Source organism: Rana temporaria, chromosome 2 (assembly GCF_905171775.1).
Source record: "Rana temporaria chromosome 2, aRanTem1.1, whole genome shotgun sequence".
NCBI classification, from domain to species: domain Eukaryota; kingdom Metazoa; phylum Chordata; class Amphibia; order Anura; family Ranidae; genus Rana; species Rana temporaria.
The window spans coordinates 427,376,833-427,448,921 of record NC_053490.1 but is presented as its reverse complement, the minus strand read 5'-3'; the positions used below and the strand labels follow the sequence as shown (position 1 = coordinate 427,448,921).

The window sequence follows — 72,089 nt, the reverse complement described above, 5'->3', positions numbered from 1 at the left end:
CGTGCCTGCTGATTCCTGCCCCCATGCAGCTGCACAGACATGCAAATTAGGATGTCTTGGAGTCACCATGAGTTAAACAGCCTCTGTGTTTTGCTGGGTTAAGGCCGGGCTTCCTTTAATATGATGAAAAATAGCTTTGATTCGGAAAGACACACAGACGGCGTTAATGTTGTTGTTGTTGGTGGTCAACACAGCCTGCTGATTCCCACCCCCATGCAGCTGCACAGACATGCAAATTCGGGTGTCTTGGAGTCACCATGAGATGAACAACTTCTGTGTTCTGCCGGGCCACACATCTGATTTTATTCTGATGAAGCCGATTGTTACGCGTGCCTGCTGATTCCTGCCCCCATGCAGCTGCATAGACATGCAAATTAGGATGTCTTGGAGTCACCATGAGTTGAAGAGCATCTGTGTTCTGCCGGGCCGTGCTTCTGATATTGTTCTGATGAAGTCGATTGATACGCGTGCATGCTGATTCATGCCCTCATGCAGCTGCACAGACATGCAAATTAGGATGTCTTGGAGTCACCATGAGTTGAACAGCCTCTGTGTTTTGCTGGGTTAAGGCCGGGCTTCCTTTAATATGATGAAAAATAGCTTTGATTCGGAAAGACACACAGATGGCGTTAATGTTGTTGTTGGTGTTGGTGGTGGTCAACACAGCCTGCTGATTCCCACCCCCATGCAGCTGCACAGACATGCAAATGAGGGCGTCTTAGACTCACCATGAGTTGAAGAGCATCTGTGTTCTGCCGGGCCGTGCTTCTGATATTGTTCTGATGAAGTCGATTGATACGCGTGCATGCTGATTCATGCCCTCATGCAGCTGCACAGACATGCATATTAGGGTGTCTTGGAGTCACCATGAGTTGAACAACTTCTGTGTTCTGCCGGCCCGTGCATCTGATTTTATTCTGATGAAGTCGATTGTTACGCGTGCCTGCTGATTCCTGCCCCCATGCAGCTGCACAGACATGCAAATTAGGATGTCTTGGAGTCACCATGAGTTGAACAGCCTCTGTGTTTTGCTGGGTTAAGGCCGGGCTTCCTTTAATATGGTGAAAAATAACTTTGATTCGGAAAGACACACAGACGGCGTTAATGTTGTTGTTGTTGTTGGTGGTCAACACAGCCTGCTGATTCCCACCCCCATGCAGCTGCACAGACATGCAAATTAGGGTGTCTTGGCGTCACCATGAGTTGAACAACTTCTGTGTTCTGCCGGGCCGTGCATCTGATTTTATTCTGATGAAGCCGATTGTTACGCGTGCCTGCTGATTCCTGCCCCCATGCAGCTGCATAGACATGCAAATTAGGATGTCTTGGAGTCACCATGAGTTGAACAGCCTCTGTGTTTTGCTGGGTTAAGGCCGGGCTTCCTTTAATATGATGAAAAATAGCTTTGATTCGGAAAGGCACACAGATGGCGTTAATGTTGTTGTTGGTGTTGGTGGTGGTCAACACAGCCTGCTGATTCCCACCCCCATGCAGCTGCACAGACATGCAAATGAGGGCGTCTTAGACTCACCATGAGTTGAAGAGCATCTGTGTTCTGCCGGGCCGTGCTTCTGATATTGTTCTGATGAAGTCGATTGATACGCGTGCATGCTGATTCATGCCCTCATGCAGCTGCACAGACATGCATATTAGGGTGTCTTGGAGTCACCATGAGTTGAACAACTTCTGTGTTCTGCCGGCCCGTGCATCTGATTTTATTCTGATGAAGCCGATTGTTACGCGTGCCTGCTGATTCCTGCCCCCATGCAGCTGCACAGACATGCAAATTAGGATGTCTTGGAGTCACCATGAGTTGAACAGCCTCTGTGTTTTGCTGGGTTAAGGCCGGGCTTCCTTTAATATGGTGAAAAATAACTTTGATTCGGAAAGACACACAGACGGCGTTAATGTTGTTGTTGTTGTTGGTGGTCAACACAGCCTGCTGATTCCCACCCCCATGCAGCTGCACAGACATGCAAATTAGGGTGTCTTGGCGTCACCATGAGTTGAACAACTTCTGTGTTCTGCCGGGCCGTGCATCTGATTTTATTCTGATGAAGCCGATTGTTACGCGTGCCTGCTGATTCCTGCCCCCATGCAGCTGCATAGACATGCAAATTAGGATGTCTTGGAGTCACCATGAGTTGAACAGCCTCTGTGTTTTGCTGGGTTAAGGCCGGGCTTCCTTTAATATGGTGAAAAATAACTTTGATTCGGAAAGACACACAGACGGCGTTAATGTTGTTGTTGTTGTTGGTGGTCAACACAGCCTGCTGATTCCCACCCCCATGCAGCTGCACAGACATGCAAATTAGGGTGTCTTGGCGTCACCATGAGTTGAACAACTTCTGTGTTCTGCCGGGCCGTGCATCTGATTTTATTCTGATGAAGCCGATTGTTACGCGTGCCTGCTGATTCCTGCCCCCATGCAGCTGCATAGACATGCAAATTAGGATGTCTTGGAGTCACCATGAGTTAAAGAGCATCTATGTTCTGCCGGGCCGTGCTTCTGATATTGTTCTGATGAAGTCGATTGATACGCGTGCATGCTGATTCATGCCCTCATGCAGCTGCACAGACATGCAAATTAGGATGTCTTGGAGTCACCATGAGTTGAACAGCCTCTGTGTTTTGCTGGGTTAAGGCCGGGCTTCCTTTAATATGATGAAAAATAGCTTTGATTCGGAAAGGCACACAGATGGCGTTAATGTTGTTGTTGGTGTTGGTGGTGGTCAACACAGCCTGCTGATTCCCACCCCCATGCAGCTGCACAGACATGCAAATGAGGGCGTCTTAGACTCACCATGAGTTGAAGAGCATCTGTGTTCTGCCGGGCCGTGCTTCTGATATTGTTCTGATGAAGTCGATTGATACGCGTGCATGCTGATTCATGCCCTCATGCAGCTGCACAGACATGCAAATTAGAATGTCTTGGAGTCACCATGAGTTGAACAGCCTGTGGTGGAAATTTGAAGATGTATTTAGCCTATTTTGCCACCACAAGCCTCTGTGTTTTGCTGGGTTAATGCCGGGCTTCCTTTAATATGGATGTCTTGGAGTCACCATGAGTTGAACAGCCTCTGTGTTTTGCTGGGTTAAGGCCGGGCTTCCTTTAATATGGTGAAAAATAACTTTGATTCGGAAAGACACACAGACGGCGTTAATGTTGTTGTTGTTGTTGGTGGTCAACACAGCCTGCTGATTCCCACCCCCATGCAGCTGCACAGACATGCAAATTAGGGTGTCTTGGCGTCACCATGAGTTGAACAACTTCTGTGTTCTGCCGGGCCGTGCATCTGATTTTATTCTGATGAAGCCGATTGTTACGCGTGCCTGCTGATTCCTGCCCCCATGCAGCTGCATAGACATGCAAATTAGGATGTCTTGGAGTCACCATGAGTTGAACAGCCTCTGTGTTTTGCTGGGTTAAGGCCGGGCTTCCTTTAATATGATGAAAAATAGCTTTGATTCGGAAAGGCACACAGATGGCGTTAATGTTGTTGTTGGTGTTGGTGGTGGTCAACACAGCCTGCTGATTCCCACCCCCATGCAGCTGCACAGACATGCAAATGAGGGCGTCTTAGACTCACCATGAGTTGAAGAGCATCTGTGTTCTGCCGGGCCGTGCTTCTGATATTGTTCTGATGAAGTCGATTGATACGCGTGCATGCTGATTCATGCCCTCATGCAGCTGCACAGACATGCATATTAGGGTGTCTTGGAGTCACCATGAGTTGAACAACTTCTGTGTTCTGCCGGCCCGTGCATCTGATTTTATTCTGATGAAGCCGGTTGTTACGCGTGCCTGCTGATTCCTGCCCCCATGCAGCTGCACAGACATGCAAATTAGGATGTCTTGGAGTCACCATGAGTTGAACAGCCTCTGTGTTTTGCTGGGTTAAGGCCGGGCTTCCTTTAATATGGTGAAAAATAACTTTGATTCGGAAAGACACACAGACGGCGTTAATGTTGTTGTTGTTGTTGGTGGTCAACACAGCCTGCTGATTCCCACCCCCATGCAGCTGCACAGACATGCAAATTAGGGTGTCTTGGCGTCACCATGAGTTGAACAACTTCTGTGTTCTGCCGGCCCGTGCATCTGATTTTATTCTGATGAAGCCGATTGTTACGCGTGCCTGCTGATTCCTGCCCCCATGCAGCTGCATAGACATGCAAATTAGGATGTCTTGGAGTCACCATGAGTTGAACAGCCTCTGTGTTTTGCTGGGTTAAGGCCGGGCTTCCTTTAATATGGTGAAAAATAACTTTGATTCGGAAAGACACACAGACGGCGTTAATGTTGTTGTTGTTGTTGGTGGTCAACACAGCCTGCTGATTCCCACCCCCATGCAGCTGCACAGACATGCAAATTAGGGTGTCTTGGCGTCACCATGAGTTGAACAACTTCTGTGTTCTGCCGGGCCGTGCATCTGATTTTATTCTGATGAAGCCGATTGTTACGCGTGCCTGCTGATTCCTGCCCCCATGCAGCTGCATAGACATGCAAATTAGGATGTCTTGGAGTCACCATGAGTTAAAGAGCATCTATGTTCTGCCGGGCCGTGCTTCTGATATTGTTCTGATGAAGTCGATTGATACGCGTGCATGCTGATTCATGCCCTCATGCAGCTGCACAGACATGCAAATTAGGATGTCTTGGAGTCACCATGAGTTGAACAGCCTCTGTGTTTTGCTGGGTTAAGGCCGGGCTTCCTTTAATATGATGAAAAATAGCTTTGATTCGGAAAGGCACACAGATGGCGTTAATGTTGTTGTTGGTGTTGGTGGTGGTCAACACAGCCTGCTGATTCCCACCCCCATGCAGCTGCACAGACATGCAAATGAGGGCGTCTTAGACTCACCATGAGTTGAAGAGCATCTGTGTTCTGCCGGGCCGTGCTTCTGATATTGTTCTGATGAAGTCGATTGATACGCGTGCATGCTGATTCATGCCCTCATGCAGCTGCACAGACATGCAAATTAGAATGTCTTGGAGTCACCATGAGTTGAACAGCCTGTGGTGGAAATTTGAAGATGTATTTAGCCTATTTTGCCACCACAAGCCTCTGTGTTTTGCTGGGTTAATGCCGGGCTTCCTTTAATATGATGAAAAATAGCTTTGATTCGGAAAGACACACAGACGGCGTTAATGTTGTTGTTGGTGGTGGTCAACACAGCCTGCTGATTCCCACCCTCCATGCAGCTGCACAGACATGCAAATGAGGGCGTCTTAGACTCACCATGAGTTGAAGAGCATCTGTGTTCTGCCGGGCCGTGCTTCTGATATTGTTCTGATGAAGTCGATTGATACGCGTGCATGCTGATTCATGCCCTCATGCAGCTGCACAGACATGCATATTAGGGTGTCTTGGAGTCACCATGAGTTGAACAACTTCTGTGTTCTGCCGGCCCGTGCATCTGATTTTATTCTGATGAAGCCGATTGTTACGCGTGCCTGCTGATTCCTGCCCCCATGCAGCTGCACAGACATGCAAATTAGGATGTCTTGGAGTCACCATGAGTTGAACAGCCTCTGTGTTTTGCTGGGTTAAGGCCGGGCTTCCTTTAATATGGTGAAAAATAACTTTGATTCGGAAAGACACACAGACGGCGTTAATGTTGTTGTTGTTGTTGGTGGTCAACACAGCCTGCTGATTCCCACCCCCATGCAGCTGCACAGACATGCAAATTAGGGTGTCTTGGCGTCACCATGAGTTGAACAACTTCTGTGTTCTGCCGGGCCGTGCATCTGATTTTATTCTGATGAAGCCGATTGTTACGCGTGCCTGCTGATTCCTGCCCCCATGCAGCTGCATAGACATGCAAATTAGGATGTCTTGGAGTCACCATGAGTTGAACAGCCTCTGTGTTTTGCTGGGTTAAGGCCGGGCTTCCTTTAATATGATGAAAAATAGCTTTGATTCGGAAAGACACACAGACGGCGTTAATGTTGTTGTTGTTGGTGGTCAACACAGCCTGCTGATTCCCACCCCCATGCAGCTGCACAGACATGCAAATTAGGGTGTCTTGGAGTCACCATGAGATGAACAACTTCTGTGTTTTGCCGGGCCACACATCTGATTTTATTCTGATGAAGCAGATTGTTACGCGTGCCTGCTGATTCCTGCCCCCATGCAGCTGCATAGACATGCAAATTAGGATGTCTTGGAGTCACCATGAGTTGAAGAGCATCTGTGTTCTGCCGGGCCGTGCTTCTGATATTGTTCTGATGAAGTCGATTGATACGCGTGCATGCTGATTCATGCCCTCATGCAGCTGCACAGACATGCAAATTAGGATGTCTTGGAGTCACCATGAGTTGAACAGCCTCTGTGTTTTGCTGGGTTAAGGCCGGGCTTCCTTTAATATGATGAAAAATAGCTTTGATTCGGAAAGGCACACAGATGGCGTTAATGTTGTTGTTGGTGTTGGTGGTGGTCAACACAGCCTGCTGATTCCCACCCCCATGCAGCTGCACAGACATGCAAATGAGGGCGTCTTAGACTCACCATGAGTTGAAGAGCATCTGTGTTCTGCCGGGCCGTGCTTCTGATATTGTTCTGATGAAGTCGATTGATACGCGTGCATGCTGATTCATGCCCTCATGCAGCTGCACAGACATGCATATTAGGGTGTCTTGGAGTCACCATGAGTTGAACAACTTCTGTGTTCTGCCGGCCCGTGCATCTGATTTTATTCTGATGAAGCCGATTGTTACGCGTGCCTGCTGATTCCTGCCCCCATGCAGCTGCACAGACATGCAAATTAGGATGTCTTGGAGTCACCATGAGTTGAACAGCCTCTGTGTTTTGCTGGGTTAAGGCCGGGCTTCCTTTAATATGGTGAAAAATAACTTTGATTCGGAAAGACACACAGACGGCGTTAATGTTGTTGTTGTTGTTGGTGGTCAACACAGCCTGCTGATTCCCACCCCCATGCAGCTGCACAGACATGCAAATTAGGGTGTCTTGGCGTCACCATGAGTTGAACAACTTCTGTGTTCTGCCGGGCCGTGCATCTGATTTTATTCTGATGAAGCCGATTGTTACGCGTGCCTGCTGATTCCTGACCCCATGCAGCTGCATAGACATGCAAATTAGGATGTCTTGGAGTCACCATGAGTTGAACAGCCTCTGTGTTTGGCTGGGTTAAGGCCGGGCTTCCTTTAATATGGTGAAAAATAACTTTGATTCGGAAAGACACACAGACGGCGTTAATGTTGTTGTTGTTGTTGGTGGTCAACACAGCCTGCTGATTCCCACCCCCATGCAGCTGCACAGACATGCAAATTAGGGTGTCTTGGCGTCACCATGAGTTGAACAACTTCTGTGTTCTGCCGGGCCGTGCATCTGATTTTATTCTGATGAAGCCGATTGTTACGCGTGCCTGCTGATTCCTGCCCCCATGCAGCTGCATAGACATGCAAATTAGGATGTCTTGGAGTCACCATGAGTTAAAGAGCATCTATGTTCTGCCGGGCCGTGCTTCTGATATTGTTCTGATGAAGTCGATTGATACGCGTGCATGCTGATTCATGCCCTCATGCAGCTGCACAGACATGCAAATTAGGATGTCTTGGAGTCACCATGAGTTGAACAGCCTCTGTGTTTTGCTGGGTTAAGGCCGGGCTTCCTTTAATATGATGAAAAATAGCTTTGATTCGGAAAGGCACACAGATGGCGTTAATGTTGTTGTTGGTGTTGGTGGTGGTCAACACAGCCTGCTGATTCCCACCCCCATGCAGCTGCACAGACATGCAAATGAGGGCGTCTTAGACTCACCATGAGTTGAAGAGCATCTGTGTTCTGCCGGGCCGTGCTTCTGATATTGTTCTGATGAAGTCGATTGATACGCGTGCATGCTGATTCATGCCCTCATGCAGCTGCACAGACATGCAAATTAGAATGTCTTGGAGTCACCATGAGTTGAACAGCCTGTGGTGGAAATTTGAAGATGTATTTAGCCTATTTTGCCACCACAAGCCTCTGTGTTTTGCTGGGTTAATGCCGGGCTTCCTTTAATATGATGAAAAATAGCTTTGATTCGGAAAGACACACAGACGGCGTTAATGTTGTTGTTGGTGGTGGTCAACACAGCCTGCTGATTCCCACCCTCCATGCAGCTGCACAGACATGCAAATGAGGGCGTCTTAGACTCACCATGAGTTGAAGAGCATCTGTGTTCTGCCGGGCCGTGCTTCTGATATTGTTCTGATGAAGTCGATTGATACGCGTGCATGCTGATTCATGCCCTCATGCAGCTGCACAGACATGCATATTAGGGTGTCTTGGAGTCACCATGAGTTGAACAACTTCTGTGTTCTGCCGGCCCGTGCATCTGATTTTATTCTGATGAAGCCGATTGTTACGCGTGCCTGCTGATTCCTGCCCCCATGCAGCTGCACAGACATGCAAATTAGGATGTCTTGGAGTCACCATGAGTTGAACAGCCTCTGTGTTTTGCTGGGTTAAGGCCGGGCTTCCTTTAATATGGTGAAAAATAACTTTGATTCGGAAAGACACACAGACGGCGTTAATGTTGTTGTTGTTGTTGGTGGTCAACACAGCCTGCTGATTCCCACCCCCATGCAGCTGCACAGACATGCAAATTAGGGTGTCTTGGCGTCACCATGAGTTGAACAACTTCTGTGTTCTGCCGGGCCGTGCATCTGATTTTATTCTGATGAAGCCGATTGTTACGCGTGCCTGCTGATTCCTGACCCCATGCAGCTGCATAGACATGCAAATTAGGATGTCTTGGAGTCACCATGAGTTGAACAGCCTCTGTGTTTGGCTGGGTTAAGGCCGGGCTTCCTTTAATATGGTGAAAAATAACTTTGATTCGGAAAGACACACAGACGGCGTTAATGTTGTTGTTGTTGTTGGTGGTCAACACAGCCTGCTGATTCCCACCCCCATGCAGCTGCACAGACATGCAAATTAGGGTGTCTTGGCGTCACCATGAGTTGAACAACTTCTGTGTTCTGCCGGGCCGTGCATCTGATTTTATTCTGATGAAGCCGATTGTTACGCGTGCCTGCTGATTCCTGCCCCCATGCAGCTGCATAGACATGCAAATTAGGATGTCTTGGAGTCACCATGAGTTGAACAGCCTCTGTGTTTTGCTGGGTTAAGGCCGGGCTTCCTTTAATATGATGAAAAATAGCTTTGATTCGGAAAGGCACACAGATGGCGTTAATGTTGTTGTTGGTGTTGGTGGTGGTCAACACAGCCTGCTGATTCCCACCCCCATGCAGCTGCACAGACATGCAAATGAGGGCGTCTTAGACTCACCATGAGTTGAAGAGCATCTGTGTTCTGCCGGGCCGTGCTTCTGATATTGTTCTGATGAAGTCGATTGATACGCGTGCATGCTGATTCATGCCCTCATGCAGCTGCACAGACATGCATATTAGGGTGTCTTGGAGTCACCATGAGTTGAACAACTTCTGTGTTCTGCCGGCCCGTGCATCTGATTTTATTCTGATGAAGCCGATTGTTACGCGTGCCTGCTGATTCCTGCCCCCATGCAGCTGCACAGACATGCAAATTAGGATGTCTTGGAGTCACCATGAGTTGAACAGCCTCTGTGTTTTGCTGGGTTAAGGCCGGGCTTCCTTTAATATGGTGAAAAATAACTTTGATTCGGAAAGACACACAGACGGCGTTAATGTTGTTGTTGTTGTTGGTGGTCAACACAGCCTGCTGATTCCCACCCCCATGCAGCTGCACAGACATGCAAATTAGGGTGTCTTGGCGTCACCATGAGTTGAACAACTTCTGTGTTCTGCCGGGCCGTGCATCTGATTTTATTCTGATGAAGCCGATTGTTACGCGTGCCTGCTGATTCCTGCCCCCATGCAGCTGCATAGACATGCAAATTAGGATGTCTTGGAGTCACCATGAGTTGAACAGCCTCTGTGTTTTGCTGGGTTAAGGCCGGGCTTCCTTTAATATGGTGAAAAATAACTTTGATTCGGAAAGACACACAGACGGCGTTAATGTTGTTGTTGTTGTTGGTGGTCAACACAGCCTGCTGATTCCCACCCCCATGCAGCTGCACAGACATGCAAATTAGGGTGTCTTGGCGTCACCATGAGTTGAACAACTTCTGTGTTCTGCCGGGCCGTGCATCTGATTTTATTCTGATGAAGCCGATTGTTACGCGTGCCTGCTGATTCCTGCCCCCATGCAGCTGCATAGACATGCAAATTAGGATGTCTTGGAGTCACCATGAGTTAAAGAGCATCTATGTTCTGCCGGGCCGTGCTTCTGATATTGTTCTGATGAAGTCGATTGATACGCGTGCATGCTGATTCATGCCCTCATGCAGCTGCACAGACATGCAAATTAGGATGTCTTGGAGTCACCATGAGTTGAACAGCCTCTGTGTTTTGCTGGGTTAAGGCCGGGCTTCCTTTAATATGATGAAAAATAGCTTTGATTCGGAAAGGCACACAGATGGCGTTAATGTTGTTGTTGGTGTTGGTGGTGGTCAACACAGCCTGCTGATTCCCACCCCCATGCAGCTGCACAGACATGCAAATGAGGGCGTCTTAGACTCACCATGAGTTGAAGAGCATCTGTGTTCTGCCGGGCCGTGCTTCTGATATTGTTCTGATGAAGTCGATTGATACGCGTGCATGCTGATTCATGCCCTCATGCAGCTGCACAGACATGCAAATTAGAATGTCTTGGAGTCACCATGAGTTGAACAGCCTGTGGTGGAAATTTGAAGATGTATTTAGCCTATTTTGCCACCACAAGCCTCTGTGTTTTGCTGGGTTAATGCCGGGCTTCCTTTAATATGATGAAAAATAGCTTTGATTCGGAAAGACACACAGACGGCGTTAATGTTGTTGTTGGTGGTGGTCAACACAGCCTGCTGATTCCCACCCTCCATGCAGCTGCACAGACATGCAAATGAGGGCGTCTTAGACTCACCATGAGTTGAAGAGCATCTGTGTTCTGCCGGGCCGTGCTTCTGATATTGTTCTGATGAAGTCGATTGATACGCGTGCATGCTGATTCATGCCCTCATGCAGCTGCACAGACATGCATATTAGGGTGTCTTGGAGTCACCATGAGTTGAACAACTTCTGTGTTCTGCCGGCCCGTGCATCTGATTTTATTCTGATGAAGCCGATTGTTACGCGTGCCTGCTGATTCCTGCCCCCATGCAGCTGCACAGACATGCAAATTAGGATGTCTTGGAGTCACCATGAGTTGAACAGCCTCTGTGTTTTGCTGGGTTAAGGCCGGGCTTCCTTTAATATGGTGAAAAATAACTTTGATTCGGAAAGACACACAGACGGCGTTAATGTTGTTGTTGTTGTTGGTGGTCAACACAGCCTGCTGATTCCCACCCCCATGCAGCTGCACAGACATGCAAATTAGGGTGTCTTGGCGTCACCATGAGTTGAACAACTTCTGTGTTCTGCCGGGCCGTGCATCTGATTTTATTCTGATGAAGCCGATTGTTACGCGTGCCTGCTGATTCCTGCCCCCATGCAGCTGCATAGACATGCAAATTAGGATGTCTTGGAGTCACCATGAGTTGAACAGCCTCTGTGTTTTGCTGGGTTAAGGCCGGGCTTCCTTTAATATGATGAAAAATAGCTTTGATTCGGAAAGACACACAGACGGCGTTAATGTTGTTGTTGTTGGTGGTCAACACAGCCTGCTGATTCCCACCCCCATGCAGCTGCACAGACATGCAAATTAGGGTGTCTTGGAGTCACCATGAGATGAACAACTTCTGTGTTTTGCCGGGCCACACATCTGATTTTATTCTGATGAAGCAGATTGTTACGCGTGCCTGCTGATTCCTGCCCCCATGCAGCTGCATAGACATGCAAATTAGGATGTCTTGGAGTCACCATGAGTTGAAGAGCATCTGTGTTCTGCCGGGCCGTGCTTCTGATATTGTTCTGATGAAGTCGATTGATACGCGTGCATGCTGATTCATGCCCTCATGCAGCTGCACAGACATGCAAATTAGGATGTCTTGGAGTCACCATGAGTTGAACAGCCTCTGTGTTTTGCTGGGTTAAGGCCGGGCTTCCTTTAATATGATGAAAAATAGCTTTGATTCGGAAAGGCACACAGATGGCGTTAATGTTGTTGTTGGTGTTGGTGGTGGTCAACACAGCCTGCTGATTCCCACCCCCATGCAGCTGCACAGACATGCAAATGAGGGCGTCTTAGACTCACCATGAGTTGAAGAGCATCTGTGTTCTGCCGGGCCGTGCTTCTGATATTGTTCTGATGAAGTCGATTGATACGCGTGCATGCTGATTCATGCCCTCATGCAGCTGCACAGACATGCATATTAGGGTGTCTTGGAGTCACCATGAGTTGAACAACTTCTGTGTTCTGCCGGCCCGTGCATCTGATTTTATTCTGATGAAGCCGATTGTTACGCGTGCCTGCTGATTCCTGCCCCCATGCAGCTGCATAGACATGCAAATTAGGATGTCTTGGAGTCACCATGAGTTGAACAGCCTCTGTGTTTTGCTGGGTTAAGGCCGGGCTTCCTTTAATATGGTGAAAAATAACTTTGATTCGGAAAGACACACAGACGGCGTTAATGTTGTTGTTGTTGTTGGTGGTCAACACAGCCTGCTGATTCCCACCCCCATGCAGCTGCACAGACATGCAAATTAGGGTGTCTTGGCGTCACCATGAGTTGAACAACTTCTGTGTTCTGCCGGGCCGTGCATCTGATTTTATTCTGATGAAGCCGATTGTTACGCGTGCCTGCTGATTCCTGACCCCATGCAGCTGCATAGACATGCAAATTAGGATGTCTTGGAGTCACCATGAGTTGAACAGCCTCTGTGTTTGGCTGGGTTAAGGCCGGGCTTCCTTTAATATGGTGAAAAATAACTTTGATTCGGAAAGACACACAGACGGCGTTAATGTTGTTGTTGTTGTTGGTGGTCAACACAGCCTGCTGATTCCCACCCCCATGCAGCTGCACAGACATGCAAATTAGGGTGTCTTGGCGTCACCATGAGTTGAACAACTTCTGTGTTCTGCCGGGCCGTGCATCTGATTTTATTCTGATGAAGCCGATTGTTACGCGTGCCTGCTGATTCCTGCCCCCATGCAGCTGCATAGACATGCAAATTAGGATGTCTTGGAGTCACCATGAGTTAAAGAGCATCTATGTTCTGCCGGGCCGTGCTTCTGATATTGTTCTGATGAAGTCGATTGATACGCGTGCATGCTGATTCATGCCCTCATGCAGCTGCACAGACATGCAAATTAGGATGTCTTGGAGTCACCATGAGTTGAACAGCCTCTGTGTTTTGCTGGGTTAAGGCCGGGCTTCCTTTAATATGATGAAAAATAGCTTTGATTCGGAAAGGCACACAGATGGCGTTAATGTTGTTGTTGGTGTTGGTGGTGGTCAACACAGCCTGCTGATTCCCACCCCCATGCAGCTGCACAGACATGCAAATGAGGGCGTCTTAGACTCACCATGAGTTGAAGAGCATCTGTGTTCTGCCGGGCCGTGCTTCTGATATTGTTCTGATGAAGTCGATTGATACGCGTGCATGCTGATTCATGCCCTCATGCAGCTGCACAGACATGCAAATTAGAATGTCTTGGAGTCACCATGAGTTGAACAGCCTGTGGTGGAAATTTGAAGATGTATTTAGCCTATTTTGCCACCACAAGCCTCTGTGTTTTGCTGGGTTAATGCCGGGCTTCCTTTAATATGATGAAAAATAGCTTTGATTCGGAAAGACACACAGACGGCGTTAATGTTGTTGTTGGTGGTGGTCAACACAGCCTGCTGATTCCCACCCTCCATGCAGCTGCACAGACATGCAAATGAGGGCGTCTTAGACTCACCATGAGTTGAAGAGCATCTGTGTTCTGCCGGGCCGTGCTTCTGATATTGTTCTGATGAAGTCGATTGATACGCGTGCATGCTGATTCATGCCCTCATGCAGCTGCACAGACATGCATATTAGGGTGTCTTGGAGTCACCATGAGTTGAACAACTTCTGTGTTCTGCCGGCCCGTGCATCTGATTTTATTCTGATGAAGCCGATTGTTACGCGTGCCTGCTGATTCCTGCCCCCATGCAGCTGCACAGACATGCAAATTAGGATGTCTTGGAGTCACCATGAGTTGAACAGCCTCTGTGTTTTGCTGGGTTAAGGCCGGGCTTCCTTTAATATGGTGAAAAATAACTTTGATTCGGAAAGACACACAGACGGCGTTAATGTTGTTGTTGTTGTTGGTGGTCAACACAGCCTGCTGATTCCCACCCCCATGCAGCTGCACAGACATGCAAATTAGGGTGTCTTGGCGTCACCATGAGTTGAACAACTTCTGTGTTCTGCCGGGCCGTGCATCTGATTTTATTCTGATGAAGCCGATTGTTACGCGTGCCTGCTGATTCCTGCCCCCATGCAGCTGCATAGACATGCAAATTAGGATGTCTTGGAGTCACCATGAGTTGAACAGCCTCTGTGTTTTGCTGGGTTAAGCCCGGGCTTCCTTTAATATGATGAAAAATAGCTTTGATTCGGAAAGACACACAGACGGCGTTAATGTTGTTGTTGTTGGTGGTCAACACAGCCTGCTGATTCCCACCCCCATGCAGCTGCACAGACATGCAAATTAGGGTGTCTTGGAGTCACCATGAGATGAACAACTTCTGTGTTTTGCCGGGCCACACATCTGATTTTATTCTGATGAAGCAGATTGTTACGCGTGCCTGCTGATTCCTGCCCCCATGCAGCTGCATAGACATGCAAATTAGGATGTCTTGGAGTCACCATGAGTTGAAGAGCATCTGTGTTCTGCCGGGCCGTGCTTCTGATATTGTTCTGATGAAGTCGATTGATACGCGTGCATGCTGATTCATGCCCTCATGCAGCTGCACAGACATGCAAATTAGGATGTCTTGGAGTCACCATGAGTTGAACAGCCTCTGTGTTTTGCTGGGTTAAGGCCGGGCTTCCTTTAATATGATGAAAAATAGCTTTGATTCGGAAAGGCACACAGATGGCGTTAATGTTGTTGTTGGTGTTGGTGGTGGTCAACACAGCCTGCTGATTCCCACCCCCATGCAGCTGCACAGACATGCAAATGAGGGCGTCTTGGACTCACCATGAGTTGAAGAGCATCTGTGTTCTGCCGGGCCGTGCTTCTGATATTGTTCTGATGAAGTCGATTGATACGCGTGCATGCTGATTCATGCCCTCATGCAGCTGCACAGACATGCATATTAGGGTGTCTTGGAGTCACCATGAGTTGAACAACTTCTGTGTTCTGCCGGCCCGTGCATCTGATTTTATTCTGATGAAGCCGATTGTTACGCGTGCCTGCTGATTCCTGCCCCCATGCAGCTGCACAGACATGCAAATTAGGATGTCTTGGAGTCACCATGAGTTGAACAGCCTCTGTGTTTTGCTGGGTTAAGGCCGGGCTTCCTTTAATATGGTGAAAAATAACTTTGATTCGGAAAGACACACAGACGGCGTTAATGTTGTTGTTGTTGTTGGTGGTCAACACAGCCTGCTGATTCCCACCCCCATGCAGCTGCACAGACATGCAAATTAGGGTGTCTTGGCGTCACCATGAGTTGAACAACTTCTGTGTTCTGCCGGGCCGTGCATCTGATTTTATTCTGATGAAGCCGATTGTTACGCGTGCCTGCTGATTCCTGCCCCCATGCAGCTGCATAGACATGCAAATTAGGATGTCTTGGAGTCACCATGAGTTGAACAGCCTCTGTGTTTTGCTGGGTTAAGGCCGGGCTCCTTTAATATGATGAAAAATAGCTTTGATTCGGAAAGGCACACAGATGGCGTTAATGTTGTTGTTGGTGTTGGTGGTGGTCAACACAGCCTGCTGATTCCCACCCCCATGCAGCTGCACAGACATGCAAATGAGGGCGTCTTAGACTCACCATGAGTTGAAGAGCATCTGTGTTCTGCCGGGCCGTGCTTCTGATATTGTTCTGATGAAGTCGATTGATACGCGTGCATGCTGATTCATGCCCTCATGCAGCTGCACAGACATGCATATTAGGGTGTCTTGGAGTCACCATGAGTTGAACAACTTCTGTGTTCTGCCGGCCCGTGCATCTGATTTTATTCTGATGAAGCCGATTGTTACGCGTGCCTGCTGATTCCTGCCCCCATGCAGCTGCACAGACATGCCAATTAGGATGTCTTGGAGTCACCATGAGTTGAACAGCCTCTGTGTTTTGCTGGGTTAAGGCCGGGCTTCCTTTAATATGGTGAAAAATAACTTTGATTCGGAAAGACACACAGACGGCGTTAATGTTGTTGTTGTTGTTGGTGGTCAACACAGCCTGCTGATTCCCACCCCCATGCAGCTGCACAGACATGCAAATTAGGGTGTCTTGGAGTCACCATGAGTTGAACAACTTCTGTGTTCTGCCGGGCCGTGCATCTGATTTTATTCTGATGAAGCCGATTGTTACGCGTGCCTGCTGATTCCTGCCCCCATGCAGCTGCATAGACATGCAAATTAGGATGTCTTGGAGTCACCATGAGTTGAACAGCCTCTGTGTTTGGCTGGGTTAAGGCCGGGCTTCCTTTAATATGGTGAAAAATAACTTTGATTCGGAAAGACACACAGACGGCGTTAATGTTGTTGTTGTTGTTGGTGGTCAACACAGCCTGCTGATTCCCACCCCCATGCAGCTGCACAGACATGCAAATTAGGGTGTCTTGGCGTCACCATGAGTTGAACAACTTCTGTGTTCTGCCGGGCCGTGCATCTGATTTTATTCTGATGAAGCCGATTGTTACGCGTGCCTGCTGATTCCTGCCCCCATGCAGCTGCATAGACATGCAAATTAGGATGTCTTGGAGTCACCATGAGTTAAAGAGCATCTATGTTCTGCCGGGCCGTGCTTCTGATATTGTTCTGATGAAGTCGATTGATACGCGTGCATGCTGATTCATGCCCTCATGCAGCTGCACAGACATGCAAATTAGGATGTCTTGGAGTCACCATGAGTTGAACAGCCTCTGTGTTTTGCTGGGTTAAGGCCGGGCTTCCTTTAATATGATGAAAAATAGCTTTGATTCGGAAAGGCACACAGATGGCGTTAATGTTGTTGTTGGTGTTGGTGGTGGTCAACACAGCCTGCTGATTCCCACCCCCATGCAGCTGCACAGACATGCAAATGAGGGCGTCTTAGACTCACCATGAGTTGAAGAGCATCTGTGTTCTGCCGGGCCGTGCTTCTGATATTGTTCTGATGAAGTCGATTGATACGCGTGCATGCTGATTCATGCCCTCATGCAGCTGCACAGACATGCAAATTAGAATGTCTTGGAGTCACCATGAGTTGAACAGCCTGTGGTGGAAATTTGAAGATGTATTTAGCCTATTTTGCCACCACAAGCCTCTGTGTTTTGCTGGGTTAATGCCGGGCTTCCTTTAATATGATGAAAAATAGCTTTGATTCGGAAAGACACACAGACGGCGTTAATGTTGTTGTTGGTGGTGGTCAACACAGCCTGCTGATTCCCACCCTCCATGCAGCTGCACAGACATGCAAATGAGGGCGTCTTAGACTCACCATGAGTTGAAGAGCATCTGTGTTCTGCCGGGCCGTGCTTCTGATATTGTTCTGATGAAGTCGATTGATACGCGTGCATGCTGATTCATGCCCTCATGCAGCTGCACAGACATGCATATTAGGGTGTCTTGGAGTCACCATGAGTTGAACAACTTCTGTGTTCTGCCGGCCCGTGCATCTCATTTTATTCTGATGAAGCCGATTGTTAGGCGTGCCTGCTGATTCCTGCCCCCATGCAGCTGCACAGACATGCAAATTAGGATGTCTTGGAGTCACCATGAGTTGAACAGCCTCTGTGTTTTGCTGGGTTAAGGCCGGGCTTCCTTTAATATGGTGAAAAATAACTTTGATTCGGAAAGACACACAGACGGCGTTAATGTTGTTGTTGTTGTTGGTGGTCAACACAGCCTGCTGATTCCCACCCCCATGCAGCTGCACAGACATGCAAATTAGGGTGTCTTGGCGTCACCATGAGTTGAACAACTTCTGTGTTCTGCCGGGCCGTGCTTCTGATTTTATTCTGATGAAGCCGATTGTTACGCGTGCCTGCTGATTCCTGCCCCCATGCAGCTGCATAGACATGCAAATTAGGATGTCTTGGAGTCACCATGAGTTAAAGAGCATCTATGTTCTGCCGGGCCGTGCTTCTGATATTGTTCTGATGAAGTCGATTGATACGCGTGCATGCTGATTCATGCCCTCATGCAGCTGCACAGACATGCAAATTAGGATGTCTTGGAGTCACCATGAGTTGAACAGCCTCTGTGTTTTGCTGGGTTAAGGCCGGGCTTCCTTTAATATGATGAAAAATAGCTTTGATTCGGAAAGGCACACAGATGGCGTTAATGTTGTTGTTGGTGTTGGTGGTGGTCAACACAGCCTGCTGATTCCCACCCACATGCAGCTGCACAGACATGCAAATGAGGGCGTCTTAGACTCACCATGAGTTGAAGAGCATCTGTGTTCTGCCGGGCCGTGCTTCTGATATTGTTCTGATGAAGTCGATTGATACGCGTGCATGCTGATTCATGCCCTCATGCAGCTGCACAGACATGCAAATTAGAATGTCTTGGAGTCACCATGAGTTGAACAGCCTGTGGTGGAAATTTGAAGATGTATTTAGCCTATTTTGCCACCACAAGCCTCTGTGTTTTGCTGGGTTAATGCCGGGCTTCCTTTAATATGATGAAAAATAGCTTTGATTCGGAAAGACACACAGACGGCGTTAATGTTGTTGTTGGTGGTGGTCAACACAGCCTGCTGATTCCCACCCTCCATGCAGCTGCACAGACATGCAAATGAGGGCGTCTTAGACTCACCATGAGTTGAAGAGCATCTGTGTTCTGCCGGGCCGTGCTTCTGATATTGTTCTGATGAAGTCGATTGATACGCGTGCATGCTGATTCATGCCCTCATGCAGCTGCACAGACATGCAAATTACGCTGTTTTGGAGTCACCATGAGTTGAACAACTTCTGTGTTCTGCCGGCCCGTGCATCTGATTTTATTCTGATGAAGCCGATTGTTACGCGTGCCTGCTGATTCCTGCCCCCATGCAGCTGCACAGACATGCAAATTAGGCTGTCTTGGAGTCACCATGAGTTGAACAGCCTCTGTGTTTTGCTGGGTTAAGGCCGGGCTTCCTTTAATATGGTGAAAAATAACTTTGATTCGGAAAGACACACAGACGGCGTTAATGTTGTTGTTGTTGTTGGTGGTCAACACAGCCTGCTGATTCCCACCCCCATGCAGCTGCACAGACATGCAAATTAGGGTGTCTTGGCGTCACCATGAGTTGAACAACTTCTGTGTTCTGCCGGGCCGTGCATCTGATTTTATTCTGATGAAGCCGATTGTTACGCGTGCCTGCTGATTCCTGCCCCCATGCAGCTGCATACACATGCAAATTAGGATGTCTTGGAGTCACCATGAGTTAAAGAGCATCTATGTTCTGCCGGGCCGTGCTTCTGATATTGTTCTGATGAAGTCGATTGATACGCGTGCATGCTGATTCATGCCCTCATGCAGCTGCACAGACATGCAAATTACGCTGTTTTGGAGTCACCATGAGTTGAACAGCCTCTGTGTTTTGCTGGATTAAGGCCGGGCTTCCTTTAATATGGTGAAAAATAACTTTGATTCGGAAAGACACACAGACGGTGTTAATGTTGTTGTTGTTTTTGGTCAACACAGCCTGCTGATTCCCACCCCCATGCAGCTGCACAGACATGCAAATTAGGGTGTCTTGGAGTCACCATGAGTTGAACAACTTCGGTGTTCTGCCGGTCCGTGCATCTGATTTTATTCTGATGAAGCCGATTGTTACGCGTGCCTGCTGATTCCTGCCCCCATGCAGCTGCATAGACATGCAAATTAGGATGTCTTGGAGTCACCATGAGTTGAAGAGCATCTGTTTTCTGCCGGGCCGTGCTTCTGATATTGTTCTGATGAAGTCGATTGATACGCGTGCATGCTGATTCATGCCCTCATGCAGCTGCACAGACATGCAAATTAGGATGTCTTGGAGTCACCATGAGTTGAACAGCCTCTGTGTTTTGCTGGGTTAAGGCCGGGCTTCCTTTAATATGATGAAAAATAGCTTTGATTCGGAAAGAAACACAGACGGTGTTAATGTTGTTGTTGGTGGTGGTCAACACAGCCTGCTGATTCCCACCCTCCATGCAGCTGCACAGACATGCAAATTAGGGTGTCTTGGAGTCACCATGAGTTGAACAACTTCTGTGTTCTGCCCTGCCGTGCATCTGATTTTATTCTGATGAAGCCGATTGTTACGCGTGCCTGCTGATTCCTGCCCCCATGCAGCTGCATAGACATGCAAATTAGGATGTCTTGGAGTCACCATGAGTTAAAGAGCATCTATGTTCTGCCGGGCCGTGCTTCTGATATTGTTCTGATGAAGTCGATTAATACGCGTGCATGCTGATTCATGCCCTCATGCAGCTGCACAGACATGCAAATTAGGATGTCTTGGAGTCACCATGAGTTGAACAGCCTCTGTGTTTTGCTGGGTTAAGGCCGGGCTTCCTTTAATATGGTGAAAAATAACTTTGATTCGGAAAGACACACAGACGGCGTTAATGTTGTTGTTGTTGGTGGTCAACACAGCCTGCTGATTCCCACCCCCATGCAGCTGCACAGACATGCAAATTAGGGTGTCTTGGAGTCACCATGAGTTGAACAACTTCTGTGTTCTGCCGGGCCACACATCTGATTTTATTGTGATGAAGCCGATTGTTACGCGTGCCTGCTGATTCCTGCCCCCATGCAGCTGCATAGACATGCAAATTAGGATGTCTTGGAGTCACCATGAGTTGAAGAGCATCTGTGTTCTGCCGGGCCGTGCTTCTGATATTGTTCTGATGAAGTCGATTGATACGCGTGCATGCTGATTCATGCCCTCATGCAGCTGCACAGACATGCAAATTAGGATGTCTTGGAGTCACCATGAGTTGAACAGCCTCTGTGTTTTGCTGGGTTAAGGCCGGGCTTCCTTTAATATGATGAAAAATAGCTTTGATTCGGAAAGACACACAGACGGCGTTAATGTTGTTGTTGGTGGTGGTCAACACAGCCTGCTGATTCCCACCCTCCATGCAGCTGCACAGACATGCACATTAGGGTGTCTTGGCGTCACCATGAGTTGAACAACTTCTGTGTTCTGCCGGGCCGTGCATCTGATTTTATTCTGATGAAGCCGATTGTTACGCGTGCCTGCTGATTCTCATCCCCATGCAGCTGCACAGACATGCAAATTAGGATGTCTTGGAGTCACCATGAGTTGAAGAGCATCTGTGTTCTGCTGGGCCGTGCTTCTGATATTGTTCTGATGAAGTCGATTGATACGCGTGCATGCTGATTCCTGCCCTCATGCAGCTGCACAGACATGCAAATTAGGCTGTCTTGGAGTCACCATGAGTTGAACAGCCTCTGTGTTTTGCTGGGTTAAGGCCGTGCTTCCTTTAATATGGTGAAAAATAGCTTTGATTCGGAAAGACACACAGACGGCGTTAATGTTGTTGTTGTTGGTGGTCATCACAGCCTGTTGATTCCCACCCTCCATGCAGCTGCACAAACATGCAAATGAGGGCGTCTTAGACTCACCATGAGTTGAAGAGCATCTGTGTTCTGCCGGGCCGTGCTTCTGATATTGTTCTGATGAAGTCGATTGATACGCGTGCATGCTGATTCCCACCCTCCATGCAGCTGCACAGACATGCAAATTAGGGTGTCTTGGAGTCACCATGAGTTGAACAACTTCTGTGTTCTGCCGGGCCGTGCATCTGATTTTATTCTGATGAAGCCGATTGTTACGCGTGCCTGCTGATTTCCGTCCCCATGCAGCTGCACAGACATGCAAATTAGGATGTCTTGGAGTCACCATGAGTTAAAGAGCATCTATGTTCTGCCGGGCCGTGCTTCTGATATTGTTCTGATGAAGTCGATTGATACGCGTGCATGCTGATTCATGCCCTCATGCAGCTGCACAGACATGCAAATTAGGATGTCTTGGAGTCACCATGAGTTGAACAGCCTCTGTGTTTTGCTGGGTTAAGGCCGGGCTTCCTTTAATATGATGAAAAATAGCTTTGATTCGGAAAGGCACACAGATGGCGTTAATGTTGTTGTTGGTGTTGGTGGTGGTCAACACAGCCTGCTGATTCCCACCCCCATGCAGCTGCACAGACATGCAAATGAGGGCGTCTTAGACTCACCATGAGTTGAAGAGCATCTGTGTTCTGCCGGGCCGTGCTTCTGATATTGTTCTGATGAAGTCGATTGATACGCGTGCATGCTGATTCATGCCCTCATGCAGCTGCACAGACATGCATATTAGGGTGTCTTGGAGTCACCATGAGTTGAACAACTTCTGTGTTCTGCCGGCCCGTGCATCTGATTTTATTCTGATGAAGCCGATTGTTACGCGTGCCTGCTGATTCCTGCCCCCATGCAGCTGCACAGACATGCAAATTAGGATGTCTTGGAGTCACCATGAGTTGAACAGCCTCTGTGTTTTGCTGGGTTAAGGCCGGGCTTCCTTTAATATGGTGAAAAATAACTTTGATTCGGAAAGACACACAGACGGCGTTAATGTTGTTGTTGTTGTTGGTGGTCAACACAGCCTGCTGATTCCCACCCCCATGCAGCTGCACAGACATGCAAATTAGGGTGTCTTGGAGTCACCATGAGTTGAACAACTTCTGTGTTCTGCCGGGCCGTGCATCTGATTTTATTCTGATGAAGCCGATTGTTACGCGTGCCTGCTGATTCCTGCCCCCATGCAGCTGCATACACATGCAAATTAGGATGTCTTGGAGTCACCATGAGTTAAAGAGCATCTATGTTCTGCCGGGCCGTGCTTCTGATATTGTTCTGATGAAGTCGATTGATACGCGTGCATGCTGATTCATGCCCTCATGCAGCTGCACAGACATGCAAATTAGGATGTCTTGGAGTCACCATGAGTTGAACAGCCTCTGTGTTTTGCTGGGTTAAGGCCGGGCTTCCTTTAATATGGTGAAAAATAACTTTGATTCGGAAAGACACACAGACGGTGTTAATGTTGTTGTTGTTTTTGGTCAACACAGCCTGCTGATTCCCACCCCCATGCAGCTGCACAGACATGCAAATTAGGGTGTCTTGGAGTCACCATGAGTTGAACAACTTCGGTGTTCTGCCGGTCCGTGCATCTGATTTTATTCTGATGAAGCCGATTGTTACGCGTGCCTGCTGATTCCTGCCCCCATGCAGCTGCATAGACATGCAAATTAGGATGTCTTGGAGTCACCATGAGTTGAAGAGCATCTGTTTTCTGCCGGGCCGTGCTTCTGATATTGTTCTGATGAAGTCGATTGATACGCGTGCATGCTGATTCATGCCCTCATGCAGCTGCACAGACATGCAAATTAGGATGTCTTGGAGTCACCATGAGTTGAACAGCCTCTGTGTTTTGCTGGGTTAAGGCCGGGCTTCCTTTAATATGATGAAAAATAGCTTTGATTCGGAAAGACACACAGACGGTGTTAATGTTGTTGTTGGTGGTGGTCAACACAGCCTGCTGATTCCCACCCTCCATGCAGCTGCACAGACATGCAAATTAGGGTGTCTTGGAGTCACCATGAGTTGAACAACTTCTGTGTTCTGCCCTGCCGTGCATCTGATTTTATTCTGATGAAGCCGATTGTTACGCGTGCCTGCTGATTCCTGCCCCCATGCAGCTGCATAGACATGCAAATTAGGATGTCTTGGAGTCACCATGAGTTAAAGAGCATCTATGTTCTGCCGGGCCGTGCTTCTGATATTGTTCTGATGAAGTCGATTGATACGCGTGCATGCTGATTCATGCCCTCATGCAGCTGCACAGACATGCAAATTAGGATGTCTTGGAGTCACCATGAGTTGAACAGCCTCTGTGTTTTGCTGGGTTAAGGCCGGGCTTCCTTTAATATGGTGAAAAATAACTTTGATTCGGAAAGACACACAGACGGCGTTAATGTTGTTGTTGTTGGTGGTCAACACAGCCTGCTGATTCCCACCCCCATGCAGCTGCACAGACATGCAAATTAGGGTGTCTTGGAGTCACCATGAGTTGAACAACTTCTGTGTTCTGCCGGGCCACACATCTGATTTTATTGTGATGAAGCCGATTGTTACGCGTGCCTGCTGATTCCTGCCCCCATGCAGCTGCATAGACATGCAAATTAGGATGTCTTGGAGTCACCATGAGTTGAAGAGCATCTGTGTTCTGCCGGGCCGTGCTTCTGATATTGTTCTGATGAAGTCGATTGATACGCGTGCATGCTGATTCATGCCCTCATGCAGCTGCACAGACATGCAAATTAGGATGTCTTGGAGTCACCATGAGTTGAACAGCCTCTGTGTTTTGCTGGGTTAAGGCCGGGCTTCCTTTAATATGATGAAAAATAGCTTTGATTCGGAAAGACACACAGACGGCGTTAATGTTGTTGTTGGTGGTGGTCAACACAGCCTGCTGATTCCCACCCTCCATGCAGCTGCACAGACATGCACATTAGGGTGTCTTGGCGTCACCATGAGTTGAACAACTTCTGTGTTCTGCCGGGCCGTGCATCTGATTTTATTCTGATGAAGCCGATTGTTACGCGTGCCTGCTGATTCTCATCCCCATGCAGCTGCACAGACATGCAAATTAGGATGTCTTGGAGTCACCATGAGTTGAAGAGCATCTGTGTTCTGCTGGGCCGTGCTTCTGATATTGTTCTGATGAAGTCGATTGATACGCGTGCATGCTGATTCCTGCCCTCATGCAGCTGCACAGACATGCAAATTAGGCTGTCTTGGAGTCACCATGAGTTGAACAGCCTCTGTGTTTTGCTGGGTTAAGGCCGTGCTTCCTTTAATATGGTGAAAAATAGCTTTGATTCGGAAAGACACACAGACGGCGTTAATGTTGTTGTTGTTGGTGGTCATCACAGCCTGTTGATTCCCACCCTCCATGCAGCTGCACAAACATGCAAATGAGGGCGTCTTAGACTCACCATGAGTTGAAGAGCATCTGTGTTCTGCCGGGCCGTGCTTCTGATATTGTTCTGATGAAGTCGATTGATACGCGTGCCTGCTGATTCCTGCCCTCATGCAGCTGCACAGACATGCAAATTAGGATGTCTTGGAGTCACCATGAGTTGAACAGCCTCTGTGTTTTGCTGGGTTAATGCCGGGCTTCCTTTAATATGGTGAAAAATAACTTTGATTCGGAAAGACACACAGACGGTGTTAATGTACTTACCTGGCAGGGGAGACACCATGATCATGAAGGCGGTTCTCCCAGGGCGAGGCACGGCTATTGCACATTCTAGGCCGTGCTGATCGTGGTTGTCTTCCCTGCCGCTTCTCGGCCTTTTGGCTGGGACTGGGTATGGTACCTGTCCTTATCATTTGTCAGCGGAGCGCTGAAGCACCTCCTACATGGGGAGGGTGGATGCATTCCAATGACGTCATTGCACCTGGAAGGATGGTTTCAGCAGGGAGTACGCTGTGCTGCCTGACAGAATACTGGGGGCCGGCCCATGGTTGAGTCTGAGCCATCTGGAAGGGTGCTCCTGGTGAGGATGGGTACTGCGCTTGGTCTTGGTATTTTTGCCGAGTTCTAGTCTGGCCTTCTGTCTGGCTGGTGTAAGTGCTACCTTTGTCAGCGATCCGATTGGAGGAGCTGGTAATGCCCTGGGATAAGACGGGGTAGAGCCATGCAAATCCGCTGGGTTGACGGAGGGTCTGGAGGGGCTAGTATTGGTGGAGGCTGTTACCTGAGCGGCAGTTCTCCCCAAGAAAACCTTGAAGGGCTCTCTAGCTGGCAGGGGTGGAGGGCTGCACTGGCCGGTTGGGGGGTCGGATATGGAACGAAAAGCCTATGGTGAATGTGCCCCTGGAGTGGCAGTCCAGGGGTATCTGAAGATCACTGTGTGTGAGGGACACATTGATTTAAGATACCACGGTCACTGCACCAGATACACGCTTTTTTTTAGCACCTGCCTCCTGGGCCGGGCCTTTTGGCTAGGACCGGAGGAATTTTTTTCATTCCTGGCCGGAGGGCCTGGTCATTGTTTCACCACAATGGCCACTTCTTTCACTCTCCTCTCCACTATCCCTTCCCCCACTTTATTTTATTTAAGCCTGTGTTTGTCACTTGTTTGTCTTTTTTTGTTGTGCACGTTTTGTCACTGTGTGATTAGTAGGGTGCGGGTCCTCGGGCCAGCCCTGAACGTCTTGGGAGTGGGTGGACATGGCCTTCTGGCTTAGTTCGCCTGCTCTCATGGGGTCTCCCTTCGGGGGAGCCCCACCTAGTACTGGGAGGGTTCTGTTTCGGCAGTCCCTCCGAGGAAGTTGGGTCCGTGTCGGCTTCGGTTGCTCGGACCACAGTACCTCAGTCCCCGTCTGGAGCCTAACGCCCCGGGGGATCAGGGTTTGGGTCCTTCACAGGAGGACCACTTGACGTTGCACCCGTCTGCACGTTTTTGTGAACACTCTTTATGTGTGTGCACATTTTTTCTGCACCGGGTGGAGTTTTTTGGGTGTGTTCACACGCCATAGGCTTTTCAAAAAAAAATAAAAAGTTAATGTTGTTGTTGGTGGTGGTGGTCAACACAGCCTGCTGATTCCCACCCCCATGCAGCTGCACAGACATGCAAATTAGGGTGTCTTAGAGTCACCATGAGTTGAACAGCCTCTGTGTTCTGCCGGGCCGTGCATCTGATATTGTTCTGATGAAGTCGATTGTTACGCGTGGCTGCTGATTCCAGCCCCCAGGCAGCTGCATAGACATGAAAATGAGGGTGTATTAGAGTCACCATGAGTTGAACAGCATATGTGTTCTGCCGGGCCGTGCGTCTGATATTGTTCTGATGAAGCCGATTGTTACGCATGCCTGCTGATTCCCACCCCCATGCAGCTGCACAGACATGCAAATTAGGGTGACTTGGAGTCACCATGAGTTGAAGAGCATCTATGTTCTGCCAGGCCGTGCTTCTGATTAAGTCGATTGTTACGGGTGCCTGCTGATTCCTGCCCCCATGCAGCTGCACAGATATGCAAATTAGGGTGTCTTGGAGTCACCATGAGTTGAACAACTTCTGTGTTCTGCCGGGCCGTGCATCTGATTTTGTTCTGATGAAGCCGATTGTTACGCGTGCCTGCTAATTTCAGTCCCCATGCAGCTGCACAGACATGCAAATTAGGCTGTCTTGGAGTCACCATGTGTTGAACAGCCTCTGTGTTCTGCCGGGTTAATGCCGGGCTTCCTTTAATATGGTGAAAAATAACTTTGATTCGGAATGACACACAGACGGCGTTAATGTTGTTGTTGGTGGTGGTCAACACAGCCTGCTGATTCAGCTGCACAGACATGCAAATTAGGGTGTCTTAGAGTCACCATGAGTTGAACAGCCTCTGTGTTCTGTGGGCCGTGCATCTGATATTGTTCTGATGAAGTCAATTGTTACGCGTGCCTGCTGATTCCAGCCTCCAGGCAGCTGCATAGACATGAAAATGAGGGTGTCTTAGAGTCACCATGAGTTGAACAGCATATGTGTTCTGCCGGGCCGTGCGTCTGATATTGTTCTGATGAAGCCGATTGTTACGCATGCCTGCTGATTCCCACCCCCATGCAGCTGCACAGACATGCAAATTAGGGTGTCTTGGATTCACCATGAGTTGAAGAGCATCTGTGTTCTGCAAGGCCGTGCTTCTGATATTGTTCTGATGAAGTCGATTGTTATGCGTGCCTGCTGATTCCTGCCCCCATGCAGCTGCACAGACATGCAAATTAGGGTGTCTTGGAGTCACCATGAGTTGGACAACTGTGTTCTGCCGGGCCGTGCATTTGATTTTGTTTTAAAGAAATTCGATTGTTACGCGTGCCTGCTAATTTCAGTCCCAATGCAGCTGCACAGACATGCAAATTAGGATGTCTTGGAGTCACCATGAGTTGAAGAGCATCTGTGTTCTGCTGGGCCGTGCTTCTGATATTGTTCTGATAAAGTCGATTGATACGCGTGCCTGCTGATTCCTGCCCTCATGCAGCTGCACAGACATGCAAATTAGGCTGTTTTGGAGTCACCATGAGTTGACCAGCCTCTGTGTTCTGCTGGGTTAATGCCGGGCTTTCTTTAATATGGTGAATAATAACTTTGTTTTGGAAAGACACACAGACGGTGTTAATGTACTTACCTGGCAGGGGAGACACCATGATCATGAAGGTGGTTCTCCCAGGGCGAGGCACGGCTATTGCACACTCTAGGCCGTGCTGATCGTGGTTGTCTTCCCTGCCGCTTCTTGGCCTTTTGGCTGTGATTGGGTGTGGTATCTGTCCTTATCAGTTGTCAGCGGAGCGCTGAAGCACCTCCTACATGGGGAGGGTGGATGCAATCCAATGATGTCATTGCACCTGGAAGGATGGTTTCAGCAGGGACTACGCTGTGCTGCCCGACAGAATACTGGGGGCCGGCCCATGGTTGAGTCTGAGCCATCTGGAAGGGTGCTCCTGGTGAGGATGGGTGCTGCGCTTGGTCTTGGTCTTTTTGCCGAGTTCTAGTCTGGCCTTCTGGCTTTCTGGTGTAAGTGCTATTTCTGTCAGCGATCTGGTTGGAGGAGCCGGTAATGCCCTGGGGTACGACGGGGTAGGACCGTGCAAATCCGCTGGGTTGGCTGGCAGGGGTGGAGGGCTGCACTGTCCGGTCGGGGGGTCGGATATGGAATGAAAAGCCTATGGTGCATGTGCCCCTTGTGTGGCAGTCCAGGGGTATCTGAAGATCACTGTGTGTGTGAGGGACACATTGATTTAAGATACCACGGTCACTGCACCAGATACACGCTTTTTTTATCACCTGCCTCCTGGGCCGGGCCTTTTGGCTAGGACCAGAGGAATTTTTTATTCCTGGCCGGAGGGCCTGGTCATTGTTTCACCACAATGGCCACTTCTTTCACTCTCCTCTCCACTATCCCTTCCCCCACTTTATTTTATTTAAGCCTGTGTTTGTCACTTTTTTGTCTTTTTTTGTTGTGCACGTTTTGTCACTGTGTGATTAGTAGGGTGCGGGTCCTCGGGCCAGCCCTGAACGTCTTGGGAGTGGGTGGACATGGCCTTCTGGCTTAGTTCGCCTGCTCTCATGGGGTCTCCCTTCAGGGGAGCCCCACCTAGTACTGGGAGGGTTCTGTTTCGGCAGTCCCTCCGAGGAAGTTGGGTCCGTGTCGGCTTCGGTTGCTCGGACCACAGTACCTCAGTCCCCGTCTGGAGCCTAACGCCCCGGGGGATCAGGGTTTGGGTCCCTCTTCACAGGAGGACCACTTGACGTTGCACCCGTCTGCACGTTTTTGTGAACACTCTTTATGTGTGTGCACATTTTTTCTGCACCGGGTGGAGTTTTTTTGGGTGTGTTCACACGCCATAGGCTTTTCAAAAAAAAAAAAAAAATCTGGCCTTATCAGTTGTCAGCGGAGCGCTGAAGCACCTCCTATATGGGGAGGGTGGATGCAATCCAATGACGTCATTGCACCTGGAAGGATGGTTTCAGCAGGGACTACGCTGTGCTGCCCGACAGAATACTGGGGGCCGGCCCATGGTTGAGTCTGAGCCATCTGGAAGGGTGCTCCTGGTGAGGATGGGTGCTGTGCTTGGTCTTGGTCTTTTTGCCGAGTTCTAGTCTGGCCTTCTGGCTGGCTGGTGTAAGTGCTATCTCTGTCAGCGATCCGGTAGAAGGAGCTGGTAATGCCCTGGGATAAGACGGGGTAGCACCATGCAAATCCGCCGGGTTGGCTGGCAGGGGTGGAGGGCTGCACTGGCCGGTCGGGGGGGTCGGATATGGAACGAAAAGCTTATGGTGCATGTGCCCCTGGAGTGGCAGTCCAGGGGTATCTGAAGATCACTGTGTGTGAGGGACACATTGATTTAAGATACCACGGTCACTGCACCAGATACACGCTTTTTTTAGCACCTGCCTCCTGGGCCGGGCCTTTTGGCTAGGACTGGAGGAATTTTTTTTATTCCTGGCCGGAGGGCCTGGTCATTGTTTCACCACAATGGCCACTTCTTTCACTCTCCTCTCCACTATCCCTTCCCCCACTTTATTTTATTTAAGCCTGTGTTTGTCACTTTTTTGTCTTTTTTTGTTGTGCACGTTTTGTCACTGTGTGATTAGTAGGGTGCGGGTCCTCGGGCCAGCCCTGAACGTCTTGGGAGTGGGTGGACATGGCCTTCTGGCTTAGTTCGCCTGCTCTCATGGGGTCTCCCTTCGGGGGAGCCCCACCTAGTACTGGGAGGGTTCTGTTTCGGCAGTCCCTCTGAGGAAGTTGGGTCCGTGTCAGCTTCGGTTGCTCGAACCACAGTACCTCAGTCCCCGTCTGGAGCCTAACGCCCTGGGGGATCAGGGTTTGGGTCCCTCTTCACAGGAGGACCACTTGATGTTGCACCCGTCTGCACGTTTTTGTGAACACTCTTTATGTGTGTGCCCATTTTTTCTGCACCGGGTGGAGTTTTTTGGGTGTGTTCACACGCCATAGGCTTTTCAAAAAAAAAAAAAAAGACATACAAATTAGGGTGTCTTGGAGTCACCATGAGTTGAACAACTTCTGTGTTCTGCCGGGCCGTGCATCTGATTTTGTTCTGATGAAGCCGATTGTTACGCGTGCCTGCTAATTTCAGTCCCCATGCAGCTGCACAGACATGCAAATTAGTCTGTCTTGGAGTCACCATGTGTTGAACAGCCTCTGTGTTCTGCCGGGTTAATGCCGGGCTTCCTTTAATATGGTGAAAAATAACTTTGATTCGGAATGACACACAGACGGCGTTAATGTTGTTGTTGGTGGTGGTCAACACAGCCTGCTGATTCAGCTGCACAGACATGCAAATTAGGGTGTCTTAGAGTCACCATGAGTTGAACAGCCTCTGTGTTCTGTGGGCCGTGCATCTGATATTGTTCTGATGAAGTCAATTGTTACGCGTGCCTGCTGATTCCAGCCTCCAGGCAGCTGCATAGACATGAAAATGAGGGTGTCTTAGAGTCACCATGAGTTGAACAGCATATGTGTTCTGCCGGGCCGTGCGTCTGATATTGTTCTGATGAAGCCGATTGTTACGCATGCCTGCTGATTCCCACCCCCATGCAGCTGCACAGACATGCAAATTAGGGTGTCTTGGATTCACCATGAGTTGAAGAGCATCTGTGTTCTGCAAGGCCGTGCTTCTGATATTGTTCTGATGAAGTCGATTGTTATGCGTGCCTGCTGATTCCTGCCCCCATGCAGCTGCACAGACATGCAAATTAGGGTGTCTTGGAGTCACCATGAGTTGAACAACTTCTGTGTTCTGCCGGGCCGTGCATCTGATTTTGTTCTGATGAAGCCGATTGTTACGCGTGTCTGCTAATTTCAGTCCCCATGCAGCTGCACAGACATGCAAATTAGGCTGTCTTGGAGTCACCATGAGTTGAACAGCCTCTGTGTTCTGCCGGGTTAATGCCGGGCTTCCTTTAATATGGTGAAAAATAATTTTGATTCGGAAAGACACACAGACGGCGTTAATGTACTTACCTGGCAGGGGAGACACCATGATCATGAAGGTGGTTCTCCCAGGGCGAGGCACGGCTATTGCACACTCTAGGCCGTGCTGATCGTGGTTGTCTTCCTTGCCGCTTCTCGGCCTTTTGGCTGGGACTGGGTGTGGTATCTGTCCTTATCAGTTGTCAGCGGAGCGCTGAAGCACCTCCTACATGGGGAGGGTGGATGCAATCCAATGATGTCATTGCACCTGGAAGGATGGTTTCAGCAGGGACTACGCTGTGCTGCCCGACAGAATACCGGGGGCCGGCCCATGGTTGAGTCTGAGCCATCTGGAAGGGTGCTCCTGGTGAGGATGGGTGCTGCGCTTGGTCTTGGTCTTTTTGCCGAGTTCTAGTCTGGCCTGCTGGCTGGTGTAAGTGCTATCTCTGTCAGCGATCCGGTAGGAGGAGCTGGTAATGCCCTGGGATAAGACGGGGCAGCGCCATGCAAATCCACTGGGTTGGCCGGTCGGGGGGTCGGATATGGAACGAAAAGCCTATGGTGCATGTGCCCCTGGAGTGGCAGTCCAGGGGTATCTGAAGATCACTGTGTGTGAGGGACATATTGATTGAAGGATACCACGGTCACTGCACCAGATACATGCTTTTTTTAGCACCTGCCTCCTGGGCCGGGAATTTTGGCTAGGACCGGAGGAATTTTTTATTCCTGGCCGGAGGGCCTGGTCATTGTTTCACCACAATGGCCACTTCTTTCACTCTCCTCTCCACTATCCCTTCCCCCACTTTATTTTATTTAAGCCTGTGTTTGTCACTTGTTTGTCTTTTTTTGTTGTGCACGTTTTGTCACTGTGTGATTAGTAGGGTGCGGGTCCTCGGGCCAGCCCTGAACGTCTTGGGAGTGGGTGGACATGGCCTTCTGGCTTAGTTCGCCTGCTCTCATGGGGTCTCCCTTCGGGGGAGCCCCACCTAGTACTGGGAGGGTTCTGTTTCGGCAGTCCCTCCGAGGAAGTTGGGTCCGTGTCGGCTTCGGTTGCTCGGACCACAGTACCTCAGTCCCCGTCTGGAGCCTAACGCCCCGGGGGATCAGGGTTTGGGTCCCTCTTCACAGGAGGACCACTTGACGTTGCACCCGTCTGCACGTTTTTGTGAACACTCTTTATGTGTGTGCACATTTTTTCTGCACCGGGTGGAGTTTTTTTGGGTGTGTTCACACGCCATAGGCTTTTCAAAAAAAAAAAAAAAATGTTGTTGTTGGTGGTGGTGGTCAACACAGCCTGCTGATTCCCACCCCCATGCAGCTGCACAGACATGCAAATGAGGGTGTCTTAGACTCACCATGAGTTGAAGAGCATCTGTGTTCTGCCGGGCCGTGCTTCTGATATTGTTCTGATGAAGTCGATAGTTACGCGTCCCTGCTGATTCCTGCCCCCATGCAGCTGCACAGACATGCAAATAAGGGTGTCTTAGAGTCACCATGAGTTGAACAGCATATGTGTTCTTCCGGGCCGTGCGTCTGATATTGTTCTGATGAAGTCGATTGTTACGCGTGCCTGCTTATTCCCGCCCCCATGCAGCTTCTTCCTTTTCTATGGTGAAAAATAGCTTGAGTTCCTTTGATTCGGTAAAGCATGCATACTTACCTGGCAGGGGAGATACCATGATCATGAAGATGGTTCTGCCAGGGCGAGGCTCGGCCATTGCACTCCGGCTGTGCTGATCATGGTGTCTTCCCTGCCGTTTCTCAGCCTTTTGGCTAAGATCCAGTGTAGTTCTGCTGCACTGAGGATTAGCAAAGAGGTGCCCGGGGTACCCGACGGTCAGCCTGGGGGGGAACATTACTCTTCGGAGGGCCCCCCTTGCTGCTATTGGCCTTAGGCTTAGTTCCCGGGCAACGGGAAGTGATCACCCTTTTAAAGGCGTTCATAGCGTGTTCTTGGGGGTCCCCTTGGATGGAGGAAGATGGCTGCCTGTGGATTGCGGGATTCGTTACGGTTCCTTGTGAAGCCGGAGTTTAATGTGGAGGTCAGCTTGAGAACGATCATGGTCAATGTCTTGATGGATCTTCTGGGCCTAAGGTTAAGAGATATAATTTGTCTACAAGATTTTCCTCAGAAGAGGTTATATGATGTTACTCTCTCTTCTACCGAGATCTTTTGGAACATATATGAAAAGGTAAGACAAGCAGACAGTGAATTGTTAAGGAAGATGGAGGTTACACCTCTATTCATGCAGGAAGAAAAGGCAATTGTCGTCCATATGTATAATCCTTTTGCGGATGTGAACCTGGTTAAGGCGTTTTTGAACAATTTCTGTGAAGATTTGCGTGGTGGAGATAAAGTACTGAATAAGTTTGAAATTTGGACTGGAAAGTACAGGTTTTATGGGAAATTCCGACGTGACCCAGAGTGTGATGGAGGGGTGAGGAGGCCCCCTGCGGTATTTAATATTGGTGGGGAGAGGGGGTTTCTCTTTTACCCCGGTCAGCCAGTGTACTGCAGAAAGTGCTGTGTATATGGTCACACAAGTGGGGACTGTGATCTGGGGGTGAAGTGTAGGTTCTGTGGGACCGAAGATCACTCCTCCAAAGAATGTAGGCAAAAGAAAATGTGCGACATTTGCAAAAAGCCAGGTCATCTGGCAAGACAGTGTGAAGAATATGCTGTGGCAAAGATCAATACAGAACTGAATAGGAAGATAGCCAGGAACCTTGCGAAAGAGGAGAGGGAGCAGCACAGGTTTGATTATCTAGCTCGGCAGGCTAGCAAAGCTAGACCTGTGGATGTGGGCCAGCCTGCTGCGTCCTCAGAGCAGAAGGCCAATGACGCTGCACCTACAGTTCAAGCGGAGGCGGTGAACAGTGGGGCCGGATATGCCACTGTGGGTACAGTGGTTGGTGCTAAGCCTGATGCTGGGAGCCTTAGTGCTGCTGTAGGGGAAGAAACTGGCGTGGCCCAGGACTATCAGGAAGTGGAGAAGGATGGATCCCTGGCGGGTCAACAGGATGGTGGTGTGGAGGAGGAACAAAGAAGCCAGGCTTTTACAAGCCCTGGACAGATTTCGGATTTGATGAGCGGACTGTCTTCTAGTGCTGAGGAGGAGGAGTATGAGGAAGGAGATGAGGGGGGCGTGGCCTGCAGCCGAGGCGGATGGCTGTCTAGAGGAAGAGCTCCAGAGACCCTTGAGAATCCAGCTCCATCCAGCGACTATCCGCAGAAATCCGGGGCACCAAACTACCTGGCAATACTCCTGGGCACCCTAGCGAGGAGATGGGCAAGCGAAAAACTGAAAAAGGCCCGAAGAAATTGACGGATGTTTACCCGTTGGCGAGCACGCCTAGGCCGCAAGATGGCGCCGAGGCCTCGAACTCGCAGTCAGGCCCGCGCCGCAACGGAAGCGGCGGATCAACACTGCAGCACAGACAGGGCACCTATCCCTCTCACGAGGCCAGCGGAGGATCTTCACCAGACACATCTCCCATAAACAGCCCACAGAAGTCGGCGCAGAAGAGATCCACAGCCCACACATATGCAGGTGAGCCTGGGGATGGGTGCAACTCACAAAACAGCACTAGTGTCTTTATTGAACAGCTAACTGAGTTTCCCACTACTGGACAGCCCCTCAGTGATACTGTTATGAGAGACATGTTGATTACCCTCAGGGGTTCCCTGCACAAGGACATGCTGCTCTGTGTAAACCAACTAAAAAGTGATGTGTCTGCAATAGGAGATAGAGTATGCCACGTGGAGGAAAAGATGGGGGATTTCACAACAGCTCACAATGAACTGGTAGATGCCCACAATGATGCAGAGAATTAAATGCAGGCTATGAGAGAGAAATTAGCAGATTTAGAAAACAGGTCAAGGAGAAATAATATAAAAATGAGAGGTGTAGAGGAAACTGTGGCCCCCCGGCGGAACTGCGCCATTATGTTTAGGACTTCATTGCTGCCCTACTACCTGACACCTCTCCAACAGAGGTGATTGTGGACAGAGCACACCGTCTCCCCAAACCTAAATACCTACCAGAGGGGGTCCCGAGGGATGTTATAGCCCGCATCCACTATTTCCATATCAAAGATGACCTCATGCGATACTCCAGAAAGAACCAACCGCTGCCCGGGCCATACTCTGGCATCTCGGTGTTCGCTGACCTCTCCAAGCATACCATGCTAGCACGCAAAAACCTATCCTCCATGACCAAAATTCTCCAAAACCACAAAATACCCTACTCGTGGGGATTTCCTACTAAATTGCTTATAACAAAAGATAACCGCACCTACGCAATTAATAATATTGATGATGGGATTGCCCTGGCCAAAAAATGGAACCTCATTCCAGAGGAAACTACAGCTCCACCGCTGGACCGACACCCCTCAAAGATTGCCCCGGAGTGGCGACAGAAATGATTTCTATGACAATGTCCTGTTTTACTTAGCCCAACTTCTAGCACAGCTGGATATGGGTCTCAGGGAGTAACTCCCCCCCTCAGGATAATGGCGAAAATACTCGCACATAGTGATGTCTTTCACTTTACATTTTTGTTTGTGTTTCTGTTATTTTTTACGTTATTTTTTTGTGTTTTAAATGCACCAAGGGACATCTGCATCACAGGAAATATGTCTACAGGTTTACTGAAAACCATCAATGCCTTCAACTTCATGAGAATCTGGATCTGGACTTTTGGAACAACAGCACCACCTTCAGGTAACTTTAAATTATTACACCTGCTTACTGGAACTATATTAGCTAGAATAAAGCAATCCCATGGACACCTAAAATGACCTTATCGGTTATATCCATGAATGTGCATGGTCTCAACAGCCCCTTTAAAAGGTCTTCTATGTGGAGAGAAATGGCCAGTCTCAAGGGAGATGTCGTTTGCATACAGGAGACCCATTTTATGTCCTCTAAAGCACCCAAATGCTCTCATAGGGCGTACCCACATATTTTCCAGGCGAATGCTCCAGTAAAAAAAAGAGGCGTCCTGGTGGCCATTAAACACTCTGTCGCATTCCAACTCCATGACCTCATTTGTGACCCCAATGGCAGATATATAATAATGACTTGTGACCTAAATAACGCCCCATACACTTTGGTCAACCTTTATGCACCAAACAGAAGACAGACAAAATTTCTGAACTCTTTGCTCAAAAAGGTGGAAAGGGTCAAGAAAGGATCTCTGCTCATGTGCGGTGATTTCAATGGCGTCCCAAATCAATCTATGGACTGTTCTTCACCTCCAATTCCTCGAAGACTCGAACTTAGCTCCCTAATTTCCAATCACAATCTATATGACACCTGGAGGTGCCTCCATGCCTCGGAAAAAGACTATACCCACTACTCGTTCCCGCATAGAGCGTACTCCAGGATAGACTTAATTTTATCAGACCTACCTCTATTGCACAGAACACTATCAGTGTCTATTCACTCAATAACCTGGTCGGACCACGCTCCGGTGTCTATAATCCTACAAGATCGGAACTCGGCATCTCCAGCCTACCTGTGGAGGAACAATGTGGAACTACTCTCTAATGCCGCCCAGGCGGATAAGATTGCTTTACAATTGAAAGTATTTTTTGTGTTTAAAGTGGAGTTCCACCCATTTTTTTATGTTTATCTGTGCTGCATGCTCTAATCTCATAGTGTTCAGAATGGACAATTTTTATTTAATTTGTTGCTTGTAAATACCTTTATTTTGTAGTCCTTCATTACTTCCTCCTTATTTGCCTAGGCTATTTGCAAGGGTTTCTGGGATAGGCATCATGTTTCCCAGTAGTCCTTGCAAACCTGACTGAAACCTATTACATTGCTTGTGCACTGAGCATGTGCGAGATATGCAAAGCTGAAATCCAGGAAGTCATACAGTCTGGCTTCATGATGCCCACACTTAAGATGGCCACGGTCTATTTCTAGATTATAAACTATTTAAATGCTGTAACAACCTAACAAAACGGACCTTAGTTCACAGACTAACTTTACTAGAATACATTAAGCTTGTGTATTACAGGGGTATTTATATTTAAAAAGTGAAATTGTGGGTGGAACTCCCCTTTAATGATACTGTTGATACCAATATAGCATCCTTGTGGTGCTCGCACAAAGCATTTAGCAGGGGTATACTAATCCAAGCAGCAGCTAGAGAAAAGAGGAGGAAGGCAAAACTGTTGAGTGGATTGCTTGAGGAGCTTAAAACATTGGAACTTCAACACAAACACCATCCATCTCCTAGTTCGGAGTCCAGTTTGTTTTCTTGTAGACATACACTTCGCATGCTATTGATCAACACCCACCAAAACCACCTTAGAAGAATTAAAGCGACATACTATGCACATGGTAACAAAGCAGGGAAAGTCTTAGCGAAGTACCTGAATAAACGCCAACAACAAGCTAAACTTCCCCACATCATAGACCCCCACTCACATAACCTAGTACACCACCCAACACATATTGCTAATGCTTTCATGAAATATTACAGAGATCTATACAACCTACACACGGATCCCAATACCCCACAACCCACTGAATTCAGTATCAATTCATTTCTTAGCAAACTTAACTTGCCCAAGCTCCAGACGGATCACTTATCCACACTAAACGCCCCGATTACTCTTAATGAAGTAGTGGGCACCATCCAAGCCCTCCCAAACCAAAAGGCCCCTGGTACAGATGTATTTTCCTCTGAGTACTATAAAACCTTCTCACAAATCTTGGCTCCATATCTATGTACCCTATTCAACAGCGTTGCCTCCTCCTCCACATTTCCTGAAGAGATGCTGCAAGCTACCATTGTAACCCTACCTAAGCCGGGAAAAAAACCTGACTCCCCACAAAACTTCAGGCCGATTTCACTCTTGAACACAGACCTGAAGGTATATGCGAAGATTATCGCCAATAGATTGGCATCTATTACCCCATATCTGGTCAGACCGGACCAGGTGGGGTTTGTTAAAGGGCGGCAAGCCCCAGATGGTACAAGGCGTCTATTGAACCTAATGCACATTCTAGAAAAAAGGAAAACCCCAGCGGTATTTCTGGCACTGGACGCAGAGAAAGCCTTCGATAGGGTGCACTGGGGCTATCTCAGGGCAACCCTGCAGAAATTCGGCATACATGGCACCATTCTATCCGCAATCTCCGCACTCTATACCTGCCCATCGGCTAGGGTCTTCTCGTCCAGTGCCATATCTGACCAATTTTTCATAACTAATGGCACGCGTCAGGGGTGCCCACTTTCCCCCATAATCTTTACCCTTGTAATGGAACCACTGGCCGAAGCCATTAGAATGGCTGAAGCAATCTCAGGAGTTCCTATAGCAGGAGAGGACCACAGAATAGGCCTCTTCGCAGACGACGTAGTCCTGACATTGACCAACCCAACTTCCCCCCTGACGGCAGTACAGGATATTTTACAACAATTTGGGGAGGTGTCGTACTATAAACTGAATATGACCAAATCGTGTATCTTACCCATAAATCTGTCTAGGACTCTAACTGCAAAACTCAAAGAAAAATTCCCATTCCAGTGGATGACGGACTCACTAGCCTACCTAGGTATAAAAATAGCTTATCCCTCAGCGAAGACTTACGACATTAATTATAACGCACTTCTTCACACTATTAAGACAGACTTGGCGCATATCACGACCCTAGAATTATCTTGGATAGGTAGAATAGCAGCATTGAAAATGACTCTATTACCGAAGCTGATCTACTATTTTAGGACCATTCCAATCACAGTACCGGACGCATTTTTTTTAACGGTAGACAAACTGTTTCGTAAATTTATTTGGCAGGGCAAAATACCTAAGATCACATTTATAGCACTCCAACGACATAGGAATGTGGGGGGGCTGGGCTTCCCGAACCTACGAAACTATTATAGAGCAGCGATACTGAACCAAATGAAGGCCTGGTTTGACCCTGGCGTGACCAGGCTGTGGGTCAAAATAGAAAAGGCAACCATTAAAGGCAGGGATTTACCCTCCCTTCTGCTGGCCAAACTGATAAACTTGCCTCTGACAGGCTGCACATTGCCCTCGATAGAAGCCACACTTTCTGTATGGAGGAATGTCCAGTCTGATATAGATATAACCACTAAAAATAGACGTATGATCACTGACATCCTAACTGTAGAACACCTAATCCCAGAGCTACGGACTGTCCCATGGAAAAAAGACAATTTAACTACCGTAAGTATTAACGAGCCACTCAACTATACATTCGTATTCCTATACACAACTGAAACACTTTCATCAGACACATTCGATGACGCAAATTGATCTACCAACTGATATATGGTCCTACCTTAACACAAAACATGACAAGCCTAAAGGATTATCTTGGTTCTACTCCTTACTACAGTATTCCAAATTTCCTTCCAAGACCTCTCACATGACTAACTGGGAAAAAGACTGGGGTACCACCTTCTCCATAGGAGAGTGGAAAGCCGCGATTCGCCTGACATATAAATATACCCACTGTACTAACCACTGGGACAATATGTTAAAAATATTACATAGGTCATACCTCACCCCGGTTAGGTTGTCAAAGATCTTTCCATCAGAATCACAACTCTGCTGGAGAATGTGTGGCTCTAGAGGTCATATCACTCATGTACTGTGGGACTGTAGAATACGTAACTTTTGGACAGAAGTTTTTCATCTAGTTTCCTCTATCACTGGTCAACCCACACGCCCCAACCAATCACTAGCCCTCCTTAATATTAATGCTACCTGTATCCCACCTCAATTAAGAAGCATGTCCATACACATCTTCATAGCAGCCCGCCTAACTATTACCTCCAAATGGAAATCCACACAGGTACCTAAAATTGATGAAGTTATCCAGAGAGTTTCTACCCAGTATTCCTACGAAAAACATTTTGCTCAGTATTCTGATGTGATGAGTCCTGTTGGGACTCCATTAAAAGTTCCTATGCCAATGCAGACCTGCAGTGTGGGGCTGGTGTCCGCCTTGGATCCGTCTGCCTATGGCGGGGACCTGGGATGGGTGGCTGCCGCACACTTGCAGGGACAGATATGGGTGGATTGGCGTGGTGTTATGGGAAATGTCCTTCATAATGTACATGTTGTGGCAGATACGTTACTAGGTAGGGGACCGTGACTCCACAATGTGTAGTAGGATGCGCGGACCCCGACACACGACTCTTTCCTTTCTTGAATCCCCTCAGCATGTGGTGAGAAATGTTGGACTATCTTGTATCATTGTATCACTGTATCCATGTCCAATGTTATATGCAAAATGTACCTAATTGCTGTGTTACTGACTACCTATGTATGTGACATAAGTCTAATAAAAACAATTGAAAAGAGGAAGGAGATGAGGAGATGGACAGCGATGAGTCTCTGGAGTGTGGACAGAGACTTGTTATTTCCATGGATGAGATTGCTCAATCTTCCACTAAGAAAGTGCGGGAGGAGGGAGCAGGAGGGGGAGGGGGAGGCATGGCTTGCCCCGACAATAGAGGCTCAGGTTCTGAGTCTGCCAGTTCTCCTTTTTCAAGGAAAAGACTTACATATGCAAACGTGGCAAGTAAAGGACTAGGAGAGGATGCACACTACCTTTAAGTATTCGATATGGCTGTGTTAACCTTTTTTACACTCTTTATGATGGCTTTGACTGTGAGCTCTGTGAACGTGCGAAGTATCTGTTCTGTGTGGAGGTGAGCCATGGTTTTGGAGCATTTGAATCAGCTTAAAGCGAATGTGATCTGCCTACAAGAATGTGGGATTGAGAGAGTACCGATCAATGAATGGAAGTGTGGAGCATCCCTGTGGTCCCCGGTTTGTGAGACCAGAAGTGAAGGTGTGGGGATCCTGGTCAAGAATGTAAATATACAGTGTGTGTCGCATGAAGTGGTGATACCTGGGAGGATGCAGGTGGCCGTTTTTTAGTTCTTTCAAAAAAAGTTTTGCGTGATCAATTGCTATGCACCGGCTGATAAGAAAGAGAGATGTGTTTTTTTAATACACTTAAACTATGGTTGCCTGGGAGGATACCTACCGTGTTGATGGGTGACTTCAACTGTGTGAGAAAGAATGAGGAGAGAGAGGGTGGTGGTGATGGAGGTGGTACGGATAGTTCTTCCAAACTATTGAATGATCTCGTGTTTGATTTTCACTTTCAGGATGTGGCGTTGGTGGTGGAGGGGGCTGATTTGTTCTTTACTTTCCATTCAGATAAGGGGACGGTTAAGTCGAGGATCGATTTTATTTTCTGTTCCTCCTCTTTTGAGGTACAGGGGTATGAGGTGGTTCCGGTGACCTTTTCGGATCACTCTATTATATTGGGTCATGTGAATATGGAGGTGTGTGTTGATTTTGGAAGAGGTGTATGGAAATTGAATTGCTCTATGTTGGAAGATGATATAGTCTGCATGAGGTTTAAGTCCTTTTATGAAACCCTGCTTTTTAGGAAACGTAAGTTTGTGAATGTGTTGGAGTGGTAGGACTGGGCCAAGAAAGAAATTGGTCTATTTTTTAAGAGGATGGGAAAGAAGAATGCAAGAAAGAGACAGGAGGAGGAGAAGCACTTAGTTAATAGGCTACATTTTTTGTTTAAGTGCAAAAGGATGAGAGTGGATGTGGAGGAGGATATTAAAACTGTACGGGAACAAAGGAACAAGATGATAAAGAAGAAAGGAAAAGGGATAGTTTTTCGTGCTAAAGTGCAGGAGATGGAGGAGGGGGAGACCTGTTCAAGGTATTTTTTCAAGAAGTCCTTCGGGCCTAAGAAGGCCATATGTTCAGTCCTGAAGGGGAAGGTGGAGGTATGTGGAGATCAGGTAAAAGAGGTTATTAAAACCTTTTATGAGGATCTTTATGGAAGTGGTGAGAGTGCCCTAACAGAAGAAATGGAAGAATATTGCAAGGTGGTGAGGGGAAATCTGAAGAAGGAAGAGGCAGAGACCATCTTAGATGTCGTGACAGTAACCGAAGTGGAGGATGTACTGAAAGGTATGAAAAGGAACAAGACACCCGGGGAGACGGAATCCCGGTGGAGTTTTACCTACGTTTTTGGCCGGTAATCAAACACCAAGGCCCAGATTCAGGTAGATCCGTGCAATATTTGCGTGGGCACAGGGCAACAAGTTTTGCTCTGCGCCCACGCAAATATTTTGAAATGCCCGCGATTCACGGAGCAGTAGCTCCGTAAATTGCGCGGGCGATATGCTAAACAGCCGGGCGTAAGGCTGCCTAATGTAAATGATCCCGCCGGGGGCGGGAATCATTTAAATTAGGCGCGCTCCCGCGCCGAGCGAACAGCGCATGCTCCGTCGGGAAACTTTCCCGACGTGCATTGCGGCAAATGACGTCGCAAGGACGTCATTTGCTTCTAAGTGAACGTGAATGGCATCCAGCGCCATTCACGAATCACTTACGTAAACAACGTGAAATTTAAATTTCACGAGCGGGAAGCGCAGCTATACTTTAGCATAGGTTGCCCCTGCTATAGCAGGAGCAACCTTGCGCTAAAGTCGCCGTACGGAAAATCCGTACCTTGCGTGCGCAGGGCCCGCGCAACTTTTGTGAATCGGTGGTAGTATGCAATTTGCATACTATACGCCGATCACAATGGCCGCGCCCCCTAGCGGCCAACGCAAGAATGCAGCCTGGGATATGAAGGCATAAGGAGGCTTATGTCTGTCATATCCTAGGCTGCAGTCGGTGTAACGAGGTTCCTGAATCAGGAGCACTCGTTACACCGGAGCAAGTAAGCACTTGCGCCGCGCAACCTATGGTTGCGCGGGCGCAAGTGCTTCTTGAATCTGGGCCCAAGTTTTTGAGGTGGTTCAGCTCTGTATGGAGAAAAAGGTGTTATCGAGATCTATGAAGTAGGGCATCATTACCCTGCTTTACAAGAAAGGGGATCCACGTGAGGTCAAGAATTGGAGGCCAATAACTTTGCTGAATATAGACTATAAGATCTTAGCTAAATTGTTAGCAAACATGATGAGGGAGGTGATCAATGAAGTTATTGGTGGGGACTGTGATCGGGGGGTGAAGTGTAGGTTCTGTGGGACCGAAGATCACTCCTCCAAAGAATGTAGGCAAAAGAAAATGTGCGACATTTGCAAAAAGCCAGGTCATCTGGCAAGACAGTGTGAAGAATATGCTGTGGCAAAGATCAAATACAGATCAATACACAACTGAATAGGAAGATAGCCAGGAACCTTGCGAAAGAGGAGAGGGAGCAGCAGAGGTTTGATTATCTAGCTCGGCAGGCTAGCAAAGCTAGACCTGTGGATGTGGGCCAGCCTGCTGCGTCCTCAGAGCAGAAGGCCAATGACGCTGCACCTACAGTTCAAGTGGAGGCGGTGAAAAGTGGGGCCGGATCTGCCACTGTGGTACAGTGGTTGGTGCTAAGCCTGATGCTGGGAGCCTTAGTGCTGCTGTAGGGGAAGAAACTGGCGTGGCCCAGGACTATCAGGAAGTGGAGAAGGATGGATCCCCGGCGGGTCATCAGGATGGTGGTGTGGAGGAGGAACAAAGAAGCCAGGCTTTTACAAGCCCTGGACGGATTTCGGATTTGATGAGCGGACTGTCTTCTAGTGCTGAGGAGGAGGAGTATGAGGAAGGAGATGAGGAGATGGACAGCGATGAGTCTCTGGAGTGTGGACAGAGACTTGTTATTTCCATGGATGAGATTGCTCAATCTTCCACTAAGAGAGCGCGGGAGGAGGGAGCAGGAGGGGGAGGGGGAGGTATGGCTTGCCCCGACAATAGAGGCTCAGGTTCTGAGTCTGCCAGTTCTCCTTTTTCAAGGAAAAGACTTACATATGCAAACGTGGCAAGTAAAGGACTAGGAGAGGATGCGCACTACCTTTAAGTATTCGATATGGCTGTGTTAACCTTTTTTACACTCTTTATGATGGCTTTGACTGTGAGCTCTGTGAACGTGCAAAGTATCTGTTCTGTGTGGAGGTGAGCCATGGTTTTGGAGCATTTGAATCAGCTTAAAGCGAATGTGATCTGCCTACAAGAATGTGGGATTGAGAGAGTACCTATCAATGAATGGAAGTGTGGAGCATCCCTGTGGTCCCCGGTTTGTGAGACCAGAAGTGAAGGTGTGGGGATCCTGGTCAAGAATGTAAATATACAGTGTGTGTCGCATGAAGTGGTGATACCTGGAAGGATGCAGGTGGCCGTTTTTTAGTTCTTTCAAAAAAAGTTTTGCATGATCAATTGCTATGCACCGGCTGATAAGAAAGAGAGATGTGTTTTTTTTAATACACTTAAACTATGGTTGCCTGGGAGGATACCTACCGTGTTGATGGGTGACTTCAACTGTGTGAGGAAGAATGAGGAGAGAGAGGGTGGTGGTGATGGAGGTGGTATGGATAGTTCTTCCAAACTATTGAATGATCTCATGTTTGATTTTCACTTTCAGGATGTGGCGTTGGTGGTGGAGGGGGCTGATTTGTTCTTTACTTTCCATTCAGATAAGGGGACGGTTAAGTCGAGGATCGATTTTATTTTCTGTTCCTCCTCTTTTGAGGTACAGAGGTACAGGGGTATGAGGTGGTTCCGGTGACCGGATCACTCTATTATATTGGGTCATGTGAATATGGAGGTGTGTGTTGATTTTGGAAGAGGTGTATGGAAATTGAATTGCTCTATGTTGGAAGATGATATAGTCTGCATGAGGTTTAAGTCCTTTTATGAAACCCTGCTTTTTAGGAAACAAGTTTGTGAATGTGTTGGAGTGGTGGGACTGGGCCAAGAAAGAAATTGGTCTATTTTTTAGGAGGATGGGAAAGAAGAATGCAAGAAAGAGACAGGAGGAGGAGGAGCACTTAGTTAATAGGCTACATTTTTTGTTTAAGTGCAAAAGGATGGGAGTGGATGTGGAGGAGGATATTAAAACTGTACGTTAACAAGATGATAAAGAAGAAAGGAAAAGGGATAGTTTTTCATGCTAAAGTGCAGGAGATGGAGGAGGGGGAGACCTGTTCAAGGTATTTTTTCAAGAAGTCCTTCGGGCCCAAGAAGGCCATATGTTCAGTCCTGAAGGGAAAGGTGGAGGTATGTGGAGATCAGGTAAAAGAGGTTATTAAAACCTTTTATGAGGATCTTTATGGAAGTGGTGAGAGTGCCCCAACAGAAGAAATGGAAGAATATTGCAAGGTGGTGAGAGGAAATCTGAAGAAGGAAGAGGCAGAGACCATCTTAGATGTCGTGACAGTAACCGAAGTGGAGGATGTACTGAAAGGTATGAAAAGGAACAAAACACCCAGGGAGACGGAATCCCGGTGGAGTTTTACCTACGTTTTTGGCCGGTAATCAAACACCAAGTTTTTGAGGTGGTTCAGCTCTGTATGGAGAAAAAGGTGTTATCGAGATCTATGAAGTAGGGCATCATTACCCTGCTTTACAAGAAAGGGGATCCACGTGAGGTCAAGAATTGGAGGCCAATAACTTTGCTGAATATAGACTATATGATCTTAGCTAAATTGTTAGCAAACAGGATGAGGGAGGTGATCAATGAAGTTATTGGTGAATGGCAGGTCTGTGTGGTTCCAGGAAGGAGGATATCCAAGAGATCTTGTCTCTTATGCGCAGAGCAATAACTTTCCCTTTGCAATCGCTGGATGTGATTTGGAGAAAGCGTACGACCGGGTATTGCATAGCTATTTGCTGACGGTCTTGAAGAGCCTAGGGTTTCCGGAGGGCTTTGTGTAGATGGTGAAGTGTCTGTATAGAGACATTAGTAGTAGGATTCTAGTTAACGGGAGCCTTACCGAAGCTGTGAAGGTGAGATCGGGAGTAAGGCAGAGGTGTCCCTTGTCCCCGATCATATTCATGATGGAGCCCTTGATTAAGCACATAACTCTAGATAAAACCTTTAAGGTGGTCTTTGTACCAGGATGTGATGGAATTAATGTGAAGACTTTGTGCTACATGGATGATGTGACCTTTCTCTGTAGTTCGGCTAGAGATCTGAATAGGGCGGAACTCCAATTGAAGATCTTTGGTAGTATGTCTAGATTAAGTGTGAACTGGGAGAAGAGCAACGTATATGTGCCTTGAGTGGCACGTGTGATGTCTCGCGAGGAAGATTGAAGGAGGTGGGTAAGATTATAGTATTGGGGATCCAGTTCGAGAGGAATTTGATGAGCCAAGCCAATACAGAGAAAGCAGTGGAGAAGATCTCAAAGAAGTTGGAGTTATGGAAATTAAGGAGGTTGTCTTTGTCCGGAAAGACTTTAGTAGTGAAGGCAATAATCGTGCCTTTACTATTATATTTTGGAGTAATTTTTCCTATGAACAAGCGATGGATTCAGAAAGTAACAAGGATGCTGTTCATCTTTTTTTGGGGTTCCAAAATGGAAAGAGTTTCTAGAGAAGTAGTCATGAAAACAGAACAGATGGGTGGGTATAACTTCCCTAATATTGAAAGGTTCCTTGAAGTACAGTGGTGGTTAACTCATTATAAGGCATTCCTGGCAGGTGGGAAGGTAGCTTCTCTAATGAGATACTTAGTGGGGTGGCCACTTTTAAAATGGGGGTGGGGCGAGAAAGATTTGAGGAGGCCTATGTCTCTAGTTTCACCCAGCTATTATTTAAGGATGAGATCCTTTTTTTGAGCAGAAGGGACTTCTTGGGCTAGGGTTGAATGCTGTCAATAAAGTTTGTTTGTGGAGATGGCTGAGGAGGGAGGAGGTTGTGTCTAATATTTCAGGATTGAATACAAAGCGGGCTGAAGAATGTTGGAAAAATATGTCTGTGAAAGGAATAACAAACAAACAAATAGAAATTGCATGGATGGCTCTGCATAATTGCTTACTTACCTGTGAGTTCTTGAAAGCCATAGATCTTGTGCGAAGTGAGGTCTGTCCTAGAAGAGATTGTGGAGGGAGAGAAAATGTTAGACATGTTTTTTGGGAGTGCGCTTTCGTGAAAGAAGTATGGAGGAAGATGGAAGGCTTCTTAAACAGAGTGTTTAATGTGGAAAACGTGACTTTTGTCTCTGGTGTATATGGATTGACTGGTGGTGGAAAGGAGGCACAGAGGAAAATGTGTATTTTCTCTGCTATTTTTAAAGAAGTGCTGTGGGAGGCGAGGTGTGCACTAAGGAAAAATAAGGTGGTACTGACTGAAAAAGATTGTGTAGAGTGGTGTGTGGCAAAACTGTATTATGTGTTGGTGATGGATTGGGAGAGGTTGGGGGAGGAGGAGGCTAATGAAGTGTGGAATTTTAAGAAATGGAGGGATGGGGGGGTTTTGTAAATATTTTAACATGTATATAAAGTTTTACTGTTTATGAAAACCTGTGCCCAGATGAGGAAAGGAACACTGTCAGTGAAGGTACCGGGTGAGTTGTGCTGAGGAAGTGATTCAGTCTGATGGAAAAAAAAAATCTGTTCTTATCAGTTGTCAGAGGAGCGCTGAAGCACCTCCGTTGGGAGGGTGGATGCAATCCAATGACGTCATTGCACCTGGAAGGGTGGTTCCAGCAGGGGCTATGCCGAGCTGCCCGATAGATACTGGGGGCCGGCCAATGGTCGAGTCTGAGCCATCTGGAAGGGTGCTCCTGTTGAGGATAGGTGGCTGGGCTTGGTCTGGTCTTTTTGCAGAGTTCTAGTCCAGCCTTCAGGCTGGCTGGTGTAAGTGATATCACTGTCGGCGATCCGGTAGGAGGAGCTGGTCCTGCCCTGTGATGGGTCGGGGTAGGACCATGCAAATCCGCCGGGTTGACGGAGGTTCTGGAAGGGCTAGTATTGGTGGAGTCTGCTACCTGAGCGGCAGTTCTCCCTAAGAAAACCTGGAAGGGCTCTCTAGCTGACAGGGGTGGAGGGCTGCACTGGCCGGTAAGGGGGGTTGGATATGGAACAAAAAGCCTATGGTGCATGTGCTCCTGGAGAATCACTGTGTGTGAGGGACACTTTGATTTCAAAATACCACGGTCACTGCACCAGCTACATGCTTTTTTTAGCACCTGCCTCCTGGGCTGGGCCTTTTGGCTAGGACCGGAGGAATTTTTTATTCCTGGCCGGAGGGCCTGGTCATTGTATACCACGATGACCACTTCTTCACTCTCCTCTCCACTATCCATTTCCCCCCTTTATTTAATTTATTAGCCTATGTTTGTCACTTTTTTTGTTTGTGCACGTTTTTTGTCTCACTGTGTGACTACTAGGGTGCTGGTCCTTGGGCCAGCCCTGAACGTCTTGGGAGTGGGTGGACATGGCCTTCTGGCTTAGTTCACCTGCTCTCATGGGGTCTCCCTTAGGGGGAGCACCACATAGTACTGGGAGGGTTCTGTTTCGGCAGTCCCTCCAAGGAAGTTGGGTCCGTGTCGGCTTCGGTTGCTCGGACAACAGTAACTAGGGCCAGATCCTCAAAAGGGATACGCTGGCGTAGCTGCTGTTACGCCGTCGTATCCCTGTTTCTAACTATGGAACTGATCCACAGAATCAGTTTCCCATAGTTAGGCAGAAGATCCGACATGTGTAAGGGACTTACACTGCCGGATCTTAGGATGCAGTACCGCATCCGCCGCTGGGGGCATTTCGTGTCGAAATGCCGCCTCGGGTATGCAAATTAGCACTTACGGAGATCCACAAAGCTTTTCAGCTTCGTTTTTTCTCCGTAAGTTTTAGTTTGCAAACGCAAAATTAGGGCTTCTTTTACAAAGTGTAAACTGTTTACACCATGTAAAAGCAGACCCTTCTGTCCAGCGACGCAATTTTTTTTTTGTTTTGAATTTTTTTTTCCTGCCGTATCTTTTTTTTTTCCCGACGCAACTTTATTGACCCGTCGCGATCCACAAAGCTCGGCGTAACGTAATTTCGCGCTATGCACATCGGGAAAATGACGTCACAAGCATGCGCAGTACGGCCGGCGCGGGAGCGCGCCTAATTTAAATGGGAATCGCCCCCATGAAAAGAGGAATGCCTTGCGTCGGCGGAATTTAAGTTACACAGCCAAAAATTTCTAGGTAAGTGCTTTGTGGATCGGGCACTTAGGTAGAAATTTTAAGGCAGTGTAACTTAAATGGGAAAATTTACATTACGCCGTATCTTTGTGGATTACCCCCTTAGTCCCCGTCTGGAGCCTAACGCCCCGGGGGATCAGGGTTTTTGGGTCCCTTCTTCACAGGAGGACCACTTGACGTTGCACCCGTCTGCACATTTTTGTGAACACTCTTTATGTGTGTGCACATTTTTGAGGCTATTGAATTTTGTTTGAAACATAACTATTTTTCTTTTTGTGAGCAGTTTTATGTACAACGCAAAGGCACAGCGATGGGAGCGAATTTTGCTCCTGTGTACGCAAATCTTACTATGGGCCACTGGGAGGAGAAGAACATCTGGCTCAATAATACTTTTGCAGAGCACATGTTTTATGGTCGTTATATCGACGAGATTGTGCTCATTTGGGGCGGAAGTCCAGAGGTTTTCTCCTCCTTCGTTGCACATTGTAATGCCAATACTTTTGGCTTAACGTTAACATATGTGTTGGATTCACAGGAACTGTTTTTTCCAGACTTAGTGCTAACGAATGATTCGGACAAGATTATCACCAAAAATCATACAAAACCCACTAGTGGGAATTCTTATCTTCACTATTAAAAGTTGCAATCATCCCACTTGGAAACAAAACATTGCAAAAGGTTAATTTAGCAGACTTAGAAAGAACTGTACAAGAAATGAGGACTATGTTGAACAAAGTGGCCTATACAGTGGCGGCTGGTGCTCCAAATTTTTGGGGGGCGCAAACGAAAAAAAAAAAAAAACTTCAGCCTCAATGTGCCCATAAAATGCAGCCACTGTGCCATCAATTGTCACCACTGTGCCATGCCATCAAACGCAGCCACTGTGCCATCATTTGTCACCACTGTGCCATACCATCAAACGCAGCCACTGTGCCATCAATTGTCACCACTGTGCCATGCCATCAAACGCAGCCACTGTGCCATCAATTATCACCACTGTGCCATGCCATCAAATGCAGTCACTATGCCATCAATTCGCACCACTGTGCCATTCCATCAAACACAGTCACTGTGCCATGCCATCAAACGCAGCCACTGTGCCATGCCATCAAATGCAGTCACTGTGCCATGCCATCAAACACAGCCACTGTGCCATCAATTGTCACCACTGTGCCATGCCATCAAACGCAGACACTGTGCCCCTCAATTGTCGCCACTGTGCCAATTGTCACCACTGTGCCCTTTAATTGTCGCCACTGTGCATGTTACTGTGCCCTTTAATTGTTGCCACTGTGCCCATTGTCACCACTGTGCCCTTTGTCACCACTGTGCCCATTGTTGCCACTGTGAATGTCACTGTGCCCTTTAATTGATGCCACTGTGCCCTTTGTCGCCACTGTGCCCTTTGTCACCACTGTACCCATTGATGCCACTGTGCCCTTTGTCGCCTCTGTGCCCATTGTCACCGCTGTGCCCTGTAAAATGTACTTACCTTTCTGCTTCCTTGTCCCTCGATGTCCTCTCCTACCCTCGATGACGCTTCAGCCAATCAGGTTACCGATAACCAGAATCGGTGAACCTGATTGGCTGAGACGGCCGTCAAACTTATCCAAGGGACGCGGCCCCCGTACGTTCCGAGCATAAGACATCCGGGAGCTGAGGGCTCTGATAGGCACTTCCGCACAACCAACCAACTGCCGTCAGATAGCCTGCGCCCTATGTCCGGCCATCTGAATGGACCAGCGGCAGCTGGCCACAATAACATACATTCATGCAATGCATGAATGTATGTTATTTGCAAGAGCCAGAGGGGGCGGCGTTGCAGAACGACATTTTTAAAGTCTTAAAGGGCCCGTTTTTTTTTTTTTTTATGACTATAGGAGGGGGGGGGCAGCGCCTGGGTGCCGCCACTGGGCCTAATGCTGAAAAAGTTTGAAGAGAAAGGGTACCCTTGTGAACTAATCAATAATAATCATTTTCTTCCTATGTGGGCCCCTACCCAAAAAAGAAAGTAGAAAAGGAACAAACTAATAATGTTCATACCATAAGGTTTATATCAACCTATAATGATAGGTATAATTCAGTATCGAAAATATTTAAGAAGCATTTTAATATCTTGCATCTTGATCAGAGATTGGCTTCAGTACTACCAGCTACTCTACAGATAACGTTCCGCAGGGCAAGAACCATCAAAAATATACTGGCTACTAGTAAAGTACAGAAAAAATCTTTACGATCTCCTCTTGACATTAGGTCTTATTTTAAAGATAGAAAGGGTATTTTTCAATGTAAGAAAAGAGCATGTCTGACTTGTCAGTTCATTACACATGGAACAGATAAGATCAGTATGAGTTCAGGTAAAGTGTATACGATCAAACAATTTATTACATGCTCTACTGCCTTTGTTGTTTATGTCTTGCGGTGCCTATGCGGGTTCTTTAACGTGGGCCGCACTACACGGGCACTACGTGCTCGAGTCGGTGATCATCGCCGACTCATTAAGAAAGGCTGCAATGAACACAGTGTGCCACGTCATTTTAATCGTACACACAATAGGGACATTAAAGTACACACAATAGGGACATTAAAGCATGAAGTATTCGTAATCGAACATATTCCCAAAGGAACCCTAACATCTAATGAAATATTCTCCCTTCTATGTAAAAGGAACGTTTTCTGGATTTTTATTATTGATTCTTTGGTCCCGAAAGGGTTAAATGAGGAGACATGCAGTTTTATATAGATTTTTCTAGATACATTTTATGTGAATTTTATAGTCTTCCCTCTAATTTTTCAAACTTTTTTCACTTTTGTATCCACTAATATATTTATTTATTTATTTATTTATTTATTTATTTTATTTACATTGTTTATTCATATTTTTTATTATATTTTTTCAGTACTATTATCAATTATGTTTATTTTTAGGAACAACATTATTATTATTTTTATTATTTTTATTTCTATTTTTATTGTTCATTTTTATATATATACAGTACAGACCAAAAGTTTGGACACACCTTCTCATTCAAAGAGTTTTCTTTATTTTCATGACTATGAGAATTGTAGATTCACACTGAAGGCATCAAAACTATGAATTAACACATGTGGAATTATACATAACAAAAAAGTGCGAAACAACTGAAAATATATTTCATATTCTAGGTTCTTCAAAGTAGCCACCTTTTGCAGCAGACACATCTCTAGAACTGTTAAGAGGAGACTGTGTGAATCAGGCCTTCATGGTAGAATATCTGCTAGGAAACCACTGCTAAAGAAAGGCAACAAGCAGAAGAGAATTGTTTGGGCTAAAGAACACAAGGAATGGACATTAGACCAGTGGAAATCTGTGCTTTGGTCTGATGAGTCCAAACTTGAGATCTTTAGTTCCAACACCCGTGTCTTTGTGCGACGCAGAAAAGGTGAACGGATGGACTCTACATGCCTGGTTCCCACCGTGAAGCATGGAGGAGGAGGTGTGATGGTGTGGGGGTGCTTTGCTGGTGACACTGTTGGGGATTTAATCAAAATTGAAGGCATACTGAACCAGCATGGCTACCACAGCATCTTGCAGCGGCATGCTATTCCATCCGGTTTGCGTTTAGTTGGACCATCATTTATTTTTCAACAGGAAAATGACCCCAAACACACCTCCAGGCTGTGTAAGGGCTATTTGACCAAGAAGGAGAGTGATGGGGTGCTGCACCAGGTGACTACCTTTTGAAGCTCATCAAGAGAATGCCAAGAATGTGCCAAGCAGTAATCAAAGCAAAAGGTGGCTACTTTGAAGAACCTAGAATATGAAATATATTTTCAGTTGTTTCACACTTTTTTGTTATTGTTAATTCCACATGTGTTAATTCATAGTTTTGATGCCTTCAGTGTGAATCTACAATTTTCATAGTCATGAAAATAAAGAAAACTCTTTGAATGAGAAGGTGTGTCCAAACTTTTGGTCTGTACTGTATATATATATATATAATTTTTTATTTTTTTCATTTATTTATTATAATTTTTTATGTGTGTATAGTTTTTTATGTGTGTATTTTTCTTTGAGCAACGAAGAGGTTAAGGTTTTGGGTTTCGAAGATCACGCCCCTGTTTCCCCCGCCCCTCGTTTGCTCCTAAATCCCTCCCATTTTTCCTAATTAAACATGGTTGATGCCTCATTTCTTTGACTTTGAAAAAGCGCACCGAGCGAGAAACGCATTGTCAAGGCAACCCCATTAACCCCCCATCTATTTTAGACCTTATATCCATATTCGGTCCATGAGGATTTTATTCATCACTTTTCGTTAATTTTTCCTTCTCTCAGCCTGAGCATATGAAGGACTAAAGATTTTTTTTTTTTTTGAAAAGCCTATGGCGTGTGAACACACCCAAAAAACTCCACCCGGTGCAGAAAAAAATGTGCACACACATAAAGAGTGTTCACAAAAACGTGCAGACGGGTGCAACGTCAAGTGGTCCTCCTGTGAAGAGGGACCCAAACCCTGATCCCCCGGGGCGTTAGGCTCCAGACGGGGACTGAGGTACTGTGGTCCGAGCAACCGAAGCCGACACGGACCCAACTTCCTCGGAGGGACTGCCGAAACAGAACCCTCCCAGTACTAGGTGGGGCTCCCCCGAAGGGAGACCCCATGAGAGCAGGCGAACTAAGCCAGAAGGCCATGTCCACCCACTCCCAAGACGTTCAGGGCTGGCCCGAGGACCCGCACCCTACTAATCACACAGTGACAAAACGTGCACAACAAAAAAAGACAAAAAAGTGACAAACACAGGCTTAAATAAAATAAAGTGGGGGAAGGGATAGTGGAGAGGAGAGTGAAAGAAGTGGCCATTGTGGTGAAACAATGACCAGGCCCTCCGGCCAGGAATAAAAAATTCCTCCGGTCCTAGCCAAAAGGCCCGGCCCAGGAGGCAGGTGCTAAAAAAAGCGTGTATCTGGTGCAGTGACCGTGGTATCTTAAATCAATGTGTCCCTCACACACATAGATCTTCAGATACCCCTGGACTGCCACTTCAGGGGCACATGCACCATAGGCTTTTCGTTCCATATCCGACCCCCCGACCGGCCAGTGCAGCCCTCCACCCCTGCCAGCTAGAGAGCCCTTCAAGGTTTTCTTGGGGAGAACTGCCGCTCAGGTAACAGCCTCCACCAATACTAGCCCCTCCAGACCCTCTGTCAACCCAGCGGATTTGCATGGCTCTACCCCGTCTTATCCCAGGGCATTACCAGCTCCTCCAACCGGATCGCTGACAGAGATAGCACTTACACCAGCCAGCTAGAAGGCCAGACTAGAACTCGGCAAAAAGACCAAGACCAAGCGCAGTACCCATCCTCACCAGGAGCACCCTTCCAGATGACTCAGACTCAACCATGGGCCGGCCCCCAGTATTCTGTCGGGCAGCACAGCGTAGTCCCTGCTGAAACCATCCTTCCAGGTGCAATGACGTCATTGGATTGCATCCACCCTCCCCATGTAGGAGGTGCTTCAGCGCTCCGCTGACAACTGATAAGGACAGATACCACACTCAGTCCCAGCCAAAAGGGCAAGAAGCGGCAGGGAAGACAACCACGATCAGCACGGCCTAGAGTGTGCAATAGCCGTGCCTTGCCCTGGGAGAACCGCCTTCATGATCATGGTGTCTCCCCTGCCAGGTAAGTATGAAGGACTAAAGATTGGGTGGCCAATTCCACTTCTCTCCACTAGAGTGCAGCAGCACACTCCTGTGCAAACACCAGACCTACGACACTGTCCATCTACATCGCTGCCTGTCCCCTCAGACGGCAGCTGGCGTCGCAGACGTGTAACGTCATCCCCATAGAGGAACTGAGAAGACGTGTGTGGTCTTCTCCTTGTCCCAGCCGAGCTACTGTTCCAGCCAGCGCTGTCTGCGCTTGAGGATTTCTTCATCTCTCTCCTCGCCATTGATTGCTGGCATTCAAGGAACAGAAGCCCTAAGCTGCGCTACAGTTCCAGCCAGCGCTGTCTGTGCCTGAGGATTCCTTCACCTTCCTCTCTACCACCGATGACTGACAGCTAGGGATTAGAAGCCCTGAGGTACTGTGTGTTTTCCTCCCATCAGAGGAGCTACTCTCTGAGCCCTGAAACCTTAACCCATTGTGCTCTATGAATTTAGGATGATATCATTGCTGACTGTATATTGTAGTCTATCCTATTCACCCAATCTATTTGCATTCACTACATGGACTAGTATTATTATTATGTTTTGGATTGGACCCATCAATAAATGTACTTATTTCTACACTTTTTTGGTACTAAGGGCCAGATTCACAGAGGAGATACGACGGCTTCCGGGTTTCGATTTTTTCTCGCAGCTATGGACTCTCTTATGTACACTCTCCAAGGAGATATTGGTAACCTCCTGAAGTATCAATTATTCACTTTTATACTACTATTTTTTAGCGCCAGTGTTCTTGCTGTTTTTTCATTATATTATAGTATTGTTGCTATATTTCATGATCTTACATGATGGTATCTGGATGTTTTGTATGTTGTAAGTTGACTAAACTTTTAATAAAAAAGATTGAAACAAAATTTTTTTATTGTTGTCATCCTTTTTTCCCCACTCTCCTTGTACCTGCTCTCCTTTATACTTCTTTCTAGCCTCTTTACCTTAATTTGTGTTTTGGATGCTCCTTGTCCCAGATATAGTGCTACCAGATAGAACTGGTGACCCTCATATAGGACCCCAGTTCTATTGCACAGCTGAAGGTGGTAACCCCTATGGTGGGTCCTATGTCTACTATGGATCATTACCGTTCTTTCATGAGAGGTATGAGAGGTACCTCTTCCCCCCCCCACACCTCCCCTCCCCCACTCGTCTCCGCCCTCCCATCTCCCCATCCCCCTTTTGGCCCCTTTCTGGCCCCTGAACCATAGGTGGATCTGCAAATCATTCCCACTGATGATTCTCCTATCTTGAGGTGCAACTCTGACCATGCCCCCTATTCCCATCCCCCAGCACCATCCGGAGGCGAGGGTGTTGGTCAGGAGTGCACCGATGGACCCAGGGTTGCCACTCTCAAATCCCTTTTACTCTACCCTCGCCCCTCTCCCTCTCCACCCCCTTTCCCCCAACCTCCCCCAACCTACTTTAATCACTTCCTTATTTTTGTTCTTTTTTACATTTCTCCTTCTGACCAGCCTGGGATAGCTGGAACTTGTAAGTCTAGTTTGTTACAGAATTCTTTCAATTCTTCCGGGAACCTAAGGCCCCGTACACACGAGAGGATCGATCCGCTGAAATTGATCCGCGGACCGGTTTCAGCGGATAGATCCCATGGTGTGTACAATCCAGCGGATATTTTTCCGCTGATTTTTTCCCCCGGGGATGGATTTCCAGCGGATCAAAATCTCTTAACATGCTAAGAAATCGATCCGCTGGAATCCATTCCAACGGATTGATCCGCTGGTCTGTACAGACTCAACCGGATCAATCGGTCCGAATCCATCCCCCGCATGCGTCGTAATGATTCGACGCATGCGTGGAAGTCCTTATATGACAGCATCCCGCACGTCGCCGCGTCATCATCGCGGCGACGGCGCGACGCGTCACCGCGGACGGAATTCCGCTGGGATTTTGTACAACCATGAGACCATGAGGACCGTTTCTGCGGATAAATCCTCTTGTGTGTACTAGGCATTAGTCTCGCTGATCTTCCATCCTTCTGGCCTATTAGACACGCTAGAAATCCCCAATTATATTTAATGTTCTGTGCACATATTTTCCCTAGTACTGGTTTAAGGAGTCGTCGCCTAGCAAGTGTTTCAGGCGCCAGGTCTGTGAAAATTTGAAGCTCGCACCCTTCATACTTAATAAGTGGTCTTCCCCTCATTTTCCGCCATATTTCTGCTTTTTCTTATGTATATATATATATATATATATATATATATATATATATATATCTTCTATATTTAAATTTTTTTTAGGTTTCCTGACTCGGTGGATTCTCTCGATCTTGACACAGTAGTCTACTCCTTTATCCAACAAGGGGTAAAATATTGTATTTATAATTTTTCTCAAATCTTCGCCTCTTTCCTCTGGTGGGGAACAAATTCTCAAATTTTGTCTTCTAATTTATATAGGATTTTCCTCTGATTTATTTGCATATTTCCTGAGCTTGTTTAATCTGTTTTCTCTTCTGTCTCCTCTACAAGTGTCAGCAATTGTCCCAGGTCCACTAGTAGTGTAGTAACTTCTACTTTAATAGCATTTTCCAGTCTTAATAACATCTCAGTCATTTCCATTTTTGTTGCCATTTGAGCACCTGCGCTTTGTTCATTCATTTTGCTAATCTCCAGTTCACTCTCTGTAATTATATCCTCTCTAGGTTGATCAGAGATCTCTCCTTTCTTTTTCCCAGAGTCTTTTTTCTTATCTTGTTTTGCTTGCTGTTGTTTTCCAAGTTCTGGACTCTTTGTGCTTTTCTCCTTAGTCAAATATGTTTTATTTGTGCTGGTATTTACTTTTTCTTTTGGGGGGTTTTGGGTCACCCCCCTTCGTAGTTCTACCTTTCATATTACTTTTTATTCCTAATTTTACGCTTCCCCAGTTTAATTTACTTTTATTTCTTCTTCTGAGTTTGCGTTACTAAATATGTCAGTTATTTCAAACAAGTCAAGGGTTATCAGTGTCACTGCCCCTTTAAGGGGATATAAGTAAGGATTATACAAACGCCACTTTCTCCCCTCAGACTAAAGAAACTCCAAAGCTATTTGTAAATAATTTCACCAGTACCAGCAGAGACAAATTCCCAAAGTGATTGCAGACACTTGGCGCTTCACACCCTTTTCATTTGCAGTTGATATACAATTTCCTTATACTTCTTCCATTCTTTATCTCCAGTTTCATTCACAGGGCTTAGACAACACGGTTTATATTTTTAGAACCAAACAGTCTCTTTTAAAGAACTTGGCCCAGATTCACAAAGCACTTACGCCGACGTATAACAAGTTACGATGACGTAAGTGCAAATGTGCTCCGTCATATCTGTGCGCCAGATCCACAAACAGATATATGCCTAAAACCAGGCTACACCCTGCCGACGTAGCTTGCTTACGCCAGCGTATGGTGGGCGCACATTAAGGCTGGGTGCATGGTGCCGCTCCCATTGATTAGCCATTCAAACATGCAAATGAGGGAAATACAGCAATTCAAGAACCTGCGTGCGCCCGACGCAGGCTACATGAGGTGCGTGTAAGTTGTACGTCCGGCGTAATTTTCCATAAAGGAGGTGCAACCCAGCAGCAGACATGCAAAGGTCTGCACCAGGGAACACAAGCCAGCCTATTTTACGTTGGACGTGTGTCTGACTGTGCGTAGGTTACGTTCACGCCATACACAGTGATCTGTCTTTATGCAGTTGTTCCGACGTGGTTGTGAGCAGGCGCAGGGGGATGCGTCCAAGTCATGGCGCATGCGCAGTTTGTGATACGTATCTGTCTGGCGCTCGGCCCATCATTTGCATGGGGTCACGCCCACTTTCACCTACGCAGGGTACGCCCTCGAAACCTAAGCCACGCTGACGCAGCGTTGGGAGCAATAGCTTGCTGAATGCAATGCTTGCCTCTCTGCGCTACGTTGGCGCGGTGTACAGCGTTTGCACTATGGCGGCGTAATGTGTGCCCACACTCTGTGAATCTGGGCCCTTATTTATATCAGAGCATAATATGCAGAGTCTATATAGAAATCAGTCCACCCCTTAGGTCCTTGGGTTTTTGGAGGCTATGTTCAGGAACAAATCATAAACTGTAATCTCCTGGAGTAGGAGGGCAAACGCAGGGTGGGTGTTAATGAGGTCAGCTAGTGAACTCCTTCCTGTGTACAGTTTTCACATCCTAAGGTCCATCCAGAAAGCAATGAAGAAGTTGGATACTGAGGTAAGGGCTGTGTAGGATAAATACAGGCACACCCAGCTTTTAAGTACACAATGGGGCTTATTTACTATCGCTGGAGAGTGCAAAATCAGGCTCACTTCTGCATATAAACCAATGAGCTTCTAACCCCAACTTGTTCAATTAAGCCTGGTAATAAAACCTGGAAGCTCATTGGTTTCTGTGCAGAAGTGAGCCTGATTTTGCACTCTCCAGCGATAGTAAATAAGCCCCACTGTGTACTTAAAAGCTGGGTGTGCCTGTATTTATCCTACACAGCCCTTACCTCAGTATCCAACTTCTTCATTGCTTTCTGGATGTGTGAGTTGGTACACCGTCGATGAGTTAGCTTGTACATCTCTCTAGTCATTACAGTATTGTGCTATGAGGCTTGTCCTCTCTTTTTTCTTTTACATATTCCGATCGGAGTGCTTCTGACTGAATTGCTTCATAGGGTCGTTGTCTAATGAAAAGCAGTGTGAAGGAGACATCAGCTGAATGGCTTGAGTGCTGCATATGGGATTAGTTCGTTAACCCATTATGAACTCACTCTTTTCATCATTAGACTGATCATTCATTTATTTATTCATGAGTGTTGTTGTTTTCTAATTTATGTTTACACTATTCACTGAATTTAATATGAATATCACTCACCATATTGTACCAATCAGCACTAGTTGATATTAGCGCTATCTTCACTTTTTATATATTCATTATTTGGTTTTGTTCACCTTTTTGATATGCAGCTTTTATTATTTAATTATTTTTGTTGATATTTTCCTTTGTATTAGTTTATTTGGTAGCGCAGTAGTACCACTCTTTTTCAAATAAACCCCATTGTGTACTTAAAAGTGGGGTATGCCTATAGAACGTTTTTTTAAATTTCTGCATAAGAAGTACGTTAATGATATATTGGTACACAGGGGAGCTGGAATTTAGAAAAAAAATGAACTTAGCCATTAAGAAATGACAAGCCTTTGTTGAATGTGCAGTCTCATTTGCCCTATCAGTATCAGGATATTGAAATCACCTATAGTAGCAACATTGCCCGGCATCTTGACTATTTCAGTCTGTGAAAGGAGATGAGATTCCTCCTCATCCTTTATGTTAAGGGTCCTATAACATACTCCCACAAGTAATTTACTATTCGTTGCACTCTTCTGGAGCTCCAACCATAATGACAGCACCATCACAGTTTTTGTTAGTGATATAATTTTTCATATTTACTTTCAGACTGCTCTTCACATACATGAATATCCCTTCACCACTTCTGTGATTAAATACAATATATTGATTGAGTTTTAACTTATGTTTCATTGTTCATGAGAGAAAATGTTACAAATGATAAATGCTGATGAGAACAAAGAATCTTAGGGGACTTTTTAGTTTAAAACGTGGCAAGCCTTGCTTGAATTTAAATGTAACAGGTGAATCTTTTAAGTAATTGGACTCTATCTATTATGTTGCAGGCTGATGGGCAAATACTCTTTGAAAATTATATGCGCATTGAGTGAATCCTACTCGATAGCTGAATGTTGTGAAATACAGATGAATTTCCCCAAAAAAATTTGACAAGGAAAAAAAAAAAAATGTTGACAAGGAATTTCCAAAAAATATTCACTGTGTGAATTGCACAGTGAATCATTTATAATGACACCTTTTGCTGTCCCTAGGCACTGCTTTTTATGTAGGAGAAGTACATATATTAGCAAAGTTTGGGGTTGATTTACCGTATTTTCCGGCGTATAAGACGACTGGGCGTATAAGACGACCCCCTAATTTTCCAGGAAAAATTTTGGTTTTGGGATGTACTCACTGTATAAGACTACCCCCTTCTTACTAGTCTTTCTGGAAGCTGAGGGGTAGCCAGAACCGCTGACAGAAACCGGCTTTTTCAAATCTCACTGTGCCATTACATGCCTCACTGTGCCATTACATTACATGCCCCCACATTGCCATCACTTGCCCCTCAATTGCCTCTCACTGTGTCATCACTTGCCTCTCATTGTGTCATCACTTGCCCCTCACTTGCCTCTCATTGTGTCATCACTTGCCTCTTGTTGTGTCATCACTTGCCCCCCAGTGCAATAACCGTAAACACTCACTTTTTTTTCCAGCGGTGACAGTCTCCTGTGCTGCGAGCGCGAGCATCAATGATTTCAAAGCCGCGCCTTCTCTTCAGAGTGTTCTGTGATAGGCGGAACACAAATTTTCCCAGCAGCGCCTCTGTTCTGTTTTCCGCCTATCACGGACATCTTCTCATCTCGTCCGAGGATGAGAAGGCATCTGTGATAGGAGGAACACAGAACAGAGGCGCTGCTGGGAAGATTTGTGTTCCTCCTATCACAGAACACTCTGAAGAGAAGGCGCGACTTTGAAATCATTCACGCTCGCGCTCGCAGCACGGGAGACTGTCACCGCTGGAAAAAAAAGTGAGTACTGAGACCGTACCCGGCGTATAAGACGACCCCCGACTTTGGATGCATGTTTTTGCATCCAGAAAGTCGTCTTATACGCCGGGAAAATACGGTACTAAATACAAATGGGCTGTTTTTTTTACAAGGGAAGTTGCACTTTTGAAGGTTATTTTCCCCAGAGTTTAGTGAATTAGGGGAAGTTCTGCTGACATTAGTCATCCATTCATTTGCACACATAATGCATTTTAAAATTAATTTTTCTTGCACTTGATTGGGTATTCTTTGCAAAGTTAGATTTTACCACATTCACTAAACTCTGAGGAAAATTCCATTGCAAAATGCAACTTTACTTTCCTTGCAAAGTAAACAATCTATTCGCCTTTAATAAATCAACAATTGTTAATCCTGGCACTATGAGCTTTTGGCCTGGTTTTATCTTTTTGTATTATTATGCTGCTTACATTTCAATAGTTAAAAAACTTTGGTAAATATTTCTACATGTATCTATTTGATGTTATTTTTGTCGGTTAGAACAGAAGAGTATTAAAAATGAAATACTGAATTTTCTGCACTATGGCTTAAGAAAGGCAGTACTATGGTAGGGCTGCATTATGATGTATAGAGTAGGCATTCTCATTAAGGGTGCAGCACACAAAGTGATACAATTACATTAGGTTACATAACTCACCTTGCTGCTTATAAATATTAGTGCTAATGAGACAGAAATGACAATCTTTAATGAATTTTTGTATTCACAAGTCTTCAGTAGGGCAATTGGGAACAGCGATTTAACAGTACATAAGTCATTACAAAACTTCCCACTAGCATAAAGACACAGTTCTTCAATTATGCCAAGATTATTTCAAAGCAATACATAAGATAAAACTCCAGCATAATAAAATCTAAGTTACTCTCTATATATATGCACTACTGGTCAAAAGTTTTAGAAAACCCCCTTTTTCAGTAACCAAATATTGTCTAAATATCAGAGGCTAGTGTATTTTGCTAGAACTTCTGTCAACTTTTTAGGCTCTGTTCATATCTAGGCGTTTTTGGGCATTTTTCTCGTCGGGAAAACTGTCATGTTTTCTCTTGGACGAGAAAACCGGCCGTGTGTAGGCTCTCCAGCAGTTTTCCAGATGAGAAAACCACCGAGAATCACAACGGGAAAATTTAGAACATGTTCTAAATTTTCTCGTCGCGAATTGCGGCATTTTTTTTCTCTGCAGTTTTCCCAAAGGGAAACACTGCTAGGGAGCCTACACACGGCCGGTTTTCTCGACCAAGAAAAAACATGTCGGGAAAACTGGCCGTGTGTACACGAGGAAAAGGGACCAAGCTGGTCCTCGGTTTTCCCGTCGGATTTCTCGTGGTGTTTTCACCGCCGAGAAACCAGATCGTGTGTACGCGGCATCAGTCTCATCTCTAAAAAATGTCCAGCAAGACAAATCCCATTCATTTCAATGACCCCTGTTCACATTTGAGCGTTCTGTCACCTAAAGCAAAATGCCTGTCGCTCAAACAAGTACACAAGCTTATTTTTTGGCAGATTACAGGTGTTTTAATTCTTTTTCATTGGTGACCTTTTGAACTTAAAAATGCCGGTATGAAAAAGCTGCAAAAAATCTGGAAAAAACACCATAAAAAATGCCCCAAAACGCCTGTAAAATATCAACACCTAGATGTGAAAGGAGCCTAATATCGCATACACACGGTTGGAATTTCCAACAAGAAACAGACTTTTTCAGTCGGAATATACGACAACAAAAATTTGAGAGCTGGTTCTCAATTTTTCCGACAAGAAAAGTTATTTTTGGAAATTCCAATCATCTGTGTGCAATTCCGATGCACAAAAAAAAAACAGGCATGCTCGGAATCAAGTCGACGCATGCTCGGAAGCACTGAACTTAATTTTTCTCGGCTCGTCAGAGTGTTATATGTCACTGCGTTCTTGACGGTTGGACTTTTGTGTGACTGTGTGTATGCAACACAAGTTTGAGCCAACATTCCATCGGGAAAAAATCCACAGTTTTCTTGTCGGAATTTCCGATCGTGTGTACACGGCATTACTGTTATCTTTATAACTACTTGGCAGACTTCTTATTTCTTTTCAATTAGTTTTAGACATGGTTTTAGACATATTCTGTAATGACTCAGCTTGTGCTCCAGTTTGTGAGTGATACTGCATTGTGGATAGGGAAAAGTCACTACATAAACCATAATTTATACAGTACAAGTTTGCATTTTCAAACCTCAGTGTCAAGATACTTCTGAATATGTCTATACAGGCAATTATAGTGATATCTCTAACAAGCATGAACGTTGGGATGAAATTTTGAGAAATTCTGCATTTCCACAGATTTTGAAGCATAACTTTATGAAATGTTTTTTTATGATGTCCCACCTACTAAATAAAGGGGATCACCTTCCTTGGGAAAAATGGTAGTCAAAACGGCAGGATTCTTAAATTCTGACTTGTAGCCAGTTTTATTTAAAAGGTTGCATGAAAATAACACTAACAAAAACAAAACATAAATCCTTGCCATCCAGGCACTAACTGAACATTGCAGGTTCCTAACTCACAGGTGAAGTGCTTCTCCCAGTCACCCACAAAACAAAGATATTGCAAACCTTTTCTCTTACAAAGCAAACATTGCATAAGCAGCTCTCTCAGGTTTTTGGATTCCCAGGCCAAGAGAAATCATTTGCTCTAGTCCTGCTTACTTTATACCAGCTGTTGGTAGACACAAGTAGACCGCAAAATATGATTCCACCTTAGTTCTCGGCAAATGATCGCATGCAAGGTGAAACATAACATCCATACTGTATATCAATCACCTCACCTTCCTAATGTCACATACCCCTCCCTCTGCTCAAGCCCGTGCGGCTGAGCAACTGTCCCAACCAGACAATGAATATGGGAAAGGGCATCTGCATTACTCTGAAGTTTCCCAGCTCTATGCTCCACTGTAAACTTAAAAACTTGAAGGGCAAAGAACCACCTTGTCATCCGACTATTTTTCTCCTTGTTATCACACATACATTTGAGAGGGGCATGATCAGTCACTAGTTTGAATGGTCTCCCCAACAGGTAATACTTCAGGGCATCTAAGGCTTATTTGATAGCTAAACATTCCTTCTCAACAATGGCATAGTTTTTCTCATTTTTGTTTTTAACTTTCTGCTCAGGTAGACCACTGGGTGCTCCTCCCCATATCTAATTTGGGACAGTATCGCACCCAGTCCCACATCAAAGGCGCCTGTCTGTACCACAAACTCCTTGTGAACTCTGTGGGTCACAAGCACAGGTTGTACACAAAGAGCTTCAACATATGAAATGCCTTTTCTGCCTCAGGATTCCACTTAAAGGAACACTAAAGACAAACATTTTTGTAAAATAACAAACATGTTATACTTACCTCCACTGTGCAGCTCGTTTTCCACAGAGTGTCCCCTAACCATGTCTTCTGGGGTCCCTCGGCGGCTGTCTCGGTTCCTCCTCGCAAAAGCTTTCCACCTTCATGCGAGCAAGCTCGCATGGTGGAAAGCTTTTGCGAGCGCGCTCCCGTGATACAGCGGCGGGCATAGCCACCGACTGTATCACTCGGCCCCGCCCCCCGGCGCACCGCGTCATCCGCTGTGATTGACAGCAGCGCCAGCAAATGGCTGTGCTGCTATCAATCCATCCAGCCTAGCCAATCAACGGCCAGGCTGGGAACCGAAGAGGATCACGTGGACGCGCGCAGGACTTTCGAGGGGTCAGGTAAGTAAAATGGGGGTTCGGGGGGGGGGGGGGGGGGTACCGTCGGATGTTTTTTCACCTTAATGCATTAAGGTGAAAAAACATTTACCTTTACAACCCCTTTAACCATGACCGACCCTTTACCCTTTGTCAGATATGTCAGTGGGGCTGCAATGGTGGCAATATTGGGTATAAAATGCCTGTAGTATCCTACTTTTTATTTAGAGGTTGGGGCCTCTTTTGAACTGCCTCAATTTTATTGATCTGAGGATTGATCAGGCCTCGGCCAATAACATAGCCAATGTATTTGGCCTCCTCCAAGCCTATGGCACACTTTCTGGGGTCGGCAGTGAGTCCTGCTTTCCTAAGGAAATCCACTACTGCTTGCACCCGGGGCAAATAAGATTCCCAATCTGGGCTGTGAATGACTACATCATTCAAATAGGCTGCTGCGTATTGGCCATGTCGTCTTAGGCTGCATTCACACCTAGGCGTAGGCGACTACCGGCGTTTTAATGGCGGTTTTTTGGCGTTTTGTCAGGCGTATTTGCGCGTTTGTGCGCGTTTGCATACAGCGTCATCCAACGTTTTTTGTACTTTGTCGTTTTTTATTTTGCCCAATAGGAAAAATGATCACCTCCGTCATCATTTGTTGCTATGTTAGGATTTTTTTTTTCCTCTTCCTGGGTGAATATTCCTCTTCCGAGTCATCCTTGTGCTTCCGACTCCATTACATTTATTACTCAGAAGTGAAAATGAGTGATGATGAGATGGCCTTGTTGCTGGCAGCAGCCACTCCTACCACATATCTGCTAAACGAGAGACAGAGGAAAAGGAAGAGGGCACGCAGATATTGGATACACCCCGTCATTGCTGGTCGGGAAGAGAGAGGGCAATTTTGGGTCATGTACAATGACCTACGTGACCATGAGGAGAAATTTCTGGACTACACCAGGATGTCCATAAGAAGTTTAGTTAAAATTATCTGGATTCATGCTTTTTGACATTGTACCTTTCCATTTTCAATTAAAAATTCCATTTATCTTTACAGCTTTGATGAGTTGCTGGAATTACTCAGCAGTAGATTGCAGAAGATGGACACCTACTTCCGCAATAGTATACCCCCTGTGGAGCGACTTATCACACTGAGGTAATTTATATTTTTCAAAAATATAATGCTAATATACGTCTATTTTTAATTGTTCAAAACTGGTGCTATATTCTTGCTAATACCGCCAAAAGAAAAAAAAACACAGGTGATGAAAAACCGAAATAAAGCTATATTTTATTGACAAAAAGGACACCAATTATGTTTAGCCACGTCGCATAACCACGCAATTAATTGCAACAAAACAGGCCGGGTCCCTCAGCTGACTAGGTCTTGGTCTGCTTATAGACTATTGCATGTATTACACAATATTAATATTTTCATATATGCATCAAATAAAAACCAAACACACGTTTTTGAAGATCAAAAATGTTTTAATTATTTTTAAACAATTGCAAACATTGGGTAGATCAACGTTTTTAGGTTCTTTTATTCATTATTTATATATCGCAAGAAATTAACGTTGCTGATATAACAATTGTATTTACATATGATGATATGTTTGAGAGGAGTCCTCTCTCTCGTGTGGTGACATCACCACATGCATGGCTTGGCCAAAATGTGACCAGCTGGAGGTGGGGGTGTCATCTGTTGGCCAACGAGAAGGTGGTGGTGGTGGTGGTGGTGTTGGTGTTGGTGGAGGATTGTAAGTTGGTTGTATAGGGAGATGGGGGTAAGTAGAAGAAGTTGTTGTCGTCGTCAGAGGAGGGTAAGTAGAAGGTGGTGTCTGAAGATGAGGGTAAGCTGAAAGTGTTGTTGTCGTCAGAGGAGTGTAAGTGGAAGGTGGTGTTGGCAGATGAGGGAAAGGAGAAAGAGTTTTCATCAGAGGAGGGTAAGTAGAAGGTGGTGTCTGAAGATGAGGGTAAGCTGAAAGTGTTGTTGTCGTCAGAGGAGTGTGAGTGGAAGGTGGTGTTGGCAGATGAGGGAAAGGAGAAAGAGTTGTCGTCAGAGGAGGGTAAGTAGAAGGTGGTGTCTGAAGATGAGGGTAAGCTGAAAGTGTTGTTGTCGTCAGAGGAGTGTGAGTGGAAGGTGGTGTTGGCAGATGAGGGAAATGAGAAAGAGTTGTCGTCAGAGGAGGGTAAGTACGAGGTGGTGTTGGTCGAGGTAGATAGGTGGAAATATGTGGTGCTGTCAAAAGAGGAAGGGGTGGTGCTGAGAGATGCTGCGTGGGGTGGGTAGCGTAGGGACCATAGGGTGGTGGAGGTTCAGAGATTTGATCGGGTTCGGTTGGTGGTATGAATGTAGCTATGTACCTTATGGTACCGGCCAACATAAGTGCCTGCAGATTTTGGGGTACCCTGTCCATCAACTGGAAACAGACAGGGTACACAGGGTACACATGTCCGTGATCAATATGCGGCATACTTCATGTCTCCTGCAGGACAGGTCCCATGGCAGCTTGATTCAATTTAACGTTTTTTACTTTTTTGTTTTTTTGAACAACTGTACTGTATGCTATGCTTTTTTGGTGAACTATACCATTTCCTATGCTGTCTAGAGAAAATAAAACAATAAGATTGATGTATTAAGAAGTCTCATGTTTATTTTATTTTGATACGTTTTTATCTTTGGGTTCAGTATCCCTACGATATCAAATAGGGGTCAGAGTGTGCCATTATTTATTAGTGACATGCTGACAATTGTATACTTATTTTATGCATTTTTTTCTGGGGTCTACAAATGTAACAAATAAAGGGCCACTTTATTGCCCTTCAGGGACGGATTGGGGCCAGCAAGGGAATGAAATTCTCATGGGCCCTGCATCAGTGGGAACATCAGGGTTGGTGGTTACTAGGAAGAGGAGTATATCCCCTATTAGTAGGAGGAATACTATCCCATCATTGGTAATACAGTATAGTGCCCCATTGTTGGTGTAAATGGGGGGAATTGTGTCTCATGGTATTGTGCCCAAGGGCCGGATAAAGGCTAGCAAAGGGACAAATCTGGCCCTCGGGCCGCAGCATTAGGTGCTTACAAAAGGTGGTGGCAATAGATATGTTATTTAATCATGTTCACATTTCTACACACATGCAATTTGTGTGTACAAGTCGCATGAGGGGAATATCTCCTACAGGTACATGTTTAGGAGATAGTCTTTACCTAGAAGTAAGCCTTATTACAGGATTACCTGTAGGCAATAGTCAAAAAAGTGGGTTCACAACCTTAACCACTTCCGGACCGCCACATGTACATATACGTCGGCAGAATGGCACGGACAGGCACATCAACGTACCTGTACATGCCTGCCTAGACGTGGGTCGGGGGTCCGATCGGGACCCCCCGGTACATGCGGTGGTTCCCGTGGCTGTCCGAGCGATCCGGGATGAGGGGGCGGCTGTTCGTTTTTGTCCGCCCCCTCCGGATCGCTCTCAGCCAATCCGCGCACTCCCCCTGCGTGTCACTTCCTCCTCCTGTGTAAACACAGGAAGAGGGAAGTGATGTGATGTCTCCTCTCTGCGGTATTTTCAACCGCCGCTGAGGAGAGATCACATCACAGAGTCTGCACAACACTACACTGACACCAGTACACGCAGGCACATTTAACCCCTTGCGATCACCCCCCCCACCCCCCTGTCACAGTGTCGCTGAATGCAGTGATCATATATGTACTGATCACTGCATTTAGTGTCAGTGTGACAGGCAGTTAGTGTAAGGTCCAGGGTAGCCCCCGTCCCCCCCCTAATAAAGTTTTAAGCCCTTGATCACCGCCCTAGTTAACCCTTTTCACTCCCTATTGCCAGTGTCATAAGCGATCATTTTTCTGATCGCTGTATTAGTGCCGCTGTTCCCGTTAGGTAGCTTTTTTTTTTATTGTGATTTTTTCTAATAAGGACATGTGGCTGAATACATTTTGGCCTCAATGTTTGACTAAAATTTAGTTTATTTGATTTTTCCTATAACAAAAAGTAAAAAATATAGATTTTTTTTCAAAAATGTCGCTCTATTTTTGTATATAGCGCAAAAAATGAAAATCGCAGAGGCGATCAAATACCACCAAAAGTAAGCTCTATTTGTGGAAAGAAGAGGACGCAAATTTTGTTTGGGAGCCATGTTGCACGACTGCGCAATTTTCTGTTAAAGCGACGCAGTGCTGAATTGTAAAAACCCCTTGGGTCATTTAGCAGCATATTGGTCCGGTCCTTAAGTGGTTAATGTAATAAAAAACAATCATCCTATTATTTCCCTATGGTCATTTTGCAGTTTAGTTATGTTTGCTGGAGTTTACCTTTGCTATTCTGGTCCTGTATGTCTGCCCAGTTGGTGTAGACTTTACTCCCAATTTGATTCCAAGCCCTCCTCCGGTTGGTTCGCAGCTTATACCCCGGATCCCTTGTGTCATAAAGACAGGGATGCTGCTTCACCATCCTTATAAACTTCTCCTGGTCCAATAGAGTCACTGTTTCATCCAGTTCAGCCTCCATGTTCCTGCTCTTTTATCATGTATTTGATAATCTAAAATGGTGATTTTTGAACTTCCTGTAAAATAATGTAATTTTTATGTAATTTCCTGTATTTCATTTGAGCAGAATAGGCGTTAAAACGCTCTAAAAAACGCTTGTTGTCGCGCTATACGCTCAAATTGGGCGTTTCCCATGACTTTCTATGGAAAAAAAAAACACTCAAATACGCCGAAATCGTGCGATTCGCGCGACAAAAAAGGGTCCGGTACTTGTTTGAGCTTTACGCGATTGGCGTTTTGGCGTTCGGCGTTGAGATGTGAACAGTCTCCATAGAGAATAATGTTATTTCGACCCTCCGGCGTATTGTAGCGTCGCGCTTCAGGCGTTAAAACGCCTAGGTGTGAATGGAGCCTTAATGTCTTATCCAACATTCCCTGGAATGAGGCAGGAGCACCATGTAAACCAAAAGGCATCTGCTAATACTAGAAAGACCCCTCAGGGGTAGGAAACACTGTTTTATCCTTTGCAGATTCGGTTAGAGGTATCTGCCAATAACCTTTAGTCAGATCTAAAGTAGTTGTACCAGGCACTTTCCCCAATCTGTCAACAAGCTCGTCGACATGAGGCATTGGGTATGCATCGAATTTGGACATGCTGTTCAACTTCCTGAAATCATTACAAAAGCTTATAGTGCCATCTGGTTTTTGGACCAACACTATGGGACTTGAGCGGTCACTGAGGAATGCCTCTATCACGTCCAAGGCCTCGTACACACCACCGGATCTATCCGCTGGAATTGATCCGTGGATCAGTTCCAGCGGACAAATCCGGTCGTCTGTATGGCCTAGCGGATATTTATCCGCGGAGATTCCTCAGCCCGCCATTTCAAGCGGATATAAATTTCTTAGCATGCTAAGAAATGTATCCTCTTGAATCGGGTCCAGCGGATTGATCCGGTGGTCTGTACAGACTCACCGGATCAATCCGTCCGCTCCCCTCCCTCGCATGCGTCGTAATGATTCGACGCATGCATGGAAGTACTTACCTTCCAGCGTCGCGCACGTCGCCGCGTCATCATCACGGCAACGGCACGACACGTCACCGCGGATGAATTCCGCGCGGATTTTGATCCGATGGTGAGTACACGCCATCGGATCCAAATCCGGAGGAGGAATCTCCGCTGGAAACGGTCCGGCGGACCGTTTCCAGCGGAGATCCCCTCGTGTGTACGGGGCTGTGGCCGTACGCAGAGCACAGCGCCATTTTGCCCTGTGCTATAAAGCACAGAATCCAGTCTTAATGAAATAATGCATATTTAAGCTAAATAGATTCACTCACCATCATTCTCTGCCATTCATACAAAGGGACACCACCACCAGCCTGTTCTCATATCATTCTGCCAGCATCCCTGCCCCAAAGGCTCAGCCAAGCACCTTTTATTTACCCAAAACAGGAAGTGCTCACTGCACCCATTAAACACCTCCCTCATGGGAGTGGTTAACACATGATGTTCCACTGACACAGCTAACACCATATAAGGACGTTCCTTCTAACAGGAAGTCCCATAGAATACATGAATAGAATATAATACAATGGATACAATACAACGCATAGAAATACATACAATGCTGCTAAAGGCTTATGGGCGTGGCAGGGAGTGCCCCCCCTGCCTCTAACCGATCATAAGCTCTCATATTAATCGTCTGATAGAATCCTAATCTGCGCCATTCCATAGAATAATGCATATCCAGATTATACCCTTATTAAGGTGGAAAGGAAGCTATCTACAGGCGTACGCCACGAATCGCAAGCCCTGCTGATCAGACAAGACCCAGATAAGAGCGCACATCTGTCCATAACCACTAGTGTGCCTGCGGAGTGAGCGCATCCCCTCCTCAACGATCGTCGGTGCTAAATGCACAGAGGGCCCCTCGT

The 72,089-nt window shown here is 46.7% G+C and overlaps 2 non-coding genes and 3 pseudogenes across 2 annotated transcripts; 4 read left to right on the top strand and 1 right to left on the bottom strand.

Annotated features, from left to right (window-relative positions):
- The first annotated feature begins 25,357 nt into the window (after positions 1 to 25,357).
- LOC120929882 lies at positions 25,358 to 25,510 on the top strand (annotated as a pseudogene).
- Positions 25,511 to 28,293: 2,783 nt separating this feature from the next.
- LOC120929884 lies at positions 28,294 to 28,453 on the top strand. Its single transcript, XR_005747545.1, has one exon. It is a non-coding gene; the product is annotated as a U1 spliceosomal RNA (small nuclear RNA).
- A 3,197-nt stretch (positions 28,454 to 31,650) lies between these two features.
- Positions 31,651 to 31,809, top strand: LOC120929873. The gene has a single exon (XR_005747537.1). It is a non-coding gene; the product is annotated as a U1 spliceosomal RNA (small nuclear RNA).
- Positions 31,810 to 33,259: 1,450 nt separating this feature from the next.
- LOC120929850 lies at positions 33,260 to 33,412 on the top strand (annotated as a pseudogene).
- A 21,661-nt stretch (positions 33,413 to 55,073) lies between these two features.
- LOC120929872 lies at positions 55,074 to 55,254 on the bottom strand (annotated as a pseudogene).
- Positions 55,255 to 72,089: the final 16,835 nt, after the last annotated feature.